Below are 72,089 nucleotides of genomic sequence, written 5' to 3'. Positions count from 1 at the left end.
TTGAGAAACCATTTACACATTTTATACTTGTAACGGGGGATAAGTATAATAGGTGCTATGTATATTAGAAAGGGGTGGGCTAGTGTTAGTAACTAAGTTGGGGGTATAAATTATAAATTCTGCCGCAGAGGCATGCGGGTTACGGCTGTCGCTGGTTTGTTTGGTTTCGCTCACCGTTTCGGCGCAGCAATTAGCTGGACGCACTGGAAGGTTCCATTCCAAGGGTAGGGGTGTGCTCCTCGCTTAGTGGGACAGGCCCGCTATGGCATTATATAAGGAGCGCGCGACAGGTGTTTTATTGTCTGAGTTGGAGACACCCGAGGATAGGTGAGCCCTTGTTTCGAAGCGAAACAGCTTCCCAGTTTGCTTTGTGATAAAGTAGAATTTGCTCCCTGACGGACCAGTCCTTGTTTCGAGACGAAACAGTTGACCCCCCTCTCACGGCGAAGCACTTAGGAAATGGGAAGGTGGACGTAGGTATAGGTGGTTGGGGGGAATAAAGGTATTTAGTTTTAGGGATATATTTATATATACAGGGTAATTGTTAGGAAGCGGGAAGGACGGGTGGTTTTATAAATCAACTACCGCTGTTAAGAGACAGTTGTAGTATTCTAGATTTATATTAGGGCGGGATTAGGTGGGGATCAATTTAATTTGGATTTTGGTTAAAACTTCCCAGCAATATATTTTGTATCGTTTGTTCCGTTTGGAGTTTGTTTTCTGGTGTAAATAAAATGGTGATATGAATTTTGTCTTGTGTCCTGAATCGCAAGGCTGCATCTCGTATACCGGGAAACAGCGTGGAGGAGAATTCTCCAGGTTTATACCTGGAGCGTACCCTCTTGTGGTAAACATGCCAGTTGGAAGGGAAAAACACAACGCAAAGTAGAACCACACGTTTAACATGTAGTTTCCACAAGACAGAGCAAACCATGCATGTTACATACTGAACATCTTCAATAGCTCAATATTAATGAGGTGCCATAGACTTCTGCAACATAACACACTATAGGAACAATCATAGCATCGAATATCTTAAATAAATCTGGACATGATAAATTTCCAACTTTCTTTTAATATCTGTACAATGTCATAATAGCCTTTTCACTCTGTACACCAAGAGTAGTTAGTGCTTTAGTCCAAATAAGTCTAGGTGTTAACACAATACCCAGATATCTATAACAAGACACACTTTCTAGATACACACCATACAAAAAGAAATTAAATACCAATAGTGCGCTGGTCAACAAATTCAGAGCACTGTCATTCTCCAAAATTTTGTATACTGGTATATAACACATCAGCACCAGAGAATAATCAGCCTCGATTATCCACCGAAATACTTTCCATCCAGCGTTAAAGGCAAAGCAACGGTGCAACGATAAAGGTCAACTGAACAAACATATTTGCAAGCTCTAAAAGGTAGTATAACTGAAAATAGCTACTGATCAGCTGCATTTTATGCAGGTGAAAGTTTTCAGTAAAACACATTTGTTTTCTCTGAATTAACCCAACTTATCGCTTCATGAAGTGATTATAACATAATATTTCTATTTCACTTTAAAAGAGGTGTTGTAAGCATAATCTATATATAAATACTATTCTTCTTCACTTCAGTACTAGATATTTTCTTCATTGTTGAAGATATAACACCCCCACCTTCATTTTCTCGTCTAAAAACTATATAATATAAGACAGCACTATGTTGTTAATCATGTCAAGGTAAGAATTCCTTTTGGCTCAACAATAAATACAATCAACATTCATTGCTGAAGGATCAGCAGTATTAATTACTCAAACTCACCATTTTCAGGAGTTTGAACATATTATTCGCCCAATCTTGACCTTGTGTTTACAGACGTCACTCCATGCCAGTCTTCTCACAAGATTCATGTTTAATCTTTGTCTCAAATACAATAATCACCAGACAATGTTCATATGAAAAGCCTATCCGAGGTGGATGTGACATACTGCTATTGTTTGTAAGGGATTAACTATTCATCACTAATTTGATGCTTAACGATCATTAATCCCCTGATCCCTACATACTGCTTGGCACTTGTCACGTGACCACAGCAGCACAAGTAAACATTACAGTGTCACGTTCGTTATAGTGCTAAGAGCGTTGGCGTGACATAATGTAGTGATCAGTGTCACTTTGCGTTTGACCACGTGATATAAGTCAAGGGGTATTAAAGGTTACTTGCAGAGATCCTAGCATCACTGTCCTCTGGCAACTGAACACGCAGCTATTTTCCTTCTTCTTCTTAACGGAAAACTCCTACATTTGAGCAGCATGGACAGGTGTGAATCCGAGCTCTGTCTCCTTGACAACGACCTCTTAGAAAACACAGCAAACACTTTCAACAGAGATAGCGAAGGTGAGTTAATACCCAGCGGCATTACATATGCAAAGCATCACAAAACTGAACAAATCATATTCTGTCTTCTCTTCAGTGTACTATCCGGATCAAATGATATTTGTTCCAAAGCAAACACAAACAACTCCATCGTTTATGTCAAACTATTCAAAAGTCTTTCAACTTCTATCTTATTCACACATAACATAACGCACAATGGCATATCAATGACTAAACTTATGTACCATTTTCAGATGCTAGATCGTCGGGCTATGAATCTTGTGACTCACTCACCCCGCCGCCGTCACCGCCTTCAACTCCATCCTCCAAAGTCAGGGCGTCATCTGGTGGCAAAAGGGAGGTAATGATGTACAGCAACATGGCCGACCTGTCGGAAAGTCTGCAGTACATTACCAGCATGCCGGATTTGTGTGACGTCACCTTTCTTGCTGGAAACCGACAGCTTCCTGTTCATGGAGTTAAGGCAATCCTGGCTACCAGGAGCAGGTAAATATCCCAGTCAACGGAAACTTGATGAATGGGTTTATTCTAAATTAAAATGTAAATCACCTTAAACTGTCTTTCATAAAGATATTTAAACATGTAGCTAGGATTCTTCTATGACATATGAACTAGAAAATATTAATAACTTTCCTTCATCGTTCCAGGGTCTTCTATCAGATGATTTTGCAGCACCAGAGGAAGGTCACCGAGTCGGTGAAACCCAAATCTCGACTGACAATGAGAGCCAAGTCAACTGTTAGTCTTCACAGCAAACTCCAGATCCCAGTCCCAGATTACGACCATGAAGTCTTCTCCAGCCTTGTCAATTTCTTACACTCAGGTCGTGTCAGAGTACAACTTGGGACAGTCACAGGTAAGCAGTAATAGCTTTCTACTTATGTTGTTTCCATACTTTTAGAATACACAGCAATACTACGTTGCATTATAACTGGCATTATAACTTTATGTAACACTAATACATCAATGTGGCGTACTTATTACAATCTGCTTCTTTTTCCTATAGGTTTATTCTGTGCTGCCATAGAATTTGGACTGAAAGATCTGCAGAAGGCATGCTGGGACTTCTTGAAACGGTGTGGAGGCGAAGATCAGAAGAGAGCATTGATGGCGTCAACACAAAACTATCTCAAGAAGAAGGGAGCTCAGAAAATCTTGACCCTCTTGTGATTATTTGAGGTCGACATTTGCTCCAAAGTCATAAACTATTTACACATACAAACTGTGGAACCATTAGTGCTTCAATAGATATTTGTACACAACATTGACTGCCATCAAGATGGCACTGGTGAACCGATCGCAATGAGAACTCATATCACATCCTATTGATTCTCAAGTTGAGATGCCAAAGGTATTTTGAAATAAGGAAATTTGTTGTAAGTTTGTCAATTGATTTTTAAGGCTCCTTGTGCTAATTCAACATGAGAAAAGAGATTAAACTGACGCAGATGATTTGTCTCAAAGTAATATTATCGGGCTGAACCTTTAGCCAGAGAGTCCTGGCAGGTCCGAGAAAGGCGGCTCTGTGCTGAGAATTATGGCGGAAGAATGGCTGTGTAATATAAAGATGAATATTGTGTTTCTCTTCGATTGTATACGTGCTATATATATATGCATTGTTATCCCTCTATGGGTTTTGCCCAATTTTATTTCTGTTATCAAATGCAAATAAAATGAAACTTAAGTCGTTATCCTGTGTTGGCTGTCTAAAGTCCTATGTTCTGGGCACCTGGTGTCAATATATTTACACATAAGTCTACGACAGTTTGACCTTTATTACCAAAAGAACTCTTCACATTTTACATAGTGCATGCATATCAAATACAAAATAACGGATTATTATGTCAAGCATTAAATAGATACTTTACTTTAAACATCAAAGACTACAATCAATTACACAGTACTATCAGCCAATTGCATATCATCCAACATGGCTCAATTTCTCGAACTGCATTCGCGTGAACCTTCACTCCAGCTACATCACCTGTGCTACAACAAATTCATATTTTCTCTTACCCTCCATTGCTTTCTAATTACCGAACATGGACGTTCGCTTCATTATCCCCCTCATGTCTCATCACATGGCGGACACAAAAGCAACAAATCATATTTTAGGCTAAATGACATACTGTTCACATGCTCCATGTGTTGAATTTGAAAAAGTGAGTGATTATTGTTTTCTTCAGTATTCTAGCAATATCACGACGTAAGACACCTGAAATAGGCTTCACGCATTGTATCATTTGAGGCAATGCAACCTGGATGTTCGGCGAAGCGCACGAATAATTCGAACACAGGGCTATCCCATCACCCCACCGAATTAAAGAAACAGAAGTAAACATAACGTTATCTTGGTAGACGTTGAGTGGTATCTACAATGTATATTTCTTCTATACACGGAAAGAACACTTCCCAATTGTTGTGATGGAGCAATATTATGAAATTGCAAAATAGTCATTTTCCGCTAGTTTCACTTTATTCAGTAATATGAACTGTATGCCCTTTGCGTCAGATTTTAATAGAAAGTGCATATGTGGAAATGTAATTGTTCTTTGAACAAAGAGAAAATAACCATTTTACAAGATGACTAAATATTTACTGTATTACACAGAAGGTAATACATTAGAGGATATCGTGTGGACGATACATGGAAACAGGTTCGACAATATCTCCTAAACTCATAACAATGTGTATAGGGAAACTGGTGGACTGGATTCAAATGATCTTAAACATTTCATTTGTTATAAAAACATTGATCATCCATACGATCTTGTTCCAACATACCAGTTGTTTTAGTTACCTAGGAAAACGAACTCATTTGCATGTGCAAAGAGATATTTGGTTAAGAAAACAAGACCTTTTCGTTTTACATCGCGTTTGTACATCTTCAGTAATTACTAAATTAACCTTATAAGCAATGTATGTTCGCTATCTAATAGTTCATCTTTCTAATCAATCTGCATTCTAACTCCCCGGAGTGGAATTTTATACATTATATTTTAGAATGGAAATGGCTTTCTACGGGCAGCGTATGTTTATGTATAAACAATTCACCATCTCGGCTTCATTGAGTGAAGCACAAGTGTGACTTTAACCACGAATCGTGTACGAGGTGGATGCGGCATGCGTTGTCTGGGGATCTTTTCTACAACCGATTCTGCCAAAGATGCCACCTACTTTCTACCAAAAACTAACAAACCTCAGTTCAGTTCAGGAGATTGTCAGAACACGATCCGGCGATCACGGTAATTACAATGACCGTTAGTTCACTGACGTTAGCTTTCTTTTCAATCTGTTTAAATCATTTGCGAATGTTAATCCTCGTAATTGAATAGTAAAATCACTGGAACCAAATACCTTTGCCTAATCTCATCTCACTCTATTGTTTGTAAGGGATTAACTATTCATCACTAATTTGATGCTTAACGATCATTAATCCCCTGATCCCTACATACTGCTTGGCACTTGTCACGTGACCACAGCAGCACAAGTAAACATTACAGTGTCACGTTCGTTATAGTGCTAAGAGCGTTGGCGTGACATAATGTAGTGATCAGTGTCACTTTGCGTTTGACCACGTGATATAAGTCAAGGGGTATTAAAGGTTACTTGCAGAGATCCTAGCATCACTGTCCTCTGGCAACTGAACACGCAGCTATTTTCCTTCTTCTTCTTAACGGAAAACTCCTACATTTGAGCAGCATGGACAGGTGTGAATCCGAGCTCTGTCTCCTTGACAACGACCTCTTAGAAAACACAGCAAACACTTTCAACAGAGATAGCGAAGGTGAGTTAATACCCAGCGGCATTACATATGCAAAGCATCACAAAACTGAACAAATCATATTCTGTCTTCTCTTCAGTGTACTATCCGGATCAAATGATATTTGTTCCAAAGCAAACACAAACAACTCCATCGTTTATGTCAAACTATTCAAAAGTCTTTCAACTTCTATCTTATTCACACATAACATAACGCACAATGGCATATCAATGACTAAACTTATGTACCATTTTCAGATGCTAGATCGTCGGGCTATGAATCTTGTGACTCACTCACCCCGCCGCCGTCACCGCCTTCAACTCCATCCTCCAAAGTCAGGGCGTCATCTGGTGGGCAAAGGGAGGTAATGATGTACAGCAACATGGCCGACCTGTCGGAAAGTCTGCAGTACATTACCAGCATGCCGGATTTGTGTGACGTCACCTTTCTTGCTGGAAACCGACAGCTTCCTGTTCATGGAGTTAAGGCAATCCTGGCTACCAGGAGCAGGTAAATATCCCAGTCAACGGAAACTTGATGAATGGGTTTATTCTAAATTAAAATGTAAATCACCTTAAACTGTCTTTCATAAAGATATTTAAACATGTAGCTAGGATTCTTCTATGACATATGAACTAGAAAATATTAATAACTTTCCTTCATCGTTCCAGGGTCTTCTATCAGATGATTTTGCAGCACCAGAGGAAGGTCACCGAGTCGGTGAAACCCAAATCTCGACTGACAATGAGAGCCAAGTCAACTGTTAGTCTTCACAGCAAACTCCAGATCCCAGTCCCAGATTACGACCATGAAGTCTTCTCCAGCCTTGTCAATTTCTTACACTCAGGTCGTGTCAGAGTACAACTTGGGACAGTCACAGGTAAGCAGTAATAGCTTTCTACTTATGTTGTTTCCATACTTTTTAGAATACACAGCAATACTACGTTGCATTATAACTGGCATTATAACTTTATGTAACACTAATACATCAATGTGGCGTACTTATTACAATCTGCTTCTTTTTCCTATAGGTTTATTCTGTGCTGCCATAGAATTTGGACTGAAAGATCTGCAGAAGGCATGCTGGGACTTCTTGAAACGGTGTGGAGGCGAAGATCAGAAGAGAGCATTGATGGCGTCAACACAAAACTATCTCAAGAAGAAGGGAGCTCAGAAAATCTTGACCCTCTTGTGATTATTTGAGGTCGACATTTGCTCCAAAGTCATAAACTATTTACACATACAAACTGTGGAACCATTAGTGCTTCAATAGATATTTGTACACAACATTGACTGCCATCAAGATGGCACTGGTGAACCGATCGCAATGAGAACTCATATCACATCCTATTGATTCTCAAGTTGAGATGCCAAAGGTATTTTGAAATAAGGAAATTTGTTGTAAGTTTGTCAATTGATTTTTAAGGCTCCTTGTGCTAATTCAACATGAGAAAAGAGATTAAACTGACGCAGATGATTTGTCTCAAAGTAATATTATCGGGCTGAACCTTTAGCCAGAGAGTCCTGGCAGGTCCGAGAAAGGCGGCTCTGTGCTGAGAATTATGGCGGAAGAATGGCTGTGTAATATAAAGATGAATATTGTGTTTCTCTTCGATTGTATACGTGCTATATATATATGCATTGTTATCCCTCTATGGGTTTTGCCCAATTTTATTTCTGTTATCAAATGCAAATAAAATGAAACTTAAGTCGTTATCCTGTGTTGGCTGTCTAAAGTCCTATGTTCTGGGCACCTGGTGTCAATATATTTACACATAAGTCTACGACAGTTTGACCTTTATTACCAAAAGAACTCTTCACATTTTACATAGTGCATGCATATCAAATACAAAATAACGGATTATTATGTCAAGCATTAAATAGATACTTTACTTTAAACATCAAAGACTACAATCAATTACACAGTACTATCAGCCAATTGCATATCATCCAACATGGCTCAATTTCTCGAACTGCATTCGTGTGAACCTTCACTCGAGCTACATCACCTTTGCTACCACAAATTCATATTTCTCTTACCCTCCATTGCTTTCTTATTACCGAACATGAACGTTCGCTTCATTATCCCCTAATATCTGAGGATGCTTGGTGGGCGAGCTGGCTAAGGCGCCAGGCTAGTAATTCAGCAGGCATAAGATGCCGGGATCGAGACCACCTGTGAAGGAGTGTATTAACCTTGGAGTCAACTTTTTGTGCAGACTCTATCAGTGTTGTCACAATCCCTAGTGTACAGTACACCAACCTGTGCACTTAAAAGAACCCACGAATCCGTCGGTATATGGCCAGATGGTGGTCACTTGAATACGTGCAAACATCTAGTTGCGGGTACAGCAACGTGCAGTTAACTTGGACAAAGTACTGTGACTATGTGTCCCAGTCCACCCAGCTGTGAATGGGTACCTCGTAAGGATGGGAAAGCCGCAATAACTTGTGGCAGCAAGCGTTGTGTGATCCCCACGGAGTTGAGATAATAAGATGTGCCGTTGAGATTGACATCCAATGATAAAGGGAATAATACTAGCGCCTTGAGCATGCACTAATGCGTGGATATGTGCGCTATATAAATATCCAATAATAATATCTCATCACGCGGCGGACACAAAACCGACAAATCATATTTTAGGATAAATGTTCACATGCTCCATGTGTTGAATTTGAAGAAGTGAGTGATTATTGTTTTATTCAGTATTCTAGCAATATCACGACGAAAGACTGAAAGAGGCTTCAGACATCACTATTTGAGACATCGTCATGAAATCTGAATGTTCAGCTTGGCGCACGAATGATTCGAACACAGGGCTTTCCCAACACCCCACTGAAATAAAGAAACAGAGAAGTGAACATAACGTCATTTTGGTAGACGTTGAATGGTACCAGGAAAGATGAAATGGGATTAGAAGAAACAGCACGGTGTTATTTTGCGCAGAAAGTTCTCTTGTGTATATACATATATCCAGATCTTTACTGTCATTAATTGACGTTGTACTTTGAGGATGAAATCATTTCCGACATTTCTAGTTACCTGTTGCCAGTTGTTTTAGCTATGTAGCTAAACGAACTCATCTGTATTTGTAAAGATACATTTGGTTAAGAAAACAAACCACTTTCGTTATGTATCGACGACATATTTGTCCATCTTCAATAAGTAATAAATATCCCTTATAAGATTTGTGTGTTCAGTATTTAATAATTTCAGTGTCTGATAATTTTCTCTTTCCAACGAATCTGCATTTTCTCCATAAATGATTAAGTGAAGTTGATATTTTACACTTTCCGGAACTCCAAAGCATGTTTTTGATGATCTGTTTGATTGACATTTTAGAAGTTGATGGATAATAGAAAAGTAAAATTCTTTATGGATAACAACTTCTTTACCTATTATGATGCGACAACGGTAAGCTCTTAATATGTGGGGACTTTAATTACCACATTGACAAGACAAATGACAGAGATGCACAGAAGCTGCTCAATATTCTGGAAGCTCATGGCCTAACTCAAGTTATACATGAGCCAACTCACGTTCAGGGACATATTCTAGACCTGGTGATTGTGCGTGAGAATGAACTGAAGGACAGTAACGTAAGATTTGATCATTCTGTAAGGTCTGATCACTACAGTGTCTTGTTCAATGTCAACATCTCAGTTGAAAGACGAACCAGAAAGAAAATCTCATTTCGCAAGTGGAAGGACATTGATCTTCAAGAGTTTCAGCTGGATATGACAACAGCTATTTCTAGCTCTTCAGATCTCACCGCCAGTGAATATGTTACTCTGTATGACACTCAGCTCAGGAAACTTGCTGACCATCATGCTCCATTGAGGTCCTGTACTGTAACTCTTCATCCAGAATCACCCTGGTATAATGACGACATTCGATCAGCTAAACGCTTGAGGCGTAAACTCGAGAAACAGTTTAGACACACCAAGTTAGCCATTCATAAGCAGATGCATGACAACCAGAGACATCATGTTGACTCTCTTATGGAGACAGCCAAGTCAAGCTATTACAAAACTGCACTGCAGGATGTGGATGGACAGAAGGACGTGTTCAGGATAGCTAACAGGCTTCTGTTTAAGGATAATTCCCTGACTCTGCCATCTCATTCATCCCTTGATTAATTAGTTGACAAGTTCTCAGATTTCTTTTCTCAGAAGATTTCCACAATCAGAGACTCACTTTCACATGATGACCTTCCACACAGTGAGCCCCAACCAATAGCTGCATTTCCATGCCTATCCCATTTCCGACCAGCAACAGAAGCAGAGATTGTGAAACTTGTTTCTAAGTCACCGACGAAGTCATGTATTCTTGACCCTATACCTACATGGCTTCTCAAGAACTCTCTAGATACCTTTGCCCCTATATTGACCTCTGTTGTCAATAAATCTCTTCAGGAAGGTATGATGCCGGATACATTGAAAATGGAGTTGTAACTCCACTCCTGAAAAGAAAGGTTTAGATCAAGAGCTTTTAAAATTATCGGCCAGTCACAAATTTACCATTCACCTCAAAATTGATTGAGCGTGTGGTCACAACAAGACTCAAGGAAACACATGACCTTAAATGGGTGTTTCGAAGTCATGCAATCATCATACCGGAATTCCCACTCCACGGAAACCGCACTCGTTAAAGTGCACAATGACATACTGAGAGCCGTAGACAAAGATGGTGCTGCAGTATTGGTTCTACTTGATTTGAGTAGTGCCTTCGATACTATCGACCATACTATTCTGATGCATACACTTGAGACCAGGATGGGTATTAGAGGAACTGCTCTTCAGTGGTTTGAGTCCTACATAGCAGGTAGACATCAGTCGGTGATCATTGATGGTCACATCTCCAGTCCTAAGGATCTTGCTTATGGCGTGCCTCAGGGATCTGTTCTTGGACCTCTACTTTTCACTATTTATACTTCTCCTCTAGGTGATATCGTCAGATCCTTCAACCTTGGACTGCATTTATATGCTGACGACACTCAAATTTACATATCATTCAAACCCTTACTTTCCTCATCAGCTGTGTCTTCATTTCTCACCATTGAAGAGTGTGTTAGCTGCATCAAAATCTGGATGTCGTCACACTACCTCCAAACTGAATGATGATAAAACTGAACTCATAGTTTTTCCACCCTAAGCGTCTCCAACCCAGTATCTCTCTTCCTAAATTCAGCATCGGTCAGTGTGAGATTCAGCCAAACCATGAGGTGCGAAACTTGGGAGTTATTTTTGATTCTTCACTGTCCATGGAGCCGCACATCAATAACATCTGTAGAAGGGCGTACTACCACATTCACCAACATCGGCATGATTCGACGATACCTGGACGTCAAGACTACAGCATCTCTTGTTCAGGCATATGTAACATCTCGTCTTGACTACTGTAATGCGGTTCTTGCTGGCCTCCCAAACAATCTTATACACACAAGCTTCAGAAGGTGCAGAATACTGCAGCCAGAGTGGTCTCTGTCAAAGAAATCGGACCACATTACTCCTGTTCTTCACTCACTTCATTGGCTTCCCGTCCACTACCGCATAAAATATAAAACTCTACTCCTTGTTTTTAAAAGTTTACATGGTCTAGCTCCTCAGTACCTCTGTGATCTGTTCCACCGTTATACTGCTGTACTGTTCTCTCCGATCAAATGACCAGTGTCTTTTGACAATTCCTGTGACTAGGACAAAAACATATGGTGACAGGTCACTTGAGACGGCTGGCCCTCATCTCTGGAACAATCTTCCATCTCCCCTCAGAACACAACCAGATTTAGCTGTTTTTTAAATCAAATCTGAAGACATGTCTCTTTGGTGAAGCATTTGAACTATATGTGATATCTTGACCATCTTAGAGCCAGAGCGCCTTTGAGCGGATTACGGATATTGGCGCTATACAAGTATTTGTATGTATGTATGTATGTAAAACAATGTCCATTCCGTCACTTTAATGGCGCTTCATGACATACCTCGAATCCTTCTGACATGTATGTGTATGAAGGGTCGGTGGCCCCCTTACTGAATAAACATAACGTGCAACATGCAACGGTAAAAGAAGCTATAACCGAAACGTCGCATCATAATAGATAAAGAGGTTGTTATCCATAAAGTATTGTACTTTTCATGTTCTTGATGCCAAAGAAACAAAGGACCATACGAGCCCTGTATGGGTTTCAAACCTACATTTGCGTACCCTTGCACTACTAAAACGCACATCTGCATGGTTAATTGCGGTCCCTCAGACTACTGTGTCATCCGTGTCTCTCTTCAGATAACGTTTGCTTGAGAAAACTGGGCACAGCAACTTGACATGTCTGTGTTGAGCATTTTGCTAAGTGACTGGCGCTTCGTTGTAACCGCACGGAGAAGGATTGCACTGTGGAGCTGAAAAAGAAATTCATTTCAGATTGTCAGGGGTTCTTTGTTTGACATGTCCTGGTTGTCACTTGAATAGTTCCTGCTGAAACATGTACCAGATTTACGTGTTTAGGTTGTGTGTATGTAAACCCTACATATCCGTTACATTCAAAGCTACCTGCGCTTCCATATCGGGTTTCCACAACACGGGTTTCATAATGACGCTTTTGCTTCTAATCATTTGAACTTGTGCAGACGGAAGAAGGCATCAACTGTGATTGATGAATTTGTGATTGTCTAGTGTAATCCAGACATGCATCCTGGTACAATACTATGAACTTCCTCGTGTAATATTCCTGCAGTAAGGCAGCATTAACGTCAATCCAAATGGTGAGAGAGAGTTTGTTTTGTTTGTTTGTTTGTGTTAATGTTAGTGTTAGTGTGTGTGTGCGTGTGCGCGTGTGCGCGTGTGCGTGCGTGCGTGTGTGTGTGTGTGTGTGCTTGCTTTCCAGAAAGCATTGAAGTCTAGTGACACCTCGTCAGAGACCCCACAGACTGTTACATCTTGACATCTTTACGGGCAATGTTGAGAACGTTCACAAGAAACTAACAGGTTATACATGTAACAACTTAACTCTCATCCACACATACAGTGAATCCGGAAATGGTTTCATGTGGATGAATTTTCAGGAAACATATAACCCGATATGCAAAAGATATCAGGCGTAAGAGTGTGCGATTCCACAATCACCCAATCAAACCATGCAATACATCTTGAGTGTTTTTCAGTATAGTAGGGACCGTCTTTCGTTTGTCAACACATGCCCTAGTAAAGTTCCCGTTTTCTCAAATCCCAAACCAGCTTATTATTGCTTGCTTCTTTTAAACGAAATCGTACAATCGACTTTGACTTTGTTCGATACCATAAATATGGAAAAGGCTTGTCGCTTAAATTATCAATCGATTTGCTTGCTTAATAAAGGCAAAATTATCTGAGTGTAATTAAAACAGTCATGTAAAATATATTTCCACTCTAGTACCAGAATCCATCTGCATAGTAGATTGATGCGGATTGTCTGCTCATGTGTATCAAAGGTCTCATCTTTAGAGAGCATCCTATTGTTAGTTTTTTAAGATCCACAAACATGTAAACGTTTTCAAATAAATAATATGGTAATTTTTGCAGCAACGTTACTCAAAAAGTTTTAAAAAGGGAAAAGGCGATGTTGCACAGTAGAGGTTTTAAAGAATAAACAGGGTTGTCCACAAGGATCGTTCATTTAACTGGATCTAATCTCTTATCAAGACACGTGACCAAGGTTCTCCTCATCCCATGACAACGTTGCGATCGTATATAAGCCTCTTCATCCACCCACTGCCTATCTCTGATACAGGACGCTTGTAACGGTAAGTTGTAACGGTAAGTGCCCCAGAATGGTTTGCGACACACTGAATTGTCAAACTGAGAATGGAACAATGGTAACGCACTGACGGGGATGTAATATCTGTCTGTAATATTCATTTATCAAATAAATAGTTAAAGCTCGATACGATGTGAGAGACGTTTTTGAGAGACTGTGCTTTGTTTGTTTTAAATTACACTGTACAATGCTTGCAGGCTCATAAATTAAAACAAAAATCTGTCTATATTATACATTCGGACTTCAGAATTGTTTTAAAAATTATCTCAGATCTGATCCGTTACTGGAGAAACCTTCCGTGTCCCGTGATGGGATTCGAACCACGGACCTCCTGTCACTCTATTTAGGAATTTAGGAGGATATATTGTTTTACTGTTACATGAAAAAAAGTTTTAATGATTTATCTGCGATGTGCTAGTTCAATTTGAACGCCCGAGCCTGACTGTACCAAATATTTGAGATGGAGCGAGCCGTGTAGGTTTAAGATCCAATGTATTGTGCCTCATATATACTAATAGTAGTACCTTGGTAGATGTTCTGTATGTTCTGTATGACGCATGACACTGTTTCGTATATTTTGACCGCCCCTGATAAACCAAAACTTGTTATAGAGATTGTCATGATAGTAGAGAGGACAAAGGGCTTCGCTTTACCCCAAAATATTATTTTAAACACGATGATCTGTGACCTTATAATATGGCCTTAATGTAGATATAATACGGTTCTATAAAATGACCTTTATGTAGATATAACACTATTCTATAACATGGCATTTATGTAGACATATTACCATTCTATATATAACATGCAGATATAATACTGTGGCATTTATGTAGACATAATGCTATTCTATAATATGGCCTTTATGTAGATATAATACTATTCTATAATGTGGCCTCTATGTAGATATGAAATTATTCTATAATATGGCCTTTGTGTAGATATAATTTTATTCCATAACATGACCATTATGCAGATAGAATACTATTCTATAATATGGCCGTTATGTGGATATAATTCTATTCTATAATATGACCCGTATGTATGTATAAAACCATTCTATGATATGGCCTTTATGTAAATAATATGGCTCTTATGTAGATACAATACTATTGAATATATAATTATCTGTATGTATGTATGTATGTATGTATGTATGTATGTATGTATGTATGTATGTATGTATGTATGTATGTATGTATTAGTCAGGGAGCTTAGGGCTATTTTCAGGGCATTTGGTTCAGATTCTTCCAAAAGCACCAAATTTGGCACAGAGGTAACTTAAGGCATACTAATTCGATTCCAGACGGGCGCCAAGATGGCGGCCCCCTGTGGCGGCCATATTGGACAAAAAACAAAATGGCCGCCACCCCGATTTAAGAATATTTTTTTCCTACGGTTGTATATGGTCATGTCACATATCAAATGAAAGATAATGAAAAGAGCTTTGTAATGATGTATACATTGATTTATTGTAACCAGTGTGACAAAAGTTATTACCAATATAAAATTTAAAGAGCTGACCGAAAACTTCAAAATATGATACAAAACCCATCAAAATTCATACAATACTTGGAATTTGAAGATATTTTCACTTTGGAAATTGTCAATTCAGTGTTCGGTTTTAAGAGGTATCATATTGTAAGTGACTTAAAATGGAATTATGTAGAAATAATATTTATGTTTTAATCCTAAGATGTTTTACCTATAAAAAAATATCCAGTCAGTAGTGAATCAGAGTACACCAGAATAACAATAGTATACACGGAATGTATATATTTTACTTGCACATGACTGTCAGTGATAGATATAGTAACTATTTTACCTAGTTACTGTCAGTATTTGTGCATCCTCCTTCACAATGGCAGAGGACTGTGCATCGTACACCAGCACTGTTGCATTTACACCTTCCCACACAGCCCTTTTTGCAAACACAGTGTAGGAGGATAGAACATGCTGCTGAAGCATCACTGAGGGTGGTCCATAGAGGTTGCCAGTTATGGCTGTCGTCTTTCTGCTAACCCCAATCACTGAAGTCAGGGATTTCCTGGTAAGCAATGGTTGCCTGCTCCCAAAAGAAACTCGTCTGCAGAATAGATCGTGTCACATGTTGAAACAACGCAGCTTGAGTAGGCAGGAGTTTTTCCAATGACCTGCTTCCAGTAGTGAAAAGGCGATGCCTTGCTTCATTCATGCGCCCTACTCCACAACTTCTGCTGCATATCAGTACAACAAATCTTTCAGTCTGTTGAATGTGTCTCGACTCAATCACGAAGTGTTCAGTATCCTGTGTGAGAGCCACTAGTGTGTCTGTCAGGTCAGGTAGACTTGTCCAGGTTGTCCATGCAGTCTTCTTTCCACATCCAAGAATATGTGAAGTTGTGTCACAGCAAGTAAGACTGTGGAAGAGGGGTAATGCCAAGGACTTTGATGTACCAAGATGATAGTACATATCATGGATTGGGATGTCTTTGCACTTTTTACGAGTTCCAAATCCGAACCAGAGCTCTTTAAGCCTAAGGTCTCAAAGACCCTTATTGCCAAAATCACAACATCGCTGTCAACAGTGCGAACATAGGCTGATGTGTGGCCGTGCTCTGCAGCATGTCGGAGATGTAGGATGATTCTTGTGTCAGCCTCGGTATGGTTGCATGGCTGTAGTGTACCCAGGTCACACTGTTGGTTTGAAAGCACATTTTCACAGTGGGTACTCAGGAGGAGCTTTCCATCCATATCCGTTTTGGAGATCTGACTGCTGCTGAATGAGAAGAATTCCCTTTTGTTCTCCTCATTCTTGAGGAAACCACTGTTCGATTCATGTTTTGGTATCAGGGTGCTGCCATCACCAACTCTTGTTCTTGAACCAATCCCAGGCCTAAGATTATTACTCTCTGGGTAGTTATCCCATACCGCATCAATCCGTTGGGCTCCATTCTTCATCTGGGCCTCAAGATATGGAATGACTTGAAGGGACACATAGTCAGAGAATGTTTTGCTACTGTTGGGCGCAGCATGTGGATGACTGCTGCCATATCCAAAACCACGACTGTTGCTAGTTTGGTGCAGTTGTACGGCCAGTTGGTTCCTTGATACAGTCCAGTATGTCTGACTTTGTTCAAAATCTCACTGACCCTCTGTCAGCTAGGCTTGGTGGTTCCTTTTGATTTTCATACATGAAAAAGTCGGCCAAGTCTGCATCTGGGCGGGACTGCAAAGAAAGGAAGAGCTGTGTCACCAATATCATGTTTTGTTTCTGAATACCAACATCCTTAGGTTCTTTTCTCCTTGGGTCAGGTCGATTTGCAAAGGTCAGCATGTTATTTCTTTTGATTGCATCTGTTACAGGCACAGATATCTGCACCAGTCTCTCTTGGACATAATCTACATGCAGGGCTTTGCCAGCTTCAGAGATTTGTAACAGACTGTTCACGACGGACGGCTCCATGACAGTTTGGGTATCCAGAGCAACAAGCGTCTTTTTTAAATTTGACTTGTAAATGATGTCCTTCCTCATGATGAGCTGTTGCCTGGCGGTGAAAGGTCATGTGTTGATTCAAACTCCTTTACCATCCGCATACAGTCTGATCCTGCAAGCATATAAAGGGTAAGTGCTTCAGGATTCTCATAAAGACCAGTTGCTCCACCGTGTTCCTGGAGGGATTTGTTGGACTGTTCATGGGCTTGGTCCTTGGCCGTAAGACTGAACTTCTTGGATGATTTCTGAACGACATTGCCCTTCATAAATTCATCATGTATCTCAGGGTGATTCTTGCTAAGTTCAACCATGTCACGTACATGTACTGGAAGCCAACGTGCATAGTTTGTGTGGTCCAATGCGTGAAACCAATCACAAAGTTCGTCACATGATTGTACATAAAGTTGGAAGTCTCCTTCCCTCAAGGACCTCACAAAACGAGCTATGAGCAGTTCTAGTTCAATGATAGTAGACCAGTATTTGAACTGTGGAAAACTTTGAGAACGTTGATCCCACATGTTGAAGGATTCCGGTGGACCCATGACACCCTTGCAATATTCAGAGTATGCATTCTGCTTGAGGATGTTCAGCGATATGAGGGAAACCTGGTGGGCATATCTTGTGCGCTTGATGTGATGCTCATGGAGGGTTGACTTAGCTCGACCAGATGTGAGGATCTCTGCTTGAGTTAGTACCGTTGCCCACACTGAGTCACGAAGCAGCTTCCCTATCATAAGATGCATCTTGTCTTCGATGTGCAATGCACCCATCATAGCAAAAAGCTTGTCTTCCCCGTAAGCATCTGGGAACTGCCATTGGAGGAGTTTTATAATGGCATATAGTGGCTGATCTGCTCCAAGTACTGTGGTCTGGCCCGGGTTTAAGAACCCGCACAGACAAATCCATAGCATGTTTCATAGAAGATGCAGATGCTGCTTTATCCGTGAAGAAAGAATATACATGTATACCAATCTCTGCTGGAGGTTTCACAGATCTGTCACTTGCCAGAGACGAGTTGTACCCTGCCCAGGTGATGATGTCACCCTCTTCTACTGGACCATTGTTCAATACCTCTGAGACGAGTGTAAGCCATGCCTGATCCTTATCCATTGAATATTCTACAAGGAGACTTGGTCGGACTTGGTTTGTAGTAGATTTTGGAGCATAGACATCTGTCTCAGGGAGTTCTACTGGTTGTTGAATCGTATAAAAGTCCCGCAACTTTGGGAGGGGTTGTGTCCATTGGATCCTGTTTTATCGGAGCATGCTTTACTCCCATATTCTCCTTTGATAGATGATTGGTCACACTGAGTGCATAGCCATGAAATTCATCTTGTGAGAAATTTCCTTGTGCTTTGCTGTCAAGATTATCCACATCATGTGTAGTGAACCATATTATATTTTTTTTCTAAAATGGCATTTTCTACATAAATCGATAAGAAACTATAAAAAAAGCATGTTCTTAGAAAAAGAAATAGGATATATTTTGTATTTCTTCGTTTGTTTATTGACATTTTGATGTTTTTGGTCCACGCTCTAGATCTTATTTTTCATCTAACTTCTTTAATATCATTCACACAAATTTTATTTATATATCACTGTAAAGCTCTTTTTATTGTCTTTCATTTGATATACAACATGATTATGTACAATTTATGACAATTTATGACTAATTTTTTTCTTAAATCGGGGTGGCGGCCATTTTGTTTTTTGTCCAATATGGCCGCCACAGGGGGCGGCCATCTTGGCGCCCGTCAGAAATAAGCTTAGTATGTCTTAAGCTACCTCTGTGCCAAATTTGGTGCTTTTGGAAGAATCTGAACCAAAATATCCCTATGCCCCTTGACTAAAACAGAATATCACAGAACCAATATTAAAAACTAGCCTACATCTCTAATAGATAATTGAACTTGTGCAACAAGGGTTCCGGAAGACCAGGGATTTACTGCCTGTCTATTGAATATGGAGTACGGTATACGCATCAGCTGTCATGGTATTTCGTATACACCTCGGCCAAGATTTTCGAAGCTCTCTTAGCGCTAAGATAGTCGTAAGTAAATGTTAATGTATGGCACTTACGACTATCTTAGCGCTAAGAGAGGAGCTTCGAAAATCTAGGCCCAGTAGGTGAGAAACCCATGGGAGAGAACTGGCATAAACCATGTCGATATCGAATTCCTGGAACGTGATAGGCTACTCCAAACTATTGCTCATGACCTAATGTCTGATTCTGATGGACTTTCCCTATTGTCATTCATTAATAAGTTGGACGTGCGTCGATGGAACTAACTTACATCAGTGTCGAAACTATATGGGTTTTAGTTTCGAGTGTTAATGGATTGTTAGGTTTTAGATGGTGTTCGTTATCATTTTCGCTGTGATTAGGAAACGTTTCTATGGACGAACACACCAGGTATGTGTAGTAAGCAGTAGGCCGGATAAAGTACAAAATGACCGTTGTGTTATGTATTGATGGGCCACATGGGAATAGACAAAAGTGTGAGTCGATTCGACTGGTAGGACGCCATATACAATACGGTAACTATTACAAGATGTCTTGACAGGACAGGTTAACTACAGTACTATGAAAAGCAGTGGTTGTTGGCAGACATGGGTTCAATTACTTTGAAATGTAATTAATTAAATTACAATTACTTTGATTTTCCTCAATTACAATTACAAATACAATTACACCTTAAATTAAAATGTAATTAATTAAATTACAATTACATTACCAATGTAATTAATTACAATTACAAATTACTTTGTTAAAACAAAAAACCAAAAACAAAACAAATATATTTCTGTATTCCTTTAATCAACAAGATATCGATGTTGGTAAACAGTGGTCACTAAATCATGATTATAAAAATAGGACTACAGTTCAGTAAGATTTTGAATATCATATCCTATGAGAAATAAACAAAGAGGCCATTTTGATAGGAACTTGACTAATAGTACTGTTAATCCCCCATTTCCTCAAATACCAACCTACATTCAGTCATGCGTTACTGATTCCCTTTGTTTCACAAATGTGCAGATGGTGATAGTTACAAAGGCTTAGACATTCAAATCTCTTTCAAAACTTAACACCTGCTAGAGTATATATCAACAACAAGTATCTTATTGAAAAACACTGCTTTGTCCTCCTTATTGTACAGAATATAATTGCAAGGGTTGCCTGATGACCACCAAAATAAAAACGTGAGATGTAATTTGATGTAATTGAAAATGTAATTGAAAAATTCAATTACATTGAGATTTTAATTAATTAAATTACAATTACAAATTACATTTTAAACATTCAATTACAAATTACATGCAATTACATAGATTTTTGTAATTAATTACATTCAATTACAATTACAAATTACAATTACCCCATGTCTGGTTGTTGGAGACCAAATCTAGCCCATATTTTCACGTGTCTGTGTCGATTCGGTGCTAACGCGGTACGATTATGGTTTAAGAAACAGATTGCTTCACTTTAGCCTGACATATACCATACATCTTACAACTCGTTTCGAAACTCGCTTTCGTTCATTAGATACGTTTTAAAACCACATGCTGCAAGAAAGCTGGTGTCACACATACTTCAGTTGTCTCGGGGTGTGTGTGTAGGTAGAAACGCAGATATTATAGGATGGCAACCTCCACGTTTAATGATGGTTAATTACAATCTCATGGCCGATGAAGGAATGTGTAATTTCCATGACAATAACACACTTAATGTAAATGAATAAATATCCATTACGAAGAGTATATCCCCACTTAAGTCACTTCAGCATCAAATGAAAACGTACGTTTATTGTCATGAGGAGCAAATAAAGATGTATTTAAAAGGTTAAGTTGAATCCTATATAGACAACCACTCCTATCACGTACGGCGAAGGCGACAGCACATACCTTAGCATTGATACAATAATATATGTACCTCATCGTTTTATGTCTGTTAAACACAGGGAATGAAGACAAAATAGACTGCGACAAACTCATATTTTACTCTCTATAATAACACGACCGTGGTATCCCTTTAATCCCAGGCTATCTGACATGGTTAAAACAGATAAAGTACATCCACGGTGAGAGACATTAAGTTGCGAGATTAAGCGTTCGTGACCGACTTAAGACAAAACAGGCGACAGTGACGTAGCCTTGCTAACGCTTAGTCTCTGAAAATATATAACTTAGAGAAACAAATAGCTCAGTTGAAACTGAAAAGGAGATCAGTAAAAACGTGGACATCTAAGAAATCTAAACTTGCTTCATTTAGAGCGCTTGCATTACAGGCAGTGCTTCGGTGAAGACAAAAATTCAGGGACTGTGAGACAGATTATAATTTAATTCAAGGGGTAATTTTTAGCTTTGAGAAGAAACTATCGTCAAAGATAGGCAATGCAGTGTTACGTTTGCAATGCACAGGACTGTCTGAAAGAATGCTGTGTACGTTTTACAGGGATGTCAGAAAGAAGGCAGTAGGATGTGTGCGTTTTACAGGGATGTCAGAAAGAAGGCAGTAGGATGTGTACGTTTTACAGGGCTGTCAGAAAGCAGAAAGTAGGATGTGTACGTTTTACAGGGCTGTCAGAAAGAAGGCAGTAGGATGTGTGCGTTTTACAGGGCTGTCAGAAAGAAGGCAGTATGTTGTGTACGTTTTATAGGGTTGTCAGAAAGAAGGCAGTAAGGTTAAGCTATGTTTCAAATGATCACATGTATACTGTACACTAAAAGTTCTTTTACACCGGTGTTAATAAAAGGGCACATAAAATCAACATTATTCATGCATATATTGATTTATTGCCGTACATCGATAGGGAAGATATTCATGCTTACAAATGATTGATAGTTTTTCAAAATGTCCGCGGTTCACAAGTTCACAAAGAACATTCTTGAACAGTACATAAACGCTGACCAATAAGATTTATTGTTCACAATTCATTTTTGTGTTTTGTTGTTTTACAGATGTTGCGTTTGGTGTGGTACTCATTCTCATTGTTTCCATTCACTGTTCGCGGATTGAGCTGGACCAAGAATGGGAACGTTATAAATCTCAGTACCACAAAGCTTATAGCCATAACGAAGAAGTCGATAGGTGAGCGCTGGGCAAAATGTCTTACGATGATATAATTGTATCACACAAATTGAGAAAAATTATCTTCTTTTGGTATCGTATTCCCGGAAACGTGCATCGGAACACCAAGTGTTGTGTAAAAATGTGTGCAGGTGGTCACGTGTTGTGTGTATATGTGCTCCAAGTAGCTAGGTGTATATATGTGTTGTATATGTGTTCTAAGTAGGTATGCGTATATATGTATTATTGTATATGTGTTCCAAGTAGCTATGCGTAGCGTGTGTGTGTTTGTTTCAGACGAGCCATATGGGAAAACAATGTTGGAGTGATAGAACGTCATAACCTGGAGGCGGACCTTGGACAACACACCTACAGACTCGGACAAAACAAATATGCCGACATGGTACGATCCATGGTCTGAGATTTAAGATCTAAAGTAATCATTGACATGCGGTACATGTGTAAATCATTTGTATTTCGATGCAAAGTGAGTACTGTTGTGGATCAGTTTAGTTTTACGCCGCTTTTATCAATAGTCCAACAATATCCCGGCGTGGACACCAGAAATGGGCTTCACAAACTGCTATTTGACCCTCGATTGATTTTCTTGACACATATAGAGTTAATGAAGTTTCTGTTCCTCGGTATCCCCCTGTGTTATTTGCTGCAGTCTCACGAGGAGTTTCAACAGCGGATGACCGGTTATAAGAAGTTCAAGAGTCAAGGCGGTCAGCTGCCGCTTGTCCTGAATGTCAGCACCTCGGACCTGCCGGACACAGTGGACTGGCGCAAGGATGGTTACGTCACGAACGTCAAGGACCAGGTCAGTCAAGTTGATTCACTGAGCGAACACCTGGGTAGGAGGTCACAGGTGTTCACACTTTACAAAACAATACTATGTGGCAGGTCATGAATGCGAATATGATTTTACGCTGCTTTTAGCAATATTCCAGCAATATCACAACGGGGGACACCAGAAATGGGCTTCACACATTGTACCCATGTGGGAAATCGAACGCGGGTCTTCGACGTGACGAGCGAACCCTTTAACCACTAGGCTAACCACACCCACTCCACCCCCACCCCACCACCCCACCACCCACCCGCCCCTTGGCAGGTCATGAAAGTATACTGCCAATTTTATGACAATCTTTCAAAAGACGCATTTTAACTCAGTGAAGTACGTCTAGAAACATCCCCGATAATGTCCAGGATATACGTTACGATCACTCTCCATTATACCCTGAATGCATCCACGGCTTGGCCTGATAATTATATTACCTCCCTTTGCTGGCTCCGCATTCTCACAGTAGCCAATCAGCTAAGCCGCCGTTACATCCGAGCTTGCCAGTGTCAGCAAAGATAGCGGTCGCAGTCGCGAAGGTTTGTTCGCAGTGCCACTCAGATGTTTGAGGAAATAATACAGACAAATTGACAGATCTGAAACTTATATAAACAGATATGAAATATATAAAAGAACTCCTTCTACCTCTTTCAGAGTACCTCGGCATCAATTTTGTTGCCACGTTTAAACGGTTAGATAATTTAAGAATCGAAAGTGAGTTGAGATTGGTTCGCTCAACTTCCCAGCGTAGACACCTGATTGGATAAAAAGCCAGCCAAGGGAGGAAATAAAATCATCGGGCCAAGCCGCTCATGTCCTCCAAATGACTATGGGTGACAACTACTCACTGAAAACAGACTTTAGCCGGCAAATTAGCGGACCGTTACTCTTAATTCGTTATCATCACATCAGCTGTCCTGCAAAGTGGGGTATGACCCGTGGATGCATCCAGGGTATAGTGGAGAGTGATCGTAACGTATACCCTGGAGATTATCGAGGATGGTCTAGAAACTGCGTATGAATACTATAGCTGAGTAAACTGTCCACTTTGTTATATAGTGCCAAATAACTACAGATGTTTTCATCTACATCAAGTCCTACACAGCGGGAAACACATATCCAAGGGTATTGGGACCGTGACGCGAATGGTTTACATTACAGGCAGATAGTACATCAATGTAACAGCAGTTCCTGATTATGGCCTTATTTGCATATTTTCGGAACGGTTTTTCACACCAATAACACTGTCCACTATACTATAAAATTCGTAGTGTGGCTAGAAGAAGTGACCGATCAAAAGGTCAGTCAAACACCACTGTGTCGAAGTTAAAGGGATATAAATATATGCTTCGAGTTATTGAAGGTTCGACATAAAAATGTTGAATAAAGAAAGGGAGCAAGCTTTTACTTCTAGACAACAGTTCGACACTTTAATGTTCGATATAACGGTGTTAAACTGTACTAAAGTTTATTGGAATCTGTGTATATAGGCAGCATGTGGAGCGTGCTGGGCGTTCTCCGCCACCGGTGCTCTTGAAGGACAGCACTTCCGGAAGACGGGGAAACTTGTGTCTCTGTCAGAACAGAACCTGGTCGACTGTTCCCGGAATGGTAGGTATAGAAACAAAGCTTATTTGACTATTCCAAGAACAGTACCTGTCATAAAAGAACCTGATCCACAGTTTCATGAGTGGTAGGTGTCAGAACAGAACCTAGTCGTACGTTCCAGGAACTGTAGGTTTCAGAGAAGATCCTGATCTAATCTTACTGGAATGGTAGGTGTCATAAAACGGATTGAACCCTTCACAGAACAGAAATTGGTCTAATGTTCAAGGAATGGTAGATGTCAGATCACATTCTATTGCCCCTGAAAATTTTCGGCATTCCGATTCCGAATATGAGTTATGTCATAAATGTCTTAAGTAATAAACAATAAATAAATTATTCCACACATTGATACACACTCCCTATTACTGAAGGTAATCTTGGATGTGATGGAGGGAACATGGCACTGGCATATGACTACATTCGTCAGAATGATGGTATCGACACAGAGGAGTCCTACCCATACGTTGCCGAGGTGAGGTGCGATTCAGAAAGTGGTCAAATGTAGAAATGTTTCAGGGGGATAGCACTTTGCAGTGAAGAAATATTGCACGTGTCAAAGCAGTACAAGGACAAATGATGTTGTACACGCCGGTGTGAACGTTGAGCTCCTCCTGGTCGATTTTAAGCCAATCTGGTATCACGCCATCCACCTTCACTTTATTCTGGCAGTAAAACGTCAATGTAATTAATTTTCATTGTGTCCTAAACATTCCATCACAGGACTGGATCGACTTGCACAAAGCAAAATAAAATTATGTTAGGTCTTAAGACTGTAAGCGTAGGCGTTACGTAGGAGTAAAGATGGCTTTAACGCTAAGGTTGTTTCGAGTAAGCTGGCTCTGGTCCAGTTACCACAGGTTGCAACAACAAACGATACCGTGTTATTGAACTGATCAGGCACAATACACTTCCTTCTTCTTGAACAGCAAGGACCTTGCAAGTTCAAACGAGAAAATGTTGGCGCGACTGTTACCGGTTTTGCTGCTGTTATATCTGAGTCGGAAGATGCCTTGAAGAGTGCAGTGGCCTTGGAAGGGCCCATCTCTGTAGGCTTGGACTCTTCACCATTAACTTTCATGCTGTACAAGAGCGGCGTCTACAGCTCCCCTGAATGCACCAGCAGCGGCCTCGGCCACGCTGTGACTGTCGTGGGCTACGGCACACAGGATAATAAAGACTACTGGCTGCTGAAGAACAGGTAAACACTTGTGTCGTGTGCTGGCTCTTGCAGCACTGGTTTAGAGTGTGAACGAATCAGGTAAGGTGAGTGAGTGAACGAATCAGGACAAATAGGATGGATTTGTGAACGAATCAGGTAAGATGTTGGGATGAAAGCCTCAGGGCCTAGATTTTCGAGGCTCTCTTAGCGCTAAGAAGTCGTAAGTCCCATATCTTAACATTAACTTACGACTATCTTACCGCTAAGAGAGCTTCGAAAATCTTGGCCCAGGTGTATACGAAATACCATGACAGCTGATGCGTATACCGTACTCCATATTCAATAGACACATAGTAAATTCCTGGGCTTACATACATACATACATGCATACATACATACATACAAAATATACGAAACAGTGTCATGCGTCATACAGAACATACAGAACATCTACCAAGGTACTACTATATATGAGGCACAGTACATTGGATCTTAAACCTACACGGCTCGCTCCATCTCAAATATTTGGTACAGTCAGGCTCGGGCGTTCAAATTAAACTAGCTCATCGCTAGGTAAGTGGACTTATCATCAGGTATAATATGAATATGAATATGAATATGAATATGAATATGAATGAATGAATATGAATGAATGAATGAATGAATGAATGAATGAATGAATGAATGAATGAATGAATGAATGAATGAATGAATGAATGATTAACGTCGCACTCAGCAATATTCCAGCTAAAAGGCGGCGGACTGTAAATAATCGAGTCTGGACTAGACAACCCAGTGATCAACATCATGTGCATCGATCTACGCAACTGGGATACGATGACATGACCGATCCCGTTAGTCGCCTCTTACGACAAGCATGAGTTGCTGTAGACCAATTCTAACCCGGATCTTCACGCATAAGGGATGATATTCAGGTATACATTCTACGTAAGCAACAGTTATGTTATATATATATATACGCACAGGGGGTGGGTGATTGAGGCAGGAAAGGGGGAGCCCGAAATGGTGCAGGTCTTAGACGTTGCGAGCAACCCAAGATAGAGATGACGTTAACAATTTCTAGAAGTACAATAGGGGCAACCCGGGATTCGAACCCATAAACCGGTTTATGGCGTGCCCAGGGGACACAACATCACGACTGGCCCACCCTTACCTCCCCAGGTAAGTAATGATAGACGGGTACTAAGCTACACATCAACGATAAATTATCAGTATGCATTAAGTAAAACTGCACTGTCATCAGAAAAAAACATTTGAGGTCATCATGTATGTCTTCCAGTTGGAGCACCACTTGGGGCGAGGACGGATACATGCTCCTTGCACGTAACGATGGCAACATGTGTGGAGTGGCCACGTTTGGAACCCTGCCCCTTGTGTAGACGACCGTGACGACACCCAAAATAATGAGACGCCGTACATGTAGTTGTTGTTGCAACGGTACCATATCTGTCCAGTAATACCATTCGAAGGTGTACATCTTAGGTGAATGACAAGTTAACTATTGTGAACATACACGGACATCAATAAAGAACAAAATAGACATGATAATAATCAGTGTTTGTGTTTCTAGTTCCTGCAGTGACAGTGTCATATCGATTGTTCAATACCATTGCACGAAAGGCTAATTGTGACACGTTGGCAATTTTGATTTCAAAACATGAAATAGCGTTATAAAAAATTATTGAAAATAACCGAGTAAAGATGAAAAGCCTCGATATTTCGATACAATATATGAAATAATCGAAGTAACAAAAAAAGGTTTTTAGTTAAGTTAACCTAGCGACAAAATAATCGTAACTACGAAAGTCTATTTGAAGTAACGAGAAAAAGCTGGAAATTTCGAAAAAAGTATACAAATAATTGAAATAACGAGAATGTTCTGTAAAATATTTTACAAAAAAGTGACTCAATCAGGCTTTCTAAGACGTGCACATCGTAGGTGATTTACAAGTCTCTTCAATGTACCAACATTCATTTAGTGTGGTTTATGGTGGTACAGGCTCGCTGAAACATCGCACTTTACGCTCGCTGAAACATCGCATGTCACACCAACGTATATACTACAATAACATGCAAAAATATACTCTTTGGAAAAATAGAATTTTCCTACAAAGAACGCCGTATGTATTCAAATTACAGCAGCTATAAAATGTCTTGGCATGGCAGATTAACTACAGTAATATGAAAGAAGGGGGTGGCTATGTAACAATGGCGGAAAACCTGAAATGACACACAAAGGTGTGTTCCTTCTGCTGAAGTTGCGGAGGGACCGACTAATGGTTAAAGCGTTCGCTCATCACGCTGAAGACCCTGGTTCGATTCCCCACATGGGTACAATGTGTGAAGCCCATTTTTGGTGTTCCCCGCTGTGGTATTGCTGTAATATTGATAAAAGCGGCGTAAAACTAAACTCACTCACTCTCTCCTTCTGCTGAACGTGTATGGCGCGGATGAAACCAATACGAATAAAAGAACCGTGACCAACGGATCAAAATAGGTTTAAGGGACAGAATCACTCCGCATCCAGTATAAATGTTATTTTATTATCACGTTTACAAAGATCGATACGTGTCGGTTTTGTGGGATATTTTGTAACATTGGTGATGCACGATTGGTGTGGCAAGATACTGTTACTACACCTCACGTTACCGTGATTTAAGCTTTAAAAAAGGTTAACATTGAACTGGAAAAGGTTTATGAGATTTGAGGTGAGCAAATTGCAGCAATATGACGGTTGGGACCCCAGGAATGCCATACACACATCGAGGAATCGAACCCGGGTCTTCGGCGTGACGATCGAAAGCTTTAACAGCTAAGCTACCCCATCGCTCCTCACATTTTATTACCGTGTGGCGATATATTTGTACCCCTGCATATCCACCTCCTTACCGCGCTGCATATTATGGATGTTTATAAAGATTAATATATAGATTACTCAAATCCGTGAATACTTCGCGGTTGATCGTACGATTTCGTAGCAGTTCTTGATTTATGAACTGAGTATATTTATTACGCTCTTGAAAACACTATTATGTCAAACTTAATGTGTAGTGTCGATGTAAAGGTTTGGTTACAGTGCATTTCTTAGCTTAGTCATCAACTGCGTTTGTATGGAACCCCGGATATGCCGAAATTACGTAGTTCCTTTCAACTTCGACACAAGGGAATTTGACTGTAAACCACCACCTACCTACGAGCGTGTATAACATATCCGAAATCACCACATACCCACCAAGGTCCCCGAATCCTATATCGTTCTGAGTTGTTGAGTTCATTAAAACATGCTGAGTCAATTCCAAAGTATCCCAACTGAAACGTTGTAAACGGTTGAGCATCTGACACAAACCCACCACGTCCATATCCCATCCCGAATTGCATTGTATATCACACATACTCCTAGAACTGACACACAACAACTTATGTTATGGATTTACAACTTCTTAATATTTACAACACGACGTTTCTGGGCTACGTCTTGCCCCTTCATCAGGTGAATGACAGAATATGATACAAGCAAAATATATAGTATGTACAGGAAGCCAGTGAGATAGTATTACAGATTGAGATGTACAGAGATTAAGTGATGTGTTTAGATGAGATGTTTAGAAGTAGCCCAGAAACGTCGTGTTGTAAATATTAAAGAAGTTGTAAATCCATAACATACCTTGTTGTGTTACCTCCCAACTTCTAAATGCCCATCAAGCATCTAGAACTGATACCCTCAAAACATTTATAGGTTTGAATGAAAACTGCAAACATTACACTCTTGAAACAGCCGTGATGTTGCTGGATTATTGCTGAAAGCGGCGTAAAACCATACTCACTCACTCACTTGAAACAGAACCTGCACGATTTGTCCATGTTATTCCTTTGTTATTTGATATCCCAGTAAACACGCAGTTCATGTGTTTCTAACTTCTATGAAATCATTTGATAATTGAGCCATATATTTTATGGAAATCAGTGTGTAAACACCTGTTCCTCTGGACCCTCAGCTCAGGGTTCATGTTCTGTATACACGGATGAGTGTGGCTTTCACCTGATGATACACTTGTTTTACAACTTGCCACACGTGGGTGAGTGACATGAGTTATTCGGAGATGTCCTACAGATATCATTACTACAGCGGCAGAGGGCAGGGACAGCGACCAGAGGACCTGATATCATAGACCGTGTAGGCTGGTTCCTTGCGTTATTTTCTCTGTCCAAATACATGGTGAGTAGGCACCTATGTTACTGAATATGGTGGCTAGAAATATAGTTTATTTATTAAAGAGTGGTTTGGTTGTTAAGATGTGTTTCAGCATCGAACATTTAGTACTTTCCCAATCACAATGGAGATTTCGAGTATTATATATTCATCACTTGGATGGGAAATTCCAGAATTTTGTGCTACCAGTGGTCTGTGGTTGGGACTCTATTGCCTACCACAAGCTGTGATTAATTTACAGTATTTTGATTTTAAACCTAGTTAATATGACATTATTATTTATGCATTAATATATATTTACAGCACACGGATTATTTTCTAACAATTGTCAAGATAGGGTGTTCTTTTGCACTTTCTAATTGTGTAACCCTTCCTTGTTATTTGTTGGTTTCACACGGAATTCTTTTGTACAAGGATTGCTTGGTTAACCTATCGTTTCAATTTGGCTGTCTACACATCCTAATATTTAATGACTGTTTATGTACAGCTTGTGTTAATTGTGTTAATCGCTGAATTAAACAAATGGTTTAGTTATGTCCCGTATGCCCATTTTCTAACCTAATTTGACTCAATTTCGTGTTTTACAGATGTTGCGTTTGTGTGTTCTGCTCTCACTTTTGGTGCCCACCCTCTGTTCGCTGATTGATCTTGACCAGGAATGGGAACGCTTTAAGTCGCAGCACAAAAAAATGTACCTAAGTGATGAAGAAGCTGATAGGTGAGCGTTTGTTTCAGATAATTAATAACTGTAATTAATGCATTCAGGTAAACATGTAGTGTGTGTGTGTGTGTGTGTGTGTGTGTGTGCATTTTCACCTCTGTTTTGCCTTCGAAAACTGATTATTCTCTGAAGTTGATGTTTGTATCAGAGAGCAGGTGACAACGTATTGTATGTATGCCATGTATAGTGAGTGTGTTTGTTTCAGACGAGCCATATGGGAAAACAATGTTGGAGTGATAGAACGTCATAACCTGGAGGCGGACCTTGGGCAGCACACCTACAGACTCGGACAAAACAAATATGCCGACATGGTAAGCTCCAATTGCACATGATTTAAGCTTTAAAAAGTGTTTAGATTGAACTGGAAAAGGTTTATAAGATTTGAGGTGAGCATATTGCAGCAGTATGACGGTTGGGACCCCAGGAATATCCTTCATTCATCGCGGAATCGAACCCGGGTCTTTGTTGTGACGATCGAACGCTTTAACAGCTAAGCTACCCCATCGCTCCTCACATTTTATGACCGTGTGGTCTGCGTTTGGGAGGTCTGCGTTATGGGAGGATACCCCGTATGGCGATATATTTGTACCCTTGCATATCCACCTCCGTACCGCGCTGCAATGGTGGATATTTATAAAGATGATAGAGATTACAAAGATTCAACACGAATATATTCCATCTAGCCTGCTAAGTGTGAAACATGTATTAGATGGTTGGTTTTAACGGGATGGAACAGTATTTCATTTATTGCTGGACTAGCGTTATAAATGAAAAGGAAGATATTTGTTTTGGGAAGTAGTGGCCAATATGTGTGGATGGCTATACAGGGGTGAGAAGTAGCAGCGAGAGCATATTACTCAATCACCTCTCCGCTGTGACCAAGCAGACGAGGTGAGCATAGCGAGCGAATGAATTCCACCTACTGTAAAGCAGGCTGGAATTATGATTATGGGTTTCCGCTGTGAAAGCGGACAACCAGCAGCATAGCGATTGAGAACTTCTCACCTCAAACAGGCCATACACACCATGACGTTTTAATTCATGAACAGTGAATAAAAGGTACAATGTATACATATTAAATTTCCTAGACTGCAATGTACACTCAATCAGATAACGGGAACAAGTGAGCACGGTGAGGGAGGGCGGGTTAATAGCTTTGCGCGACAGGCGAGTTCGGTGGTGACGCGAGAAGTGAGGTAACTCACCGTTATCTGTCGCGTGGTGTGATGACGTAGCAACTGATGACGTCATCTGTTCACGTAATGTTTGCGGCTGCGCGTGCCAAGGTCATGTTTATAAACAAAGGCACGTGGTATGGCGACGCCAACAATAACACAATTTAGCGGTTAACGCTAAATGCGATTATTGCTGGACTAGCGTTATAAATGAAAAGGAAGATATTTGTTTTGGGAAGTAGTGGCCAATATGTGTGGATGGCTATACAGGGGTGAGAAGTAGCAGCGAGAGCATATTACTCAATCACCTCTCCGCTGTGACCAAGCAGACGAGGTGAGCATAGCGAGCGAATGAATTCCACCTACTGTAAAGCAGGCTGGAATTATGATTATGTGGTTTCCGCTGTGAAAGCGGACAACCAGCAGCATAGCGATTGAGAACTTCTCACCTCAAACAGGCCACCGCGATACAAATCGCCGGCCATCCACACAGCACGATATAGGTATTAGAAAACAGTGGATAGACGAACAGCAGAAACAATCCAAAATTAGCGCAAAAATTATGAAAAGCGTGTGCTCACTTATTGCCGTTATTTTAGCATTATCTGAGTTAGTTGGCAGTTAAAGCATTGATAATATTGTGCACGAAAGAGTCCATTGCACTGAGTGACAGGTGCACCCCGTCAGCCAAGTAATGTTCCGAGCTACATTTAACTGGATCAATCTGATCGTGGCGGACGCTGATCCCATGTAGCTCTTCAATTCTGTTAGCCAGTCTTCGATTGAGCTTTTTGCGAGAAAGTTCAAGCTTTTTAATGTTCCCAGCCGCCGGCCACACAACACGTGGCAACATGAACGACCACACCAACCTGGTGTCCGGCTGACGTAGCTTGGCATACAGCAAATCGTATAGGATGTCGTCGTACATGCACCTGGCGGACATTTGGCACATGTCGTTTGAACCTAAATGGATCACGAGCCATTTGGGAGTGGTGTTACCCGCAGAAGCCAAGAGATTGTTAAGGGAAGATCGGAAGTGGCGCCATCGCCTCCCGCCTCGGACATGCCATCGTGTAGTGCCAAGACGTTGCAAATGTTGCTCCAAGCTCCCCTCGCTCTGGCCATGTAGCTGTCGCCAATTACCCAGGCCACATCTGTAACATAGATCTGACAGCAGAAAAATTGCTACAACAACGTAATTAATAGAAGGCAAGCTAGATTAAGTTAATTATTTGTGAGTATTTTATTAGAACCTAATATAGCCTTGGTATGCGCGAGATGACCATCTACCATAATGCTGAATTATACTTTCATCCAAACCATTAATCGCCGCAGTTGTAGCAGCGCCTATTCTGAAAGAATGTGAGGTATACTGGGTCACGTCATAACCGACATGTGATAGCGACTTATTGAGAATCGCCTGAAATTGATAGCGCGTTAATGACGAGCCATCAAAATGGACAAACAGCTGTGAGGTAGTGCATGGTCTGGACGTGAGATACCCAGCGAGCGCGCTAACTGGGCATAGTTCTGAGACAATAGGAGAAATTGAAAGCACTGTTCCTCTACCGAACTGGTCAGTTTTCGAAAACCTTATGCGCAATGTTAATCCCCGGTCGGAAAGTGAAACATCATTAATTTGCAGTGAAGTTTTTGAATCATCGGCCTGTGAACTGCAAACCAACTCGCTGACCCTAAGGAAACCAAAACAGGCTAAGGTAAATGCTGTTTTAAACATCTGAGCTTCGTAAGAAGAGCTGCAGATAGCAGGCAAAGCATTGACGATTCGCTGAAGAATTGGAAAAATTATGGGCTTCGCTAAGTGTGAAACATGTATTAGATGGTTGGTTTTAACGGGATGGAACAGAATTTCATTTACATGGATTGTGAACAGAAGCGACAAAACAGTCCAGTCCATAAGAAAGGAGTCGATTGTACAATTCTAACATGAATATGTATTTTTTCAGCTGTACTACAGCTGTACGATGTTGTTTGTAAACAATCTTGTCTGAACCAGACAAGTCACGACGCTGCATAACTTAAAGCAGGGATACTCAACAACGTTACTCTACTTTATATAGTCTCCCTGCTAAAAGCCATGAATTTCTGTGAATCCATGATCAAAGTTTTACGACACGCTAAATAAATTACAGCGAACTGTCTCACTACCTCCTGACAATCCTGCTTTGTATAAGTCCCGGTAGTGTTTGGGCCATATAAACTAACAATATGCTGAATTGCTGTTACAGTCTTACGAGGAGTTTCTACAGCAGATGACCGGTTACAAGAGGAGTCGGGACGATGCGTCGACGCCTATCCTGAATGTCAGCACCTCGGACCTGCCCGACACAGTGGACTGGCGGAGGGAAGGATATGTCACGAATGTCAAGGATCAGGTCGGTCAGTCCTAACATTTGATCGGTGCGTGTTGTGTCTAAAGTTTTAAATGATACAACATCCTGAACATCAAGATTATGATCTGGTTTATTGTTGGGTTTTGATCATGATACATTGATACACTTTTGGAGTAGGGTAGAGGAGTATAGATTATTATAAGGTGAACTACTTACTGTAGGTCTGGAGTTGTAGGTGCTAGGTTCCTAAAGTCATCAGGCCACACTGTTCATGTATGTAGGGTAGAGGAGTATAGATTATTATAAGGTGATCTACTTACTGTAGGTCTGGAGTTGTAGGTGCTAGGTTCCTAAAGTCATCAGGCCACACTGTTCATGTATGTAGGGTAGAGGAGTATAGATTATTATAAAGGTGAACTACTTTACTGTAGGTCTGGAGTTGTAGGTGCTAGGTTCCTAAAGTCATCAGGCCACACTGTTCATGTATGTAGGGTAGAGGAGTATAGATTATTATAAGGTGAACTACTTACTGTAGGTCTGGAGTTGTAGGTGCTAGGTTCCTAAAGTCATCAGGCCACACTGTTCATGTATGTAGGGTAGAGGAGTATAGATTATTATAAGGTGATCTACTTACTGTAGGTCTGGAGTGTAGGTGCTAGAGTTCCTCAAGTCATCAGGCCACACTGTTCATGTATGTAGGGTAAGAGTATAGATTATTATAAGGTGAACTACTTACTGTAGGTCTGGGTTATGTAGGTGCTAGGTTCCTGAAGTCATCAGGCCACACTGTTCATGTATGTAGGGTAGAGGGTATAGATTATTATAAGGTGAACTACTTACTGTAGGTCTGAGTTGTAGGTGCTAGGTTCCTAAAGTCATCAGGCCACACTGTTCATGTATGTAGGGTAGAGGAGTATAGATTATTATAAGGTGAACTACTTACTGTAGGTCTGGAGTTGTAGGTGCTAGGTTCCTAAAGTCATCAGGTCACACTGTTCATGTATGTAGGGTAGAGGAGTATAGATTATTATAAGGTGAACTACTTACTGTAGGTCTGGAGTTGTAGGTGCTAGGTTCCTAAAGTCATCAGGCCACACTGTTCATGTATGTAGGGTAGAGGAGTATAGATTATTATAAGGTGAACTACTTACTGTAGGTCTGGAGTTGTAGGTGCTAGGTTCCTCAAGTCATCAGGCCACACTGTTCATGTATGTAGGGTAGAGGAGTATAGATTATTATAAGGTGAACTACTTACTGTAGGTCTGGAGTTGTAGGTCCTAGGTTCCTCAAGTCATCAGGCCACACTGTTCATGTATGTAGGGTAGAGGAGTATAGATTATTATAAGGTGAACTACTTACTGTAGGTCTGGAGTTGTAGGTGCTAGGTTCCTCAAGTCATCAGGCCACACTGTTCATGTATGTAGGGTAGAGGAGTATAGATTATTATAAGGTGAACTACTTACTGTAGGTCTGGAGTTGTAGGTGCTAGGATCCTCAAGTCATCAGACAACACTGTTCATGTATGTTTCAGCAATTCGTGTATAGCTCACATGTCCATTATTGTATACAGATTCCGCGTGAATTGGTGTATACAGACTCCAGATATATCTGTTTATACAGTTACCTTGTCTATCTGTTTATAGACAGTCACTCCATGTGTATTGGTGTATACAGATTTCATGTGTATGAGCGTATACAGATTTCATGTGTATTGGCATATACAGATTTCATGTGGATTGGCGTATACAGATTTCATGTGTATTGGCGTATACAGATTTCATGTGTATGTGCGTATACAGATTTCATGTGTATGAGCGTATACAGATTTCATGTGTATTGACGTATACAGATTTCATGTGTATGAGCGTTTACAGATTCAACGTGTATTGGTGTGTACAGGTTTCATGTGTATGAGCGTATACAGATTCAACGTGTATTGGGGTATACAGATTTCATGTGTATTGGCGTATACAGATTTCATGTGTATTGGTCTATACAAATTCCATGTGTATTGGTGTGTACAGATTCCATGTGTATTGGTGTATACAAATTCCATGTGTATTGGTGTATACAAATTCCATGTGTATTGATGTGTATAGATTTCATGTGTATTGGTGTATACAGACATCATGTCATTCAGTTGCTGTATATAGAAACCATGTGTATTGCTGTATATAGAGACCATGTGTATTGGCGTATACAAACTCCCTGTATATCTGTGTATACAGATCGTATATATATACTGGTGTATACCGACTCGATCTGTATATGTATACGCAGGGTGCCTGTGGGTCGTGCTGGGCGTTCTCTGCCACGTGTTCCCTGGAAGGACAGCACTTCCGGAAGACGGGGCGCCTGGTTTCTCTGTCAGAACAGAATCTGGTCGACTGTTCAAGGGACGGTAGGTACTATATATGAAACCTTGTAACCTTTTAACGACTTTACACGTTTTCCATATTCCAGTTACCATAAGTGTTTCATATGTATATTTAACATCAACTCCAGGCGATAATCAGTATCAGTTAGTTCCCACAACATGTTCCATTTCAGATTTATTAATACTTGTTACATCTACACTTAGATCTATAGCCGTTATATTCTGATTTCTGCATTGAAGTCGACACATACGTAGACCTAGAGTTCAACTTTCTCAGTTTTCACACACACAAATATCTTGACGTACATATCGTTTAGCTGTAAAACGTGTGATCTAAAGTCAATAATCGATTATGGTTTAAGAGGTCAGTTCCCAACACTAATTACACACAAACACACACACTTAATATGAATCATGATCGTCCTGTTTTTGACCATGAACGTGATCTGTACTAATCTGACATCCTCGTTACTCCCACAATTTGCTGTACAACGGACGATGTCGGCTTAACGAGACTTGACTGTATATCCATAACATATAGTGAGTGTTTTAAGTGAGTCTAAACTTTTGAAAGGAGGTAATATATATAATAGTTTTATACTTAGGTAATTACGGCTGTGAGGGGGGATACATGACGTCCGCATTCGACTACATTCGTCAGAATGATGGCATAGACACGGAAGAGTCCTACCCATACGTTGCAGAGGTGAGAAGCATTCTACATGATCGCGATGATTGAGATGAAATGGAAGTATGTGAGAATGATTATTAAACCGCTGTCAACAATATTCCTGGAATATCCCAACTGGGGACACTAGAAATGCACGTTATATGTTTTACTCATGTCAGGAATCGAACGCGGTTTATTTGGTGAGACGTGCGAACGCTGTAACCTCTGGGCCGAACTCCATTTTAAAATTGCTAATGAGGAGTCTGGGAATTTATGCTTTGTTTCTCACATTTTGTGAGGAAACACACCGCATTTACTTCAATGCATCAACATATTCACTGTGTCTTTTTTATTCTAAATTCTTTTCCAGGATTTTCGGAACAAATTAGTTCCATCCCTTGTGCATATATCCCACCATTATGCATAGCTCAGGTGGGATGACGTTGTACATGTGTAATAACACCTTGAAGTTAGATGCCATATTATGAGAGCCGTATCCCGGATGTCATGAGGCTTCACTGCTTCAAACAGAACCTTTCCTGGTTTGATTCTATATGTCCCCCATGACCTGATACTTTTGTTTGCACCTATTTAAATCCTAAATAGACTTCCCAAGGTTAGTATGTTAGATTCTAATTTTTCATCCCGAAATTAACAGGTCACGTCAACAAATAATATAATAACCTTTTACATGTCTGATCCATAGCAAAAAGACTGCAACTTCAGCCGTGAGAACGTAGGCGCGACCGTTACCGGCTTCGCTGTTGTCGTGCCTGAGTCGGAGGATGCCCTGAAGGCTGCAGTGGCCACGGAGGGGCCTATCTCTGTTGCTCCAGTCTAAGTAAACTTAGGCTCAGTATTATTCGTTACACTGCTATACTGAGTCTAACAAAACCTTGTGGAAGGTCGCGTCAGGTAACCTTTTCAATTGACCAATCAGAACACAGCTTACCAAATCGCGAAAGTTGACATTCGCACATACCTTTTGAACTTTTACCTCGAAAAGTTTTGTACCCGAACGATTCCGAATGCTATTTTCCGTACGATCGCTTCCGAGTGATGCACATGGAGCACGCCACAACCGTGAGTAAACAGTCGCTGAAAATAGCGTTTTGTCAGTATTCAAGGATGTCAGCTTGCGGAAATATTAGCTAATGATAACCATGTCAACAGAAACCCAAAAGCGTATATTCTGCAGGTCATATATCTGTGTTTTATGCGGGTTTTCATTTGTTGTGAGATCAGTGTTGGCGACCGGGGAAGAGTAAATCCATTTTGTAAGTCCCGCCGAACCCTAAATAGTAGCCGTTGTCTGATTGGTTAAATCCGTTCTGTCGTCTCGCGTTTGATTGGACGGTCATAGGTCGCTCAAAGGTTACCTGACGCGACCTTCCACAAGGTTTTGTTAGACTCAGTATAGCAGTGTAACGAATAATACTGAGCCTAATTTTAAGGTTGTGTCGAACCTCAGATAAGTATACTTTCCTAAAAAAGAAACGCATATAGGAATTTCAGCTGTGTTTTTATGTGTATTTTGAAACATCTTGTAGGCTTTATGAGTCAATGAAATATAGCGAAATTACACACTGGGAATGCAGACCTATCCGTCTTTGGCACCAACTCGAGGAAAGTCAGTTTGAGTGTGACATGGAGACGTGTTTTGGCGCTGAAGTCAATACCTCGTGTGACCACCGTGGGCATCCAGAACTGCCCGACATCGCCTCGGCATCGAACGAATAAGTCTCAGAATCTCGTGTTGCCCAATCGCAGCCCACTCTGCCTGTAGTGCCTGTGCGAGTTGCTGAAGTGTCTGGGGCTGAGGGTTACGGCGTCGCACCCGTCTGTCCAGGGCATCCCACAGATGTTCGATCGGGTTTAAGTCCGGTGATCTTGAGGGCCAGGGGAGCACATTGATGTTGTGGTTCTGGAGGAAGTCTCTAGTGTGACGTGCTGTGTGGGGCCTGGCATTGTCCTGTTGAAACAACTCCCTCTGGCGATCAATGATTGGAAGGTGGTGTGGGTGTAGGATTTCGTCACAGTACCGTTGAGCTGTCAGTTTGCCCTGGATCATCACCAAATCACTTCTCCTACGGCAGGTGATCTCCCCCTACATCATAACACCTCCCCGGCCGAATCTGTCCACCTGGGGAACGCAAGCGTCGGCGAAACGTTCACGTCGACGTCTGTACACCCGCATTCTTCCATCGCGTCGTTCCAATAGAAATCGTGATTCATCACTGAACCAGATTCTACGCCAATTCGGTAGGTTCCAGGCCTGAACGTTGGTGCACCATTGAACTCGATGTCGACGATGTTGTTGTCGAAGCACATGGCCAAAATAAGGTCTTCTGGCACGTAAACCAGCCTCTCTCAACCTGTTCCTGACGGTCTGTACAGAAAGCCTCCTCAATCCGGGTATTTGTCGAGCGGTACTGGTCGCCGTAGCTGTTGACGCAGTTGATGTACCCGGATGTAGCGATCCTGCGCCGCAGTGGTCGCTCGAGGTCGCCCACTACGAGGGGCATCAGCTACCGAATTCTGCAGGCAATATCTCTCCCAAAGCCGTGAAATGGTGCTTTGGTGAACATTCATGCGTCGGGCAACTGCACGTTGAGACTGGCCAGCTTCAAGCAAACCAATGGCGATATGACGGTTGGCTTCACTTAGACGTGGCATTTTGCGTTCGTCAACAATATTCCAAATACAGTGAATAATCAACAGACAGCGATCAACCTTTTATACCCATCATTGAGACTATCTGATCCCCAACTTTCACGTGCATTGCATGTGAATTGTGTATTCTGTGACACTACACGCCGAAATTGAAAATCATGCTGTTAAATACGGGTATTTTAGGGATGGTGCGTTTTGTTGTGATGTTTCAAAACATAACCACCATAGGACTCATAAACAGAGCAAAACCTTTTGTAAAATGAATCACGTTTTAATTCATTGCTACATGAAATTGCTATTTTCATGATGCGTTTCTTTTTTGGGAGAGTATATTTACGTCGGTTCCTTCAACTTCGACACAAAGATGTTGGACTGAAGACTTAGATTTGAATACTCTTTCTCCAAACTGTCATTGTTTCCATTTTTTTTAAAAACGAGGTGTCCTTATTCTGATATTTTGTCTTTAACTTCTAATCCATTCCCTCGGGAGCGGTTGGGGTAGTCTCGTGATTAAAGCGTCCACTCGTCATATTGCTAAAAGCGGCGTCAAACCATACTCACTCACTCCATTCTCTCGGGGCTCTTTTCGAATTGTAAGGGACCGTTCATAATTTATGCCTGGGTGTGAGTGTGTGTGTGGTTTGATGATCTTTGGGGGCACCCATTTTGTTCTGGGGAGCGCGCGGTGTGTGTGTGTGTGTGGGTGGGGAGCAATTTTGTACATAAAAATATGCTTAAAATCATGCTTAGAAATTATGGGAAGGGGGGATCATTGATTTTGTACATGACATGCAGGGGGTCACTTATTTTTGACATAAATCTTCGGGGGTGTCATTCACATTGTACATGCTTCTCCATAAAAAATCATCCTCACACCCCACACACCCACCACCCCACCAAACACCCCCATCCCCTCCCAGCCATAAATTATGAACGGTCCCTTAGTGCGTTGACCCTCAACGACCTTTTTATCATATTAAACTGACAAGCCGTGATAGCTTCTATAATATCAACGGTACCTTTCACTCACTATATGCTCCAGTTCTTTTAGCACTATAATGTGACCAGATCAACATATATCTTCCAGTTGGAGCACCACGTGGGGCGAAGACGGATACATGCTCATGGCGCGTAACCATGACAACATGTGCGGGGTGGCCTCGGATGGAATCCTACCCCTTGTGTAGACGACATCTCACGTCATGAGGAGGGTTGTCGTTATATAATGTTACAATTAACGGCGACGTATCTGCTATTTAATAATATTCGATAACGTATTTCTTAAGTTTTGTTTGTTGATGATATAGGCCACTCAGCAATGTCAGCGATATGACTAATCGTGTCAGTTCAGTGACTATGAAACATCCACGGATCCGAGGACTTGTTTCAACCAAGTCATCAATCCCGAACACCCAAGCACCCAAGTTGCCTCTTTCGACAGCCATTGAATCTGGATCTTCACGGCGTTACTCAGCAAATGATTGACAACATTGGTGTATAAAACCCGGTGTCAATAAAGTCCCATTAAGCAATAATCTAGCTTCATGACTAAATTACCTACTCTGGACCAGACAATCCAGTGACTTCTATTATGTGCTGAGTGCCACCCTGTTTGGTTACAGTGATACGCATTCAGTCAGTACAGTTTGTTGTTTAACAACAATATGTAAGCTATATGACGACGGTCTGTGAAAAAATTGGACCAAACAATCCAGTGATCAACATCATAATCATCGATTTACGCAACTGGGATAGCTGGGATGACAAGCATCAACCAAATTGACCAAAACCATTTGCTCAAAAAATTGCAAACGTTATCAAAATGTTTGAGCACGAAACACTACAACTAAAAGGTCCAAAGTACAACGATGGTGCCCGCATCAAATACATTAACATGTAATAACCAGTCCTTGGACGTTTCTATCTTTAGCCACTTCCAAACATGGATGTGTACTTTCTTTTGCACCTCAGTATAGAGATTAACATAACCATGAATGTAATCAATGTCTGAATCTTTAAAAAATCACAAACAAAATTAATGCAAATATGTCTTTATTATGCAGCAAAACATATTACTATGAAGTTTTGAAAACCTACAGAAAAAGAAGGAATGTTTGAAAAGGTTAATGGACAAAGAGTTATCAAAGCGACTGGTTTGTTTGGTGGACACTGATAAAGTATTAAAGTAACATAGTTGGCAGGAGCAGCAGTATGAACATTGCGGTGGTAGATGCAACGACGCCAGCACCATCGACTGCAGCAGCAACTTCACCAGCGTGCAATGGTCCCCTTACTACCTCCGTCAGAGTTGGGTAGGATGCAAAGCTTGAGATCATGCACGCATTCTCCTTGTTTCTTGGCAGGTAGAAATAACCGTCTTCTCCCCAGCTCGGTCCCCAACTGAAACAGGATGATTGAGAGAGTTAGTGAGTTTAGTTTCACGCAGCATTCAGCAATATTCCAGCTATATGGCGACGGTTATTAGCGTAATGTGCCGCGAGTGGTAATAACGCTGCTTTTAGCAATATTCCAGCAACATAACCGAAAATGGGCCTCACACTGTACCCATGTGGGTAATCGAACCCGGGTCTTCGACGTGACGAGCGAACGCTTTGACCACTAGGTTACCCCACAGCCCCAGTGATCTGAACGTTTGAATCTTTTTATTAAAACATATTACAAGGAAAGGGTTGCGCACCTTTTCACAACTTGAGAAGCCTTCTTTCAAACAATACTAGTATGGTTTATATAAATATTAATTATCACAAGTGAAATAAGTAGAAAAGACAGAGAATATACAAACAGACTAAAAGGAGATATGCAGCAGGAATGGGGTTTTATATTCCTTTAAATCTTTCAGTCTGATAAATATGTTCATGGACTTCACTTGTTCGCTTTTGTTGAGATGGATGCTCCTATTTAACAATAATGAGATCTCGGGATAATTGTTCAAATTTTCATTTATGCTATTAAACATTACATTTCTTGAGAATTCAGTAAAAGGTGAGGTGAGGTGAAATTGGGTTTAACGTCGTGCTTGAGAATATTTCGCTCATATGACGACGTGCATGCGTGTGTATGTGTATGTGCGGCTGCTTGTACTAGCCCAGACTGAAGCTGGTTTTATAGTGCTAGCCCACTGAGATACCATGACGCAGTGAAGCATGAATACCCCACTCAGACACATTATACCGACTCCGAGCCGACCAGTCCAAGATGTACCCATTAATGCCGAGTGCCAAGCAGGGACCCACAAGTACCATATTTTAACGTCTTTTGGTATGACGCGGTCGGGGATCGAACCCGCGACCTTCCGCTCTCCGGGCGGACGCTCTAACCACTACACCACGGAGGCGGTCATTAAGTAAAAGAAGCGTTGTGTGTCTTGAATAGTGATAAATAACACTAAGGAAGATAAACATATGGAACACGTGTATCAAAAAGAAATAACCTGCTGACATTACTTTTTTTATACCACTGTCGACTTCTCCCAGACCAATGAATGTAAACTGATTTAACGGCATTAATCGACCATCAAATGTTAATTAAGCTATAAATATGTTTATATGTCTAATGCATAGTTCGTCAATAAATGTTGTTTTCCTTGTCGCGAGTCATCTTCATGGCTGTTTTTACAGGTGTTGTTTATAATCACGCTATGGCATTGACCGCGAAGTGAGTGAGTGATTTTTACGCCGCTTTATTCCAGCAATATCACGGCGGGGGATAGCAGAAATGGGCTTCACACATTATACCGATGTGGGGAATCGAACCCGGGGTTTCGGCGTGACGAGCGAACGCTTTAACCACTAGGCTACCACACTGCCCCAATTGATTGCGGAAATAGTAGAGTACCTGTAAATGAATATATCGGTGCACGTGGAACTATGAACAGAAAGAAACATTAATGAGGACACCTTTCCAGTTTCTCGACGACAAGTCATAATTATCATTATTATAGGATATTTATATAGCGCGCATATCCACGCAGCTAGTACTAGCACATATCCACGCGCTGGTATTTTTCCCTCGACCATTGGATGTCAATCTCAACGGTACATCGTATTATCAATCTCAACTTCGCGGGGAGCATACAACTCTTGCAGCTACTAGGCGCACCGAGTTAATGCGCTTTCTCATCCTTACGAGGTACCCATTCCCAGCTGGATGGACTGGGACACATAGTCACAGTACTTGGTCCAAGTTCACTGTACCCGCAACTAGGTGTTTGCACGTATTCATGTGGCCACCATCTGGTCATATACCAACAGATTCGTGGGTTCTTTTAAGTGCACAGGGTTGTGTACTGTACACTAGGGGTTGTGACAACACTGAAAGAGTCTGCACGCAAAGTTGACTCCAAGGTTTTTACACCCGGTCACAGGTGGGCTCGACCCCGACACTTCAAGCTCGCTGGATCCCCAGCCTGGCGCTTTAGCCAGCTCGCCCACCATCTGGAATATGGACAAATTCCCGGGATCGCAGGTACTCTAAGGTACGTTAATGAGTGTCTAGCAGGAACGAAGATGAGACAGTTTAAAAGTTTTCGCTATAAATTAGTTATGTGACTATGCCTCAATAAGTCATTCAGGAAAATGTGAACTGTTTAGGTACCGTGTTTAAGAGATGCGCGGTTTACGAACACCATCATATGATACACAGGTCACTATATTTGTGTATTTGTTGATAGCTGTTTTCCTGAATGCTTATTTAGTATTGTCAAATCGGAACTAGCAAATCGGAGCTGGCCTTGGATGTTGAGCTGTCTACTCGTTCAGGAAATAGTGAACAGCTATGCGAGTCATACTTCCGGAATGCCGGATCCATTATAGAATGTACTATGGAATCAGTTTTCAGAGTTCACTATCGTTTTCAAAGCACATTGTGCAGTGTTAGCCAGTTGCCCAGTAATCTAAGCTCCAGCAACCTATCCCCTCCGGGTGATCAGACTCTATGGCTTATCGACACGTGAAGATCCGGGTTAGAATTGATCTTCAGTAACCCATGCTTGTCGTAAGAGGCGACTAACGGGATCGGGTGGTCAGTCTCGCTGACTTGGTTGACACATGTCATCGTATCCCAATTGTGTAGATCGATGCTCATGCTGTTGATCACTGGATTGTCTGGTCCAGATCCGATTACTTACAGATGGCCGACAAATAGCTGTACGATTGCTGGGTGCGGCGTAAAACTAAACTCACTCACTCACTCACGTCTACAGTTTGTCGTTCAGACAGTCAAGAAGATATGATGCGTACCTGTTCTTCACTTTCCAAACAGGGACGTTGTTGTACGTGGTGTACCCCACAACCAGAACAGCATGATTGACAGCACCACTACAGTCGTTGAACACACCACGCTTGTACGACTGCATCCGGGACCCTGTCTGGATTCCCACAGATATAGGCCCGATGTATGCCAGAGCGTTCTTCAGCTTGGCGTCCGTTCTCAGGGTCTTGTAGCCTTTGATGTTGAGCCCAATCGAGATGGAAGATCTTGACTTGCATGTTCCGGCCTCAAAATAACAGAGCATGAACAGTTATACTTAGCGGTTACATATTACTGTACATATCTACTTAGCGGTATGTTGCCAGTTATACAGTGCTATATATAATTATACATTGTTATTTATCTTACCTCACACATAAATGTCGCTTTCTGATTGGCTGAGCGCTCTTCTTTTATTTTCAATGTACCCCGCTTACAAGCGAGTAACGTTTCAATGTACCCCGCTGTCAATGGCAACTCATTTGGTACTTCTTGGTAGTAATTCTTTATCTCGAATAACATTGAATCAGGTATGATGTACGGAAATTACCGATGTTTTGCGAATGCAAATCGATGGAAGGGAGATACCTCTAAATATGTTTTTCTTGTCACCAAAATCTAGCGATGGCTACAAAAAGATTTGTACCCGTGCTTCAAACAATTCAAAATTAATATCGAGGAGTTCGGTAAGATAAATACGTTGTTCACTGGTCCCTCGGGGCCCATGGGCTGATGTACCCTCGATGTTTGTTTATGTTTCCCTTCGGGCTCAGGGAACATAACTAAACATCGAGGGTACATCAACCTATGACACCCTCGTGACCAGTGAACAACTTATAATATAGTGGTTAAGGTAAATGGAATTACTGTGACAAAGGTTTCTACACTTGAGTTCCAATCTTTGTGTAACGCTCGATGTCGTCCTTTAAGTTATAGACCTGTGAAGATCCGGGTTAGAATATTGATCTTCAGTAACCCATGCTTGTCGTAAGGGGTGACTAACGAGATCGGGTGGTCAGACTCGCTGACTCGCTGACTCGCTGTTCCAAGTGGCGCAGATCGATGCTCATGCTGTTGATCACTGGATTGTCTGGTCCAGACTCGATTATTTACAGACCGCCACCATATAGCTGGAATATTGCTGAGTGCGGTGTAAAACTAAACTCACTCACTCATTTAAGTTATAATTGCATATTTCAGAGAGGAATATAATATTTATGAAGGAAATATCAGTTATCGTCAATCCAACTATTACAACAGCAAGTTATAGTAAATAAACTATAAGACATCACTGTTTTGAAAATCTAATGTACATTGTCAAGTTGAAGCCATTATTTGATACCACACAGTTAGGCACTGTGGATGAGTCCTGACCACTAACTGTCACCGTGGGATGTTACTGAACACAGGAATTGTGAGGTTATACAATTTGATACTTACAACTGCTTTGTAGGGGTAGGATTTATCTGTGGCGATGCCTTTTAGAACGACATAGGCAAACGCTTTAATGGGTAGCCCGCCATCGCAACCTTTGTTTCCTGCAACATGTGTATGCATTTATTGTAGATAGCTTGTTTGTTTTTGTTTGATGCTTATTATGACTTGAATGAGTGAGTGAGTTTAGTTTTACACCGCACTCAGCAATATTCCAGCTATATGGCGGCGGTCTGTAAATAATCGAGTCTGGACCAGGGGCCCGATCCACAAAGCCTTTTTCTTCATGATGTTTGTTACATTGTTCGTGAATGACGAAAATAGTAAGGTTTTTGTTGCCTCGACAAATTCCACGAGAAAACTCAACTCTGTGTGGGTCCAGTTCTTGTTTCTATATCGCTTGACGATTGACTGGAATTCATGTTGGCGTGTTGGTGACACGGAATGTGTCGTCTGCTAACCGAGTGCAGGGATTCCCTTGAAGTAATGACGTCATTGGGAAACCCCCCTATATTCGTCGCCTCCTCAGCAGGAGAGCGACGATCTTTATTTACGACAATGCTTGTAAGATAATGAATTTACGAATGGATTAAGAACGCTTCGTGGATCGGTCGTAAAAGTTCTTATTTTCGATCGTAAACTCTCAGGCTAACGTAGACTACGAACGCTTTGTGGATCGGGCCCCAGACAATACAAGTCAGCTGCCTGACCACATGATCCCGTTAGTCACCTCTTACGACAAGCATGGGTTGCTGCAGGCCAATTCTATCACGGATCTTCGTGGATCCACAGCAGATAGTATTCGCTGGACAACTATTGTTAATGACTGGATAATCAAGTTGTGTTCCACCTTGACAACAGTCTGTCCCAGACCAACTGGTCGGCGTTTTCACTACAGCGTGGGAAATGTCCACATCGATGGTGCAGTCAGTGTAGATACACATTCTGACAAGTTCCTTTCAGCTGGTTGTTACGAAAGCAAGGCTTGGGGGACAGCAATTCAGATCCAAAATCCCAACACAAGGATGGTCACCACGAGTCATTTCAATCCAATGAAAATTCCCATTTACACAACAGATTCATTAGTTGTGGTCGAACCGAAAACCAATTTCGACAGAGTCACATAATATTGAATGAATTATCTAAAAATATGTATGATGTTTAATTTAAAGCCAATGCGCTGATGACAATTGGGTTGTATTTTGTATTTATTCATACAACTGTCGTACTGTACTTATGCTGTGTTATGATAAGGAATCAACTTGTCTAGATGTATCTACACAAGTACTCTGGGTTGGAGGCCTTGTATACTGAATACAGATTCTTGAATTTTGTATCTTGATTCTTGAATGAATTCTCGGAATGCTTGATGACCAGTAAGAACTTACCTTGACCTGAGGAGCAGTCGACAAGGTCCTGTGGGGAGAGATTGACAGACCTCTTGTTCTTCTTGTACTGCTGACCCTCCAACGCTCCAACTGCAGCAAATGCCCAACACGACCCACACCTTGCCTGCTCAGCGGAAATCGAATTTATGTAAAGACGTATCTTGTTTGATACCGACTTAGGATCAAGGAGGTCATTTACCAATTTGGGTAACCGCGGGTAATCTTTGTTACTAACAAAGCTTGAAACATGATTAGTTCGAACTTGAATTCGAACCCACAATTACAGGGTTCAGACGTATCCAAGGGATGCAGCTCTGCATAGTGATTTGCGGTACCTACGACTCCTAAGCCAACGATTACCCTGTCATGTGTGTAAACGGCATGCAAATATTGGAGTCATGAATATGGTTGACTGTTAAACTGCGTTATTTCATACACTGGTGGTGTCATGCAAAAAGCACTTGCCTCACAATGAAGTGCTGTGACATCATATTGCCTCAACTGACCAAGCATCATTACGAATCTGCATTATGCACCTTTGCCAACTTCGGTAATATCGTTCCTTCTTTATGGGTCATATTACCTGGTTCTTTACACTCGTCACATAGCCCTTCTTGGACCAGTCGACATTCTTTGGTAAACCGTCCACGGTGTTGTAGGCGTAAGGGTTTGCCGAGGATGCCCATATTTCTTCTTCGAAGCAATCTCCTGTGCCGTTTCTGTTCTGTTGGTTGACAAAATGAAAGAAGGATTTATGTTGATTGACTAATTTTATTGCCATCAGATTTTTCAAAACGGCCTGTGTAATTTGGGCGTGATATTTATTGATAATAAAACAAACATTGTCTAAATGCATATATAGTAGTTGACCACTTCATCAGTATTTGTGTAATGTGTAATGAAGGTTGGTCGTTATTTCTTCTTATAGCCTTTCATACTTTAATTGCGATAGTTGATGGTCGATAAGTTATACATACCGCTCTCTTGACTCTATACATGCTGTTGACGTTGATGTCTTCGCCGTGATGGTATGCAATATATTCGTCGTACGTCTGTAGTAACAGAAAAGGTAAGATTTGGTATTCAGCAACCCATGTTTGTCGTAAGGGGCGACTAACAGATCGGGTGATCAGATAGAAAATGGGAATAAAGGGTTGAGAAACGGAAACATGAGGTGAAAGAAAGGAGGAATGAGGGAGGAGAAGAGGAAAGATAAAGGGAGGAGAGACAGACAGGATATGGAAAGAGTGAGAATGTAAACGATAGGAGGAAAGCAGGAGGGTAAGATAGTATGAGGCCAGAGGGGGAAGAGAACGTTGCGGTGAGACCAGGGGTAGGAGGGGAAAGATAGGATTAGGTCAGATAGAAGAGGGGAAAGCTAAGATGAAGCCAGAAGGAGGAGATGAACGATAGGATGAGGTGAGAGGGAGGAGGTGGACGATAGGATGAGGCGAGAGGGAGGAGGTGGACGATAGGATGAGGCCAGAGGGAGGAGGTGGACGATAGGATAAGACCAGAGGGAGGAGATGAACGATAGGATGAGGCCAGAGGGAGGAGGTGGACGATAGGATGAGGCCAGAGGGAGGAGGTGGACGATAGGATGAGGCCAGAGGGAGGAGGTGAACGATGAATGAGGCAAGAGGGGGGAGGTGGACGATAGGATGAGGCCAGAGGGAGGAGGTGGACCATAGGATGAGGCCAGAGGGAGGAGGTGGACGATAGGATGAGGCCAGATGGAGGAGGAGAGTGATAAGATGAGGCCAGATGAAGGAGGTGGGTGGTAGGATGTGGCCAGAGGTAGGAGGTGGGCGATTGAAGAAAAGGAGAAGGGGGACAACGGAAGAATATACCATGTCATCCCACTCCAGAGGGAGGAGGTGAACGATAGGATGAGGCCAGAGGGAGGAGTTGGAAGATAGGATCCCAGATGGAGGAGGTGGGTGATAAGATGAGGCAAGAGGGGGGAGATGGACCATAGGATAAGGCCACATGGAGGAGCAGAGTGATAAGATGAGGCCAGACGAAGGAGGTGGGTGATAGGATGTGGCCAGAGGTAGGAGGTGGGCGATTGAAGAAAAGGAGAAGGGGGACAACGGAAGAATATACCATGTCATCCCACTCCAGAGGGAGGAGGTGAACGATAGGATGAGGCCAGAGGGAGGAGTTGGAAGATAGGGATGCAGATGGAGGAGGTGGGTGATAGGATGAGGCCAGAGGGAGGAGGTGGACGATAGGATGAGGCCAGAGGGAGGAGGGAAGAGGATAAGCATTTGCGCCAGGATGAAGGAGGGTGGTGGAAGGGAGGTGGATGAAGGAATGGAGGAATATGGAAGGACATTCCACCTGGGGGTGGAATGGAGGGATGGAAAGGAGGGAGGAAACGGAAGGAGGGAATGGAAGGAAGGAAGATCCTGGAGGAATGGAATGGAAGAAGGACCCGACCCATGACAGGAACGAGGATGAAGGAAGACAGGATGCCAGGATGGAGGAAAAGATGGAATGAAAGCCGGAGGAACGGAGAAGGAGGAACGAAGAAGGACGACAGGATGAGGCGTGGAGGACGGACGATGGATGGATGGAAAGGAATGGACAGGAAACGGAAGGAAGGAGGGACGAAAATGGAGGGACGGTGGATGAGTGGAAAAGGACACGGAGGAGGAATGACGAATGAAAGGAACGGAGACCAGAGGGAGTGGAACGAAAAGGAATGGATGAGGCCAGGAAGAAGGACCCAGAGGAAAGGATGAAGGAAAAACGGATGGAACGAGGTGGACCAACGACACGCCGACGGACGAAACGAACACACAACCAGATAACCGAACACGAGCCGGACAAGGACCGACGACACGACGCCAACGACGAACGGACAGCCACGGACAACCACAACGTGGACCACATGGAGACATGACAGGAAGGACAACGAGAACCCAGGAACGACGGAACGGAAGACAGACGCCGACCACGGCGGCCACACAACGAACGAATCCCAACCCACAAATAACACAAGACACAAGGACAACGTCCCAAACGATGGAAGGACCAAAGGAACGAGGGACCCGACACACACAAGGACAAGGACAGAAAAGGAGGGACAACGGAGGACATCCCACCCAGGACGAAAATAGAACGGACAGGAGGAACGACAGGATGAACAGATGGAGGAACAGACCCAGACGAGGGACCATGGAGGCTGACCAGGACAAGGCCACATGGACAAGGACACAGACAAAATATGGACAGGAACGACCCGGAGGGAGGAACGGATGGATGGAGGCCAGAACCACAGAAAACGATGGAAGGATGGAACGAGACGAGAAGGAAATGGAGGAGTGGAGGTGGATGGAGCTGGATGAAGGTGGAAGGATGAAGAAAAGGACCCACCCAGAGGGGAGGAATGGAATGGAGGAATGGATGAAAGGAAGATAGATCCCAGGAGGAAAAGGATGGAAGGATGGAAGGAGGAGGAAAGGACAGATGAGGGACCCAGGATAAACATGGAGGGAGGAGTGGAAGATGGAAGGATGGATGAAGGAGGGATGGAGGAGAAGGGGGAATGAAGGAGTGGATGGAGGAAGGAAGGAAGGAAAAGGAGAGAGTGGAGGATGGAGGAAGGTGGATGGACAATGGAAGAATGGACATCTGAATGGAACATAGGGAGGAGACCAGTGGAAGGAATGGACAGGAAAGGATCCTAGATGGAGGGATGAAGGAGGGGAATGGATGGAATGGAAGGAAGAAGAAGGAAGATGGAATGGAAGGAGGTAGTGGATGGAAGGATGAAAGAAAAGGAATGGAATGGAATGGAGAGGAACAGGAGGAAGGAGGGAGGAGTGGAATGGAGGTGGAAGATGGATGGAGGAGGTGGACAGTGGAGGAAGGATGAAGGAGAAGGGAAGGACACCCAATGGAGGGAAAGAGGTGGAAGGAAGGATGGAGGCTGGGAGTGGAACGATAGGGAAAGAGGGAGGGAGTGGACGATGGATGGAGGGACAGTGGATGGAAGGATGGATGAGGCCGAGGGAGGGTGGAACGGAATGGAAGGAGGTGGACGAGAGATTGAGGCCAGAGGAGGGAGGTGGACGATAGGAACCCAGGATGGAGGAGGGGTGGGTGATAGGATGAGATCAGAGGAGTGAGGTGGACCATAGGATGAGGGGTAAGATGGAGGAGAGGGTGACGATAGGATGAGGCCAGAGAGGAGGAGGAGAAAGGATGGCCAGACAGAGGTAGGAGGTGGGCGATTGAAGAAAAGCAAAGAAGGGGGTCAAACGGAAGAATATACCATGGCATCCCACTCCAGATGGCAAGAGGTGGAACGATAGGATGAGGCCAGAGAGGAGAGGTGAAGGATAGGATGAGGCCAGATGGAGGAGGAAAATGGGAGGATATGTGGACGTCAGATGGGAGGAGGAGGAGCTGGGTGATAGGATGAGTCCAGAGGGAGGAGGGTGGACGATAGGGATGAGGCCACAGGGAGGAGAGGTGGAAGATAGGATGAGGCCAGAGGGAGGAGGTGGAGGATAGGATGAGAGGCCAGAGGAGGAGGGTGAACGATAGGGATGAGGCCAGAGGGAGGAGGATGAACGATAGGATGAGGCGGAGAGGGGGAGGAGGTGAACGATAGGATGAGTATGAGATGGAGGAGAGTGAACGATGGGATGAGACCAGAGGGAGGAGGTGGAACGATAGGATGAGAGCCAGAGAGGGAGGGAGGTGGACGATAGGATGAGGCCAGGGAGAAGAGGGGAACTATCGGACGAGGCCAGAGGGAGGAGGTGGACGATAGGATGAGGCCATAGGGAGGAGGTGAACGATAGGATGAGGCCGGAGAGAGGAGATGAATGATAGCATGTGGCCAGAGGGAGGAGGTGGACGATAGGATATGACCAGAGGTAGGAGGTGGGCGATTGAAGAACAGGGGGAGGGTGACAACGGAGGAATATACCATGTCATCCCACTGTGTTTCCTGCATCCAGTAGGTCTGTAGTCCTTGGTCCGCCTCCCTATTGTGCCTGTCAATGTCCTTCACCTTTCTCTCCCATACAGTGCGCCTACCAGAGAAGGTCCAAAAATGTTTTAAGATCAGCTTTCAAAACATTCAAGTCACAAAAAGCTTTTCGATAATCGTACGAAAATATTAGGCTTCTCAAAGCCAAGTGTAAGGATTATTCTACTCCTAGTTTTATATTGGCATAAAAATCATACATGTAAATATGTGGAGAAACAAATAGAGTATTAATGGAGTACTCCATTCATTGACGAGCGTTTTGATTTCTAACGAAACTATTCATTCCTCTGACACCTCTATTACGTCATTCTATTTTTGAAAAGGAAAATTATCTTTGTGGTATGTATTTCAGTCATTCATTCATTCATTCCAATTCTTTTTTTCATTTCATTCATTCATTTCCATTCCCTTCATTCATTTTTATTTATTTCCATTCCATTCCACACCACACCAATCCATTCCAATCTAATCCATCCATTATATTCAATTCATCCATCCATCCCATCTGATGGACTTGAACGCTTTCATTTCATATTGACCAAGGGGAAGGTGGAAACATATACTGTTGTCATAAGCCTCTCAAGTCGTACCGCTATTACACTAGAATGCTGGTACACGCTGGTGCCACAATAAATACAACAAATACTCAAACCCACCTGGCTTCCTCAACATCTCTCTTGTACTCCCGGTTGTTCTTCAGCTTAAATTCCGCCCAGCGTTCATCCAGACTAAGGTCAGCAGCACAGGCAGTGGACAACGTCACTGTCACTACCACTGCCCAAGCAGATATGAGTAGCATCTAGTTTTGAAACAAACAACAACTATTAGATGTTTCAGAGAGATTCATGTTCACAGCCCATGAGTTGATGTTTGGTCAAAATACTCTTGACCTAAATGGTGACTCAACAAATAAAAAGTAACGTTCAGGGTAAAACAAGTGCATTTGTTTACAAAGGATTATCTCCCTATCAGTTTTGACTTTGTCGTTAGATTATCGATGAAATATATTTCTCATAAACTTTTGAATGTAATTCACCAATATATTTTGTCAAGTACACACTAAGGCATAGGTGCGCGCTTACATGCACCTTTGAAGATAGGGTCATTTCTTCAAGCGGAAAAGACACATACACATACACAAATCATGGGTTGTCTTCGTTTTTGCATTCTTTTATGATACATTATTTTCAACCTCAACTTAGGGCCATATATATAGCGGTTAAGGTAAATTGTATTCCTGAGTTAAAGGTTTCTACATTTAAGTCCCAACTTGTGTATTGTGTATTATTTTTAACGTCAACATTTTTATATATAAAGAAGGTAATCCAGTGTCATACAGCTGACCTCATCTACTTGGTGGGGTAGCCTAGTGGTGGAAGCGTTCATGCGGTTCGATTCCCAAAATGGGTACAGTGTGGTAAGCTCATTTCTGTGTCGTTCGCCGTTATATTGCTGGCATATTGCTAAAAGTGGTGTAAAACTATATACCCATTCACTCACTCACGCCCTTTATATAGTTACTTGCAATAGCTGCAGGAACGTTCCATCATCCGTTCCTGGGCCTAGATTTTCGAAGCTCTCTTAGCGCTAAGGTAGTCGTAAGTTAATGTTAATGTATGGCACTTACGACTATCTTAGAGCTACGAAAGCTTCGAAAATCTTGGCTCTGGTCTGGTTTCTCTGTTGTATCCCAAGTTGGGAAACATGTAATAATTACAGCACTAATCCATACCTCAGTGCTCTGGTTCTGTAGTAACCTCAGGTGTGGGGATACACGTTAATACAGTGGTAAAGGGTCACAATACACCCAACCCCACCCCACCCACCCCCCTGTTTTCCGCATAACTATAATAATTGTTATAATAAAACCACCTAAAAGATATCAATTTTGTCAGGAATTTAGTTTCTGTTTACAGATGTGCAATATATCTTATACCAAACTAGAAGTAATGCCAGAATGATGTCAGATAAACCATATACTCTTAGCTAGAGCCATAGTACTCCGTTGGACTGAATTAGACAACATTATGGACCACAGTTATACTACCCTAAATTAGAATCCGAAGTTTAACAAACACTTTTTTGAAGTGAATCATCTGGCAGCTGTGATTGGATGATTTTGTGTCAGATATTTGTGGTTGAACTCGGTCTATAGGGCTTCTTTCGACATTCCGAACATTTTCGTCAGTACTTTTCTAGCTTTCATCCCTTTATTTGGGTGCATGTCATCACTATCATGATTGTTTGGTTCAGTTTTTTAAGGCCTTGCGGTTGAAAGTTTATCTTTCTCAGGTCAAGAGAAGACATGGCCTCATCGGCAGGCAAGCAACGTGAAAGTTAAAGGTCACATGCAACCAAAAAATCAAACATAATTAAAACACAATTATCACTTATTCATGACATATAATATACATTGCTGGTTATGAAAAAACATATAAACAAAATTATAAGCGTACAATCGCAAATCAAAAGTGCAATATAGTGTACTTCGGTTTACTTCCCAAGAAACGAAGCAGCCGGGATACCGAACCCAATCAGAGCGGGTGGGTGTGCACTCAAGTGTAACGGCTGGTTCATTTGCAGATGCCCTCACGGCTTATTGTGTGTGTGTATGTAGAGATGTTGGGTTTTGTAAATACATGCTCATTTTTTGTGTATAACATTTTGCAATCAACAGACATCAAAACATGTCATGTGTTCAACTATCACACCTGCCTGTCTGTGTAATTACATAATGTGACAGAGACCGAACTCGGGCCATAAATCAATGCATTTTGTTTATGGTGTATAGCCTGATTGGTGTTAGTTCAAATTGCATGTGGTCAGTGACAGCAGCTGTGTATTGAATATTGTCATTAGCAGACAGGCAGGCAGACACACAGGTGTCAATAAAACAAGACATTGAGTTTTGTCTGTGACAACGACATATCTATATCACAGTTAGAAATTCTGTCAACGCTAAATAATGACATTGCTTTTAAGTATCGAACTGAGAAAGTGACTCGGTAAGAAGAACGTGTGGTGAAATTATATAAACAGTTAATTTACTGTCATAACATATAAAAAAGCTTGCGCCTGTGAGATATCAACACAACATTAGAAAAATAGCTCACACCAAAGCCTTCACCGAGTATTCACCTGACAACCCACTTCCAAGCTGCGCGAACCTATTTCACTGCGCACGTGCTATGAGCGCAGCCCAGCTGTTGAAACCCGTTTTCCCCAGAAAAGTCTGGGGAAAATTAGTGAAACGTTTGAACTCCGATTTCGCGCGTTTTTTTTCATCGCGTTATTTTTCAACTTTATAAGTTGAATTTGCATTGTTGACGATTTGTTTCGGTAAGTCCATACCAAAAGGTATCAGATTCTGCAAAGTTGTGTTTTACGTTGCATGTGACCTTTAAACATTTTTAGAATCAACCACTTTTTGTGATTAGTAACATTGTGTAGGTATTGTTTCACGTTATTTTTCTTTTGTATTTTTTGCAGAAGATATCGGAATACCTTTATCTAACAGCAGCTTTTTGTTAAGTGAATGTATTGACCGCATCAAGAATACACATTTAGGTGACCAGCAGTTAAAAATGCCATTCAATCAATCTTTATTTGCACTTAAGAAGTCACAGGCTTATAGTAGTGAGTGAGTTTAGTTTGACGCCGCACTCAGCAATATTCCAGCTATATGGCGGCGGTCTGCAAATAATCGAGTCTGGACCAGACAATCCAGTGATCAAACAGGTTTAGAGTACATGTATACAGACACTATTATTATTAGGCAGTAGAGAGTACATTTATTCTGTGTAGAAAGGCATGATACAGAAACAAATTTTCTAGGTGTTCCTTCCAAGAATAGCTTAATAGAGATATAAATTTATAAATATTATGATGTACAAGGTAATATTTCTTAATATACTTATTTCTCAAAGTGTTGTAGGCTGGACAGACACAAAGCAAATGATATCCATCTTCATTTAGATTCAAATCACATATTTTACATTATTATTCTATCTTCTTTGTTTATTCCAGTATATCTCCCTGTTTTAATTAACAAATCATGGGATGAGCAACGACATTTTGTAAGCGTGATTCTATCTTTCCGAACATTCAAAGATGATAAATAGGTTTCATTGTATATAGACAGTAAAAAATTCATACAGTGAACTCCCTCTAAACCGATATCCGTCTTATTCGACATTCCCTGTAAACCGACATATTTATTGACTCCCGAATGTGTCCCTATCTAATATCATATGGTGAAATCACATGTTAAGTGTTTGTTATGAGTTTCTAAAAAATTCCTCTAAACCCACATCCATCTAAACCGACATTTTTCACCGGTCCCGTGCGAAGTGGGTTTAGAGGGAGTCCACTGTACACGGTTGTAATTTAGAAGTACGTCTACGCAAAAAAACTTCTTTTTTGTTTGTTTGTTTGTTTGGTTGGTTGGTTGGTTGTTTACTGGTTTGTTTGAATTCAAGTAAAATCAAATTTCAACTTATTTTTCAATAATAGAAACGTTTTGCAACGAAAACAAAAAGCAAACATGTCCCGGAGAAACAAATCAACGATTAGACAATTAAGACATTACGCATTTTTTATTGTTGAAAAATAAGTTGAAATTTGATTTTACTTTAATTTTCACTGTGTATTTATCACCTCTAAGGTAATGCCTTTCCAAGTTGCCTTCTTTATTATTTACTTCAGTAACATATCGCAGTTGTCCTAACGCAGTCTTCTGTTGATGAAAAATTTACCACAGAGCGTTACCCTCTGTGGGAAATTTTTCAACAACAGAAGACATTAGGCAATATCGTTTTACGGTAAGCATGCTTCTTATATTTCGACCCAATTTAATAGATAGTGAATAACGTTCAGTGAATGATCATGTCATAGTGACCCAGTTACCGTCTTCAGTTTATATCCTAGTGCAGCAATCACGCTATGTTGTCTGTCGCGTATCATTCACATACTCCTCCAAATACCAGGAAACAATATCAAAATCACAACTTAATTCCGGACGCCAGGACTGTCAATTAGACTGTCTCACAGTGTCTATTGTCCATTACTGTAATCGGAACAGAACATAAGGCGTTCCCCAAACGATTACGCCTACAGTTGAATATCTCGCTGAGGCTGGCTACTCTTACGCGGGACTGTCCTCGGAGACCGGATTTCTGCACGTAGGATAAAAACGTATCTACAAGTGTTATTTATTGAAACGGATGAAGCAACATTAAGTACTTTCATTGGTATATATACAAGTTATGGAATGACATGAATGCAATATATTTAAACAAACATATGAGGCCACTTATTTATGCAAACAATATGCAAACTTTGAGCAAAGTTTGCCGTTTTTAACCAAAATCATACCATGTACGTATTTTTTAGAAAGGTCTTGTAATTATACTCGAGCTTTAAGTGAAGATTGGCTTCAGGTTAGGCCCTCTTCCATCTGACCCATAAAGATCCGGGTTAGAACTGATCTTCGGTAACACATGCTTGTCGTAAGAGCTAGGCGACTAACGGGATCGGGTGGTCAGGCTCTCTGACTTGGTTGACACATGTCATCGTATCCCAATTGTGTAGATCGATGTTCATGCTGTTGATACCTGGATTGTCTGGTCCAGACTCGATTATTTTCAGACCGCCGCCATATAGCTGAAATATTGCTGAGTGCGGCGTAAAACTAAACTCACCCACTCACTCCTATTCCATCTTACTGGTGCTCCCTTTTACTTTTAATGGAATTGTTTGTTGTTAACTTGCAAAGCGTTAACGTGACGGTGAGTGGGCTAACGCGGTGTGTGTGGTCTTGTGCATGGAGAAAGGTCATGGATCACTTCAAGTGTAGCAACGGCGTTCACAGAAAGTCCTTACTTGAGAGACCGTGTTTGGCAGTTTGACGCCATAGAGGTTTTGTTATAACGAAGCACGAAGTGTGTCGTAAGAGGCGACTAACGGGATCGGGTAGTCAGGCTCGCTGGCTTGGCTGACACATGTCATTAGTATCCCAATTGTGTAGATCGACGCTCATGTTGTTGATCACTGGATTGTCTGGTCTAGCCTCAATTATTTACAGACCGCCGTCATATAGCTGGAATACTGCTGAGTGCAGCGTTAAACAACCACCCAACCACATGTGACACGTCTCACTTCAGACAGCTGTGTCTGTTCACCCAACAGCGAATGGGTACTAACTGGAATACGATGGTCCCATGACTGTTATCTGGGTCATGCAGCTTGGGTTAACTGGGGTAATAATGGGTTTTTTAGTTTTTAAAGAACGCTTGATCAACATGTTTTACCAAAATTGGACATCTACTCTTGAAAACAGTTCACGTTGTAAGTTATATACAAAATATAACAGTCTTTTTAAGCCAGAGGGGTATCTGTCTTCAAACTTGGAGTATAAATTCCGTAAGTATTGGTCAAATTCAGAGCTGGTGACTTACGTTTAATGAATAACGTATGAAGGTGGCAAAATATTGATGTTTTGCAAAGAAATTGTCCTGTATGTGAAGTAGATTGAGAAGATGAATATCACGTTTTATTGAATAGCCCAGCTTATAAAGAAATTCGAGATAGATTTTTGCCTAAGAATTTGCAAGTTAATATGATATGGTTTAGCAATATCCTTAAACAAAACAAAACTACATAAACAATCAAGCTCGTTTTATCTTTTATGCATACAAAATAAGAGAAAAGTTAGAAATATAGAAATAGGTATTAAAATTCTAAAACATTACAGTACAGCTATGCATATATATGTTACTGATATTTTTCACTGGGGGTGTAAGATAATCTACGCAGGTAGACAGAAAAATGCTGAAAAACTTAAGTAATTGTTTTCTCTTTTCGTTCACAACTTCATACCTGTTTGGAATATGTATATTAATATGTATATGAACCTGTGTCCTTCATACGTATTTAAGATTTTGAAGATTAATGTTTGCGTTTTGTACATAATGTGTCCCCAGCACCACTGAGCATCCTTAAGGTGGATATTCGCCGCTATACATAAGTATTATTTCATATCTAGAGCACTGAATATTCACCACGCGTGAAGGTCGCTCTTACTCTTGTAATACAAAACAATCTGATAACTCAGGCTACGAAGCAGGAACATCATTGAACACCCGATAGTTCATGTCTAGCTGTTACTGAAAAAGTCATGATAAATGGTGCACTGTTCTCCGAAAATATAGTCAAACATATATACATTTTAAGCCACTGATGTAAAGAAAGAAACAATTCACCTTTCAACATTTCATGGCTGAAAGCAATCATTGAGAAATACCTTTATGATCTGTACGTAGATCACGACAGCAAGAGCTGCAAATGACTTCAGAGCTGTTCCTGTGTTTCTGTCTGCCCTCGCAGGCTGATATCCCTCAATGGCGCGCACAACGCAACGCAGATACTTTACTTCCTGCTCACCTGGGGTTTCCCAATAGCTGTTTCTTAGATACGGGAATTTCCTAGAACTTAAAACGAAACCTCCGCCGATAGCCCACTTATGGGGTGCTGTTGTGAACTGTCAAAGGCACACACAAAAGGTCTGCATATCTAGGATATACCGGCTGCAAGTGTGAAGTGAAAATGAAAGTAGAATCTATGTGTTGATCCCACCACATACACAATCTGTAGTACACCGATGACCAACCAACATTTGAACAACATTTGAACAACATGTGAAGCTCAGAAGCTCCTGATATGAGGGACAACAGGGTAACAAGATCCAGCCCAGTTGGCAGCCCAGCCCTGTCCTATCCAAATTCAAACACAACACTTTTCGCCTGCAAGTTCAAGTTGACTGAGGTTGTGATGTTTGTAGGGCTGTAACGATGCATCGAACTATCCATGGATTGCAATTGATGAGTCTCTGATACCAATTAATCGAAGGTAGAAAAGAAAACCTATCGATGAATCCATAGCTAGGTGACTATCGATAGTTTAGTGAGTGAGTGAGTTTAGTTTTACGCCGCACTCAGCAATATTCCAACTATATGGCGGCGGTCTGTAAATAATCGAGTCTGGACCAGGGTGCCGTTCCACTAACCGATCTTAGCCCTATGCCAATCGTAAACCCCTAAAGTCCCAATCTTAGCGTGACGTTACGATCGGCATACCGTTCCACTAACCAATCTTACCTAAGTCAATCGTAAAGTTAAGATTCAAAGTCTAAGTTGCTCATGACCAACTTAGGATAGCTAAAATCAATCGTAGAGAAACCAAAATGGTGGCTTTCCTATTCTATGTGAAAAATAAGAGCGAGCATTTCACCGTGAGCGTCCCCTAAAATCCCCCATGAAATGAATTTGTATATTTCTGTGATGTAAACAAACACTGCACTGAAGCCTTACAAATGTCAGGCCAGTCTGACCAGTGTCGTCATGGGAACACAACCGAGCGAGATAATGTACACATTTCATTTATACAACAATATTGCAACGTCATGGTTAAGAATAGGGACGGGTCATGAAGTGATCAATGTTCTGAAGCAAAAAGATACAAATATGTTTGATTTCACGTGCGCTTATTTGGCGGGGGATTCTAAAGACAGGCCGCGTGTTATTCAAGACCACTGGCAGATTCTACATACGTTATAGCCTCGTCACGCCTTGTTTATTCTGATTGACAAGGTTCAGGCACATATTAAAAGCTCTGACACAATTGACATTTTTAAAGTCCAGACTTAAAACCTGTTCTCAGTATATTACTTATAATCTCGGCTGTAAATATTCTCGTGTAAATCTATCTGTACACAGCGCTTTGAGCATGCCCAAGGATGTGGAATAGGCGCACTATAAATATGCATTTATTATTATTATATTATGCTTGATACCCAGCGTTCTCACACACTGTAAACAAACACTGCACTGAAGCCTTACAAATGTCAGGCCAGTCTGACCAGTGTCGTCATGGGAACACAACCGAGCGAGATAATGTAACACATTTGTACAACAATATTGCAACGTCATGGTTAAGAATAGGGACGGGTCATGAAGTGATCAATGTTCTGAAGCAAAAAGATACAAATATGTTTGATTTCACGTGCGCTTATTTGGCGGGGGATTCTAAAGACAGGCCGCGTGTTATTCAAGACCACTGGCAGATTCTACATACGTTATAGCCTCGTCACGCCTTGTTTATTCTGATTGACAAGGTTCAGGCACATATTAAAAGCTCTGACACAATTGACATTTTTAAAGTCCAGACTTAAAACCTGTTCTCAGTATATTACTTATAATCTCGGCTGTAAATATTCTCGTGTAAATCTATCTGTACACAGCGCTTTGAGCATGCCCAAGGATGTGGAATAGGCGCACTATAAATATGCATTTATTATTATTATATTATGCTTGATACCCAGCGTTCTCACACACTGTAAACAAACACTGCACTGAAGCCTTACAAATGTCAGGCCAGTCTGACCAGTGTCGTCATGGGAACACAACCGAGCGAGATAATGTAACACATTTGTACAACAATATTGCAACGTCATGGTTAAGAATAGGGACGGGTCATGAAGTGATCAATGTTCTGAAGCAAAAAGATACAAATATGTTTGATTTCACGTGCGCTTATTTGGCGGGGGATTCTAAAGACAGGCCGCGTGTTATTCAAGACCACTGGCAGATTCTACATACGTTATAGCCTCGTCACGCCTTGTTTATTCTGATTGACAAGGTTCAGGCACATATTAAAAGCTCTGACACAATTGACATTTTTAAAGTCCAGACTTAAAACCTGTTCTCAGTATATTACTTATAATCTCGGCTGTAAATATTCTCGTGTAAATCTATCTGTACACAGCGCTTTGAGCATGCCCAAGGATGTGGAATAGGCGCACTATAAATATGCATTTATTATTATTATATTATGCTTGATACCCAGCGTTTCTCACACACTTGCACCTGAAACCAAGGTGCTCACTACCCTAATATTTTGCTCTAGGTTTTTTCTCCACGTTTACACTTGGTTGGAAAAATACCCATGAAGGACCGTGTTAGAATATTGAACTTCAACAACCCATGCCTGTCGTAAGAGGCCACTAACGGGATCGGGTGGTCAGCCTCGCTGACTTGGTTGACACATGTCATCAGTTCCCAACTGCCCAGATCGATGCGCATGCTGTTGATCGCTGGATTGTCTGGTCCAGACTCGATTATTTATAGCTAAGATACATACCGTTCACTAACATGAACGCTCATGTTAGTGAAGGCTATGCATCTTAGCTAGATTATTTACAGACCACCGCCATATAGCTGGACTATTGCTGAGTGCGGCGTAAATCTAAACTCACTCACTCACTCAGTTGGTTCGTAAACTACTTTCTATCATTTGCTAGACTATGCAAAGGGAGATAACTCGTGCCTCGCATTCCTCTATCTCTCGCACGAAAGAGTCTCGATCTAAGCTTGGATCGGATCGTAAGATCGGGACCGGCTACAATCGGCCTAAAATCGGTAAGTGGAACGGGTGTAACTTTTAGCTAAGACGATTGTAAAATTGGCGTAACTTGCTAAGATTGATCTTAGATAAGATCGGTTAGTGGAACGGCACCCAGATAATCCAGGGATCAACAACATGAGCATCGACCTGTGCAAGTGGGAATCGATGACATGTGTCAACCAAGTCAGCGAGCCTGACCACCCGATCCCGCTAGTCGCCTCTTACGACAAGCATAGTCGCCTTTTGTAGCAAGCATGAGTTGCTGAAGTCCTATTCTACCCCGGATCTTCACGGGTCGATAGTTTAGTAACTGACTTCCGTTGATAAATGCGCAGCGCAAAATACAGGATGTTTGGGTGCAGAATTGCTTCTTCATTTAGTTGTTGTTTACTTGATTTGGGTTTCAAGTTTCTTGACGGTTATTGAAAGACTGAAACTACTTCAACTTGTTTTTCTTTCATTCAATTATACATTCATTTGGGAAATTACTTCAAATGAGACAATTCAAGGAGAAAAAACTATTGCAATAGAATGGCAATAGTTGGTAGCAATAGACTATCGCTATCGCAATAGTACGTTGCAGTAGACTATCGCAATAGTTGTTTTCCCCTTGAATTGTCTCATTTGAAGTAATTTCCCAAATGAATGTATAATTAAATGAAAGAAAAACAAGTTGAAGTAGTTTCAGTCAGATATTTGGTAGTTAATGGTGAATGCAATTACAGAGAATATGTCTCAGACATGCCACACATTCCATCATCTAGACTTCCACTGGGCCCCGTGAAGCCTTATCGCTGCGAAGGGACCTAAACACTGAGCACTGAGCATAACACAGTACGATAGTAATCTGAGCCAAGGCTAAAAAACAATCTAAAATCATTTCAGCCTACCATAATCTCAGCCTCCACCTACATAATTTATCAAAATCTTTAGCTCGGCATCCCCGTCATCGTCATTGCCCTAATCTCGACTTTTGTCTCAAATCCCTGCAACAGAACACACACAACTTTTACCTTGATATCCCTTCCACGAAACCAATATCGAAACAATTCTACATAACCCATCAGTACACTTATCTCGATCCCTCTACATAAATTGTCACTGCCTATATTCCAATACTCCTTCACAACCCATAGCTACCCTTTTCTCGACCACCTATGAACTCTCCTCACTGTCACTAAGTCCCATGATCTCGTTCTTCAGTATGTACTTGACTTCTTTCCGTAGCCTGAACTAGAGCTGGCTATTGATATAAATCACAGACATCGATAATCGTTAACTTAATATCGATCGATCATCGATAAATATCGGAGAGGCATCTTTGAGATAAATGCCTGAAAAAAAATGATTATATTTCACATCACAGGTGGTGACATGCTTATGCATGGATTATTAACAGTGTCCTAATCATAATTTAGAAGCAGACCATGAATAAAGTCCTACATTTGTATATTGTGAGAGTAAAATTAAACCTGTTTTCGATCACAAAAGTTAATGTACGACATCATCGATAATGCAATTTTGATATCGTAATAATCAATATTTTTTTCCTGTTGACGATATTTCCGATTATCGATCAATTTAGCCAGCCCCTGCCTGAACAAAGTGTAATAAAATATTGTCAGCTTCCTTCTATTGACCACCAATCTAATTTTTCTTGTCACATCAGATACTGTTATCTCATTTTTAATTCACACTTACTTTATTTCAAAAAGGAAATTTCCTTAGCAGGATACGCTCATCTTTTCGTAAAAAAAATAAAGTATCATCACTATTTGGTAGTCATTCAAATATTAAACGCATATGATTCAGTCCTAATTATAATTGATTAATAATTTAAGCATACTTGTCTAATAATAATGGAAACAGTTTTGAAGCGTATTAAGTGCACTTGTAAACTTAGATAAAGAAATCTATAAATTCTTTGTTTCCCATTTACAACGCGATGACACTGATTTAAAGTATTTCAATTCCCTAGAAACTTGTACATAAAGTAAATATGCTTGTGTTACAGACCACAAGCGCTCAGGTCCCATAGTTTTCTTTGGTATTGATGCAAGCTAGGTTTGTTTTACCCTGGATCATCAGGGCTTGTCTATCTTAGAGGTGAGGTGAGGTGAAATTGGATTTAACGTCGTGCTTGAGAATATTTCGCTCATATGACGACGTGCATGCGTGTGTATGTGTATGTGTAGCTGCTTGTACTAGCCAAGATTTAAGCTTGTTTCATAGTGCTAGCTCATTGAGATACCATGCCGCAGTGAAGCATGAATACCCCACTCAGACACATTATACTGACTCCGAGCCGACCAGTCCTTGTTGTACCCATCAATGTCAAGCGCCAGGCAGGGACCAACAAGTACCATATTTTAACATCTTTTGGTATGACGCGGTCGGGGATCGAACCCGCTTCCGTTCTCCGGGCGGAGTCTATCTTAGAAACAGCGTTAGAAAGACATATAGGTGTATAGACCCAACCCTATTACTATATAAAAGGAAAAGGGTTGGGTCTATACACCTAGGGTCCCGATCCATAAAGCGTTCGTAACGTTACGACCTGTCGTATCTCCATAGTATATCATATGCCTGCGATTGTCGTAGCGCCACGAACGTTTTGTAGATCGGGACCACGATTTGTAGTCGGCATTATCAGCTTCAATCAGAACTGCTGAAACCCTTTTGTGTGTTGCATGTCAGAAAAACATATATACAAATAATATATATTCACTCATATCCATCAACAAATGTGTGAAGAATGTTAGTTAACGTCAATCAGGAACAACACATTTTTATTAGAGGGGCTGTGAAAATTCAATGGCAAGCCTTGACCAAACAAACCAGTTTGATAGCATGGGAATCTACCAATGTCATCTCAGTACATATTGCGACAAGAAAAATCCTAACTGTTGTCAGAATCCCACAAGAATGGTGTGCTGGAATGAATTTTGACCAGCATTCCCCAGGAATATGTCCAGAACTCTGGACCTGAATCCTCCTTTGCTGTTCCCACAAAGGCAGGCATGTTCTAAAATATTAATACCTATCCATGTTCTCTCAACTTCCCTTCAATTCGAGGCGGGAGTAGAGGCAATAAGATAGTGATTGTTGTGAATAATGCGGACCGAAGTCATAAATATCGGAGGGACAACGATTTCATTGCAATAATATATAAACATTCTTTTTGGACTTTTTGAGTTAAATTAAAAAAGTTTAGGGGTCGGCTTATCTCTGGAACATACCATTTTGATATTGATTATAAGGGTCAAGTTAGGGGGTTGGCGTATCTACGTAATATACGGTAAGTAATAATTCAGCAAATAATTGGTAAAATAGATGGTCTGTATTGGAATATATGAAACCCCCTTTGAGATTATTCAGTTTCTCTGGCTGAGTGAAGCCTTGTAGTCATCCTCTACATAGCTGTCACCCTAACCAGCTCTACATGCTGTTTCTGTGAGTGGTGGCATTGTGTTATTGGTTTGGTCATATTCTACACTAATTCTGTGGACAAGGCATCCTTTGTGGCTGTTATTGCCGCAATCACACCAGCCGACATATTTCAACATATACTGCTGTGTCTTTCAAGAATTCAGTCACCTTCAGGGGACATGGTTCAACTCATTGCATGTGTATCAAATTGTTTCAGAAGGGTGGTTGTGTGCGTTTGCTTTATGGTTCAGTGAACTATTTCACTGTTTTGTTTCAGGTAAATAGATATCAATGTTGTGTTGCAGCAATAATCAACTTAAACTTGCATAGTTATGTAATTCATTTGTGATGAGTAGGCTTCACATCAAGACTTTTCTTCACACAATAAAATATAAAAGGCATACATATATAGGAAAGATGAGTTTGTATTTTGAAAATAGGATCATAATCACATGTATGTATAACCAATCATTCAAATTATAACAACTATATAATTCAAACAAACACCTAGAAACAATTACTATTATTTTGTCCTTTTCAGAAGTATTTCTGCTATGTGCGAAAGACTACTTTGTATTTCTGATTTTGCAAGGTGTCGTAACTGTCGTATTGCCTCAAGGCTGTGCTGCTTAGCCAGGAGCCTCGTCTGTTCCACACCATCACTCTGAAACCACGGATTAATACTGTAGTAACATGGAAATACTACACATCTAACACGCATAACTATAACTCCTGATAAATGATTGCATGGCAAATACAGGTAGAGAAATATTAGCTGCATGACACATACTGTACAAGCTGTACAAAATACCGAGATGTAGGGGCAGAAGTCTTATCACGCTATATTCATAATATGTCAGTGATCTTGCCTGTGTGAAAATATTAATGGTTGGGTGGAGTTGCTGGGGTGGGTATATATTTTCTCTAACCAAATATTTTTCTCTATACTTTCTTATTCAGGACCTGAAAGCAATTAGAATCTGAAATGGTCGGCATATTGGAACAGTTTTCTGTAAAATTACTCTTTAGAAAAAGTATCTGTCTCCTGATGAATACTTTTCCCCAATCTTACTGTGCTCAGATTATTTTTAACTCAACTTTTGATAACTTAATAACTCAACAGGTCAGTTATCAAATCGGAATGAAAGATCTAACCATTTTATTATCAATAGTCGTAACTGATGTTTAGTACATGGGCAATATTACATAGAAGGGTAAAATTACCTTTGCAACCATGTCTCTTGCGGTTTCCACATCACCCTCATGGGTAAATCTCCTCATAATCATTGCATTCAGTTCTGGATACTGCAATAAAAGACCAACAAAACGTTAGTATTGCAGATTAGAAAGCTCACTGATATTCCACACAAGGAATCTCAGGTCACATATATCCTAGAAGCCACTTATAAAAAGCAATCAGCCTAAGCAATACAAATGCTTTGTTTGTCCATTTACAACTGAAAACTATTTATCATGCCTAGGCCAAAAAAATATATTATGTTGTTGTTACAATGCCTTGTGAAGAAACATTGAAAGATTTCTATATTAAATCATTATTTATGTTATTTAATTGTAGGTTTTGTCAGTGAGAGCCCATTATTCAATTCAATGCAATCCATTTTAGCCCTACGGACACTGAAAAACATGAAAATATCATACTCAATTTGGATGAAAATGGTGAGTTGAAATGCACTCCAGTCATGATTTTGATTTGGTTAAGAAAAGATTTAGGGTCGGGAGGTTAGGATAGGGTCAGTCAGGTAACTGGAAACAGACATATCTTTTTTTTTAAAAATGGCTTTATTATGGATATAACACACAGATACAAACCACAATATAGTAGAAATTATTCTCATTTTCTTTTCAGTCTTATATTTAATAAAAACGCAATATTTTCTACACTGTGGCAGTATTGAATGTTGTGCACCATTTTAACAGTGCAGTATATGTATGTGCTTGGTGATTATTTTCAATATTGACACGCATAATGTATGAAATATCACACCCATCACTATTTCTCGACGATCTGACCAAAACAATGGCATCTATCAACTAAAGAAGGGTAAATAAAAATGACAACACACATCAACATCTTACTATTTTTCCACAAAACTGAACATTATCTCAAAAAGTAGCAAAACTTTACTTTGAAAGGATTGTTCTTTATTGATCATACCAAACAACAGTAGCCTTTGTTGAAACAGCCCTTTGGGTCAGATTTGTGTCATGAATGTGCATGGAAATGTGTACAAACGAAAATGCTGAGACTTCAGTTATTATCCTTCAAATCATACATTAAAAACCATTCCATACGAAATCATGGAAATCAGAAATCTCATGCCCAAAATGTAAAGAAGCTTTGGGGCTGTCTGTAAAAAGGACAATGGCTGTAACCCTGCTATGTGTTGTTACAAATATCGACAACTGCTAAAAGTGTCATAAAACCAAAACTTTCGCGTTATTCTGAAAAGGTGGTTGGTTGGTTGGTTGGTGGGCTGACTCTGCACAATAATCAAGCTATAATCTAGTGATCAACAGCATGGGCATTGATCTACGCAATTGGGATATGATGACATGTGTCAACCAAGTCAGAGAGCCTGACCACCCAATCCCCTTAGTAGCCTCTTATGACAAGCATGGGTTACTGAAGACCAATTCTATTAACCTGGGTGCCGTTGTACAAAGCGATCTTAGCGCTAAGGTGACCGTAACTCCCATACCTTAACATAGACTTAAGGTAGCCTTAGCGCTAAGGTTGTTTTGTACAACGGCACCCAGGATCTGCACAGGTCCTGAAAAGGGATATACTGAAATGAAGGTATTTCAGCTAACAGCAAACTTGAGGTCAGGTAGACAATATCAAAGAAGGGAACCCAGAAACTCATTCATTGCCTTTCTCAGTCGTGTGATGATTCACTATTCTCTTTAAAGGGATGGCAACAGGAAAATCTACTTTCAACTGAAAACTTAATATTGTCTCAACGAATAGGGTTTAGTGGGATTCAACGGATTTAGACGATTCACAGAATTGTTCAATTTGAAAAACATCGGGTTAGGGGCCCCCATCCCTGAATTTGTAACAACTGAATAACAGTAATATCATGAACACTAAATATACGTTGACAATAAGCAGAGCCAACAAACAAATCAGATCTATTATTACTAATATAGTACTAATTTCCCTGTTTCAAAGACAGACTCAAGCTGTTATCTTATGTTAACTTTGCCAACAAGATGAAAATGTGCATTATTTTGAAATAGTTATATCCTCACATATTGTAAGATATGGGGTATTTACCATCAAATTAAATTGTTGAGTACCGGTATACAGGTATGCCAGGTTAAACTATTTATACATTCAGGTTAATGCAATCATCACATTACACTGTTCTTATCATGTCTATATATTTTTATCTCTGCACACCTTCATATGACAGTCTGTTGATAACTGAATCAGAACTACAGTGATCGACATCATGAGCATCAATCCATGTAATCAGGTTCAAATGGCATGCAATCAAACCCAGTCACATAGCCAGACTAAACAATACAGATGCCTTATATCTTCTTCCCCTGAATCCCAACAGTTGTCATCAGTACAATGCATATTGGGTTTTACCTTGTCCAATAAAACTAGAACTACAAAGCACCACCAATATTAAGGGTTTCAAGGGTCCTTACAGGAAGTTGAGTTGATTTAAACACATCGTTTAGTTTGATTGATGCAGAGATGACAACCTAAATTTAGCCCAAATAGTACTTTGGTCAAACACTGAACCAAAAATTAGTAATTTTGGGCAAAAATTAGTATTAACTTTTCCAAAGAATATATGGCTATTCTAACAACTTGTTATTAACTTTATAGTCACCTAAATCAGTAGTAAGTATCCACATATAGCTTGATACTGAATAAAATTTGGTTGAAATTTATTGTGTATGGTACGTATGCTATTTAATAATTTAATTTAATGTATTTTTTTTTTTAAATTCTTACATTTTTACTACTATCATAGTCACGTATTTTGTATTGTTTTTTCGTAACGAATACGATAAAATCGTATGGGTTGGCATGTCTATTGATGTAATGATGGACATGTTTGAAGATATTCAGATAACAGGAAATATGAGGTTCCTGTAACCTCATGAAATACTGAAGTGTACTGTACTGTAAAATGTTGAAATTACATTGATAGCAGGAATGTCATGGGGATAATTTTATACAATTACCTATTGCTGTGCATCCCTCAGGACAGCACATATATTCTCTGGCGTCCATTGTGTATAAATGTGCCTAAAGGACTCAAACTGTGCTCAGAGTTAAATCCTGTGTATACTTACAGACTGTGCAGCAAACAGCACAGGTGCGGTAGCAAGGCCCAGCTTCAGGTCAGCAGCAGTTGGCTTCCCCATCACTTGATCACATGAGACAAAGTCCAGCAGGTCGTCAATCAGCTGCAGGGGAAGGAAGTCAGCTGACATTTCTTTAACAAACACTTCCAAGAAAATGTTCATGTTATCAGTTTATCTATCATACTAAGTGGGTATGTGAGTGAATGAGTTTATGAGTGAGTTTATGAGTTTATGAATGAGAGAGGTTTTATGCCAATTTTAGAAATATACCAGCAATATCACGGCAGGGCACACCAGAAATGGGTTTCACACATTGTACCCATGTGGGAAATCGAACCCAGGTCTTCGGCGTGATGAGCAAACGCTTTAACCACAAGGCTACCCCACCATCCCCGGTGTCTTCTGAATTTGTGGCACCCTCTGTACTTGGTTATTAACCAGAGGTATCTGCACCTTATCCCT

The 72,089-nt window shown here is 41.0% G+C and overlaps 5 protein-coding genes across 6 annotated transcripts in view; 3 read left to right on the top strand and 2 right to left on the bottom strand.

Moving 5' to 3' along the window:
- Positions 1-2,296: 2,296 nt before the first annotated feature.
- On the top strand, positions 2,297-3,551 carry LOC124278387 (serine-enriched protein-like). The gene is made up of 4 exons (XM_046714103.1): positions 2,297-2,381; positions 2,615-2,867; positions 3,029-3,237; positions 3,388-3,551. The coding sequence occupies exons 1-4, from the start codon at positions 2,297-2,299 to the stop codon at positions 3,549-3,551; spliced, it is 711 nt and encodes a 236-aa protein (XP_046570059.1).
- Positions 3,552-13,899: 10,348 nt separating this feature from the next.
- LOC124278408 (procathepsin L-like) lies at positions 13,900-27,663 on the top strand. Its single transcript, XM_046714121.1, has 8 exons — positions 13,900-13,920; positions 22,372-22,501; positions 22,778-22,883; positions 23,151-23,303; positions 24,815-24,935; positions 25,304-25,404; positions 25,859-26,130; positions 27,392-27,663. Exons 3-8 carry the CDS (start codon positions 22,881-22,883, stop codon positions 27,489-27,491), a joined length of 750 nt encoding a protein of 249 aa, XP_046570077.1. The 5' UTR covers positions 13,900-13,920; positions 22,372-22,501; positions 22,778-22,880; the 3' UTR covers positions 27,492-27,663.
- A 2,563-nt stretch (positions 27,664-30,226) lies between these two features.
- Positions 30,227-41,569, top strand: LOC124278386 (cathepsin L2-like). The gene is made up of 9 exons (XM_046714102.1): positions 30,227-30,328; positions 30,910-31,040; positions 31,249-31,354; positions 34,468-34,614; positions 36,853-36,973; positions 37,555-37,655; positions 38,326-38,454; positions 39,716-39,756; positions 41,380-41,569. The coding sequence occupies exons 1-9, from the start codon at positions 30,326-30,328 to the stop codon at positions 41,477-41,479; spliced, it is 879 nt and encodes a 292-aa protein (XP_046570058.1). The 5' UTR covers positions 30,227-30,325; the 3' UTR covers positions 41,480-41,569.
- A 758-nt stretch (positions 41,570-42,327) lies between these two features.
- LOC124278407 (procathepsin L-like) lies at positions 42,328-60,984 on the bottom strand. 2 transcript variants are annotated; one of them, XM_046714120.1, is made up of 10 exons: positions 60,691-60,984; positions 58,504-58,564; positions 54,047-54,189; positions 53,328-53,433; positions 49,360-49,434; positions 48,966-49,106; positions 48,383-48,506; positions 47,001-47,098; positions 45,551-45,807; positions 42,328-42,692 (listed from the first exon to the last, which is right to left on the bottom strand). In XM_046714120.1, exons 3-10 carry the CDS (start codon positions 54,187-54,189, stop codon positions 42,473-42,475), a joined length of 1,164 nt encoding a protein of 387 aa, XP_046570076.1. In that variant the 5' UTR covers positions 58,504-58,564; positions 60,691-60,984; the 3' UTR covers positions 42,328-42,472. The 2 variants fall into 2 exon arrangements, with proteins under 2 accessions (XP_046570076.1, XP_046570075.1); XM_046714119.1 differs by lacking the exon at positions 58,504-58,564 and having other exon boundaries at positions 60,691-60,981.
- A 6,700-nt stretch (positions 60,985-67,684) lies between these two features.
- LOC124278406 (all trans-polyprenyl-diphosphate synthase PDSS1-like) overlaps positions 67,685-72,089 on the bottom strand; it is a 16,943-nt gene continuing 12,538 nt past the window's right edge. Inside the window, exons 8-10 of the mRNA XM_046714118.1 lie at positions 71,616-71,729; positions 68,502-68,582; positions 67,685-67,941 (exon numbers count right to left, since the gene is read on the bottom strand). Coding sequence (XP_046570074.1) covers positions 67,801-67,941; positions 68,502-68,582; positions 71,616-71,729 — 336 coding nt within the window. The 3' untranslated portion in view covers positions 67,685-67,800. The remainder of the gene's footprint in view (positions 67,942-68,501; positions 68,583-71,615; positions 71,730-72,089) is intronic.

The sequence above is a fragment of the Haliotis rubra genome, unplaced genomic scaffold, assembly GCF_003918875.1.
Source record: "Haliotis rubra isolate DU_JTF1 unplaced genomic scaffold, ASM391887v1 Scf236, whole genome shotgun sequence".
Lineage (NCBI taxonomy): Eukaryota > Metazoa > Mollusca > Gastropoda > Lepetellida > Haliotidae > Haliotis > Haliotis rubra.
Note: the sequence above shows the minus strand (reverse complement) of the source record. Positions and strands in the feature narration are given on the sequence as shown.

Excerpts from the sequence above, each read along its gene's own strand:
- LOC124278387 (XM_046714103.1), top strand. The coding sequence starts at position 2,297 with ATGGACAGGTGTGAATCCGAGCTCTGTCTCCTTGACAACGACCTCTTA. Across the intron at positions 2,868-3,028 it reads ATCCTGGCTACCAGGAGCAG|GGTCTTCTATCAGATGATTT; the intron begins GTAAATATCCCA and ends TCATCGTTCCAG. Across the intron at positions 3,238-3,387 it reads ACAACTTGGGACAGTCACAG|GTTTATTCTGTGCTGCCATA; the intron begins GTAAGCAGTAAT and ends TTTTTCCTATAG.
- LOC124278408 (XM_046714121.1), top strand. Across the intron at positions 23,304-24,814 it reads TCACGAACGTCAAGGACCAG|GCAGCATGTGGAGCGTGCTG; the intron begins GTCAGTCAAGTT and ends CTGTGTATATAG. Across the intron at positions 25,405-25,858 it reads CCTACCCATACGTTGCCGAG|CAAGGACCTTGCAAGTTCAA; the intron begins GTGAGGTGCGAT and ends CTTCTTGAACAG.
- LOC124278386 (XM_046714102.1), top strand. Across the intron at positions 36,974-37,554 it reads GGTCGACTGTTCAAGGGACG|GTAATTACGGCTGTGAGGGG; the intron begins GTAGGTACTATA and ends TTTTATACTTAG. Across the intron at positions 39,757-41,379 it reads ACACCTCCCCGGCCGAATCT|TTGGAGCACCACGTGGGGCG; the intron begins GTCCACCTGGGG and ends TATATCTTCCAG.
- LOC124278407 (XM_046714120.1), bottom strand. The coding sequence starts at position 54,189 with ATGCTACTCATATCTGCTTGGGCAGTGGTAGTGACAGTGACGTTGTCC. Across the intron at positions 49,107-49,359 it reads TGTATAGAGTCAAGAGAGCG|AACAGAAACGGCACAGGAGA; the intron begins GTATGTATAACT and ends GTCAACCAACAG. Across the intron at positions 45,808-47,000 it reads CCTACCCCTACAAAGCAGTT|GCCGGAACATGCAAGTCAAG; the intron begins GTAAGTATCAAA and ends TGTTATTTTGAG.